This window comes from Schistocerca americana, chromosome X (assembly GCF_021461395.2).
Source record: "Schistocerca americana isolate TAMUIC-IGC-003095 chromosome X, iqSchAmer2.1, whole genome shotgun sequence".
Lineage (NCBI taxonomy): Eukaryota > Metazoa > Arthropoda > Insecta > Orthoptera > Acrididae > Schistocerca > Schistocerca americana.
Genome location: NC_060130.1, coordinates 939,585,877 through 939,657,965, shown reverse-complemented (window position 1 = coordinate 939,657,965; position 72,089 = coordinate 939,585,877).

The window sequence follows — 72,089 nt, the reverse complement described above, 5'->3', positions numbered from 1 at the left end:
CTAGCGAGAGTTTTTATTGCCAACCCTATCTTGGCCAGCAAGGTCGCCGGATCTCTCCCCAACTGATAACGTTTGGAGCATTATGGAAAGGGCCCTCCAATGCCCAATGTTGTCGGGATTCTGACGATCTAACGCTCCAATTGGACAGAAATTGGCCCGATATCTGTCAGGAGGACATCCAGCAACTCTGTCAATCAATGCCAAGCCGAATAACTGCTTGCATAACGGCCAGAGGTAGACGAACGTGTTATTGACTTGTTCAATTTGTGAAGCTCTTTCTCTTGTATAAATCACAGATTTTTTTCCGAAATTGTAATCATTTGCTTTTATGTATATGTACATCACATCTAACGGTTTCCCATTCGGATAATGTCTTCGTGGTGCGTAGTTATTTGTATCTTAGAGGGTATGTTAGTCTTACCCTAGCCTAATCTGAATAAACCTCAACTGCAAAAACATGAAAGGAAAATGCTATATGACTTTTTGCCATAACTACATCATGTCATACCCTGTCGGAAATTCATTTCCTGCTCGCTGTGGTCCTAATAGAAACTGTTGTGGTGTTAACAATGTTGTACTTAGTTGTCCCTGTGTGGCGCAGTAAATTGCTTCTTGTACCTTATCTATTTCCATTCTGAAATCTACCAAGCTATTAGCTAGTTCCCACAGCAATCGAGATGCTACTAGTTTCTCACTTAGTGTCCTAAAATGATTTTGGATCTTAATTATATCCGATTCACAAGCGTGTGAAAACACTATGCCCAATCGGGCTACTACTAGTTTCTCGCCTAGTGCCCTAAAAAGATTTTGGATCTTAATTACATCCGATTTACATGCCTGTGAAAACACTATATTCTGCCATCATCGTCGAGACCACCTAGGAGAAAGGAATGTATTGAATCCCCTCCGTCCTTAGGATGAAAGTCTGTCTTACCAAAAACTACACATAATACAGCAAACTAAATAAAATAACGTTAACCTAGGCAACCAAACATAGCACTAAATGCAATATACTGTTACTCTATCATTTATTCCCGGATCTAAGTCCACGTGGTACATTCTGTGCTACTTTTGTTACGTGTGGAACGTTTTCTTTTGTGGTAACAGTGACAGTACTTTTTGTAATACATCAACAGTACTTTCAATAGGTTTTATATGACTAAAATGTACTATCGATGTTTTCATCGGCAACTGCAACTTGAAATCGACCGGTAAAGTAATCTTCACTACCTGATTAATATGGTACTTGAAATTTTATCAAGAGTTTCCTAGTTTTACCCTTTTGGTATAAACATTGGTCAGTAGCATCCTCTACCCTACGCGCTACTGAGGTACCCCGCCCAGTGCGTTCTTCGGGCTCTAGTGCTTTTGTATTAGCTCGCTTTACGTGTTGCCATACGTCTTTTAACGTTTTCGCGAATTACTTTACATTTTCTCTCGGTGTTCCAGACTTTGGGTAGATCATGTCAACAGTTGAGAGCATCTTTCACCCATACACTACTTCATATGGTGAGCGACCTATTCCTGTGCGGATTTTTGAGCTGTACACACACACAGACACACACACACACACACACACACACACACACACACACACACACTAGATATTTAAACACATATGGCTATTCACTTAGTAACTTAACATTTTCACTATGGTACAATAGTCTCGCTCCGTATAAACATTTGCTTATGGGTCTACTGGATTAGTACACAATTCTTCACTTTCAGTAGGTATGTAATTATGTCAACAGCTCGGACATGAAATTAGTGCCTTGATCTGCGACAATAGCTTCTTGTACTGCAAATTAAGAATTCAATTATTAGTCATAGCTTGAGCTAAAGTGCTCGTTTTTTGATATGGTACTGCTATCATTGGCAGGTATCTCGATATATTTCGATCATAGTACATACTTAATCCCTGTGCTAATCTTTTGTTAAACGGTCATAGTACGCCAGTTCCTGCCATCTGGAAAGCTTTTCCTGGTTCTGGTAACATCTGGAGTTGTACCTTTGGGCGACAAATCTGTTCGTTGAGCACAAGGAATGCTATTTCTAACGTAGTGCCCCACATCACTATGTCATGTTCTCCACTAAAATCTCTCTGCAATCTGTCTGTCAGTAGCTCTTTTACCTCCATATCCTGACAGTATATGGTCATGTCCTTGTTGTAACACTTTGGTTTGAAGTGATGTAGGAATGATGATGGGTGGTCAGCATTTTGTTGACCTACAGAGCAAACCTTCAAGCATAAGAAGTTATGGTTGCTTGCTGTATAATTTTCATTCCTTGGCAGCCGTTTGCGCTTTCTTTAAATCTGTCAAACTTAAAACAGATACTTCCTACACCACAATTTTCCTACTGATCATGTCCTCCTTCGTGTGTTTAACATCAGGTTTGTGAACTACTTTATGTTGAAAGTCATTAAATTTCTGTGCACATCTCGTTAGTCGACTTGAAAGGTCTTTTAGTCCCAATAAGCACTTCAAGGATGCATGATCTGTAACTACTTTAAATTTACAACCATATAAATAACAACGTAAGTACGAAATACTTTATATTAGAGGTAACATCTATTTGTATGTAGTCGAATAGTTGCACTCAGCCTTGTTCAGCTGGTGAGATGTATACGCTACTGGATGTTCCTGACCATCTGCATTTTGACGGAAAATGGCACATATAGTAGTACTGGTTGCATCACATGATACTAATAAGTCTTTGGCAAAATAAGGAAAACTAATACAGGCTTAGAAGTTAATCTCTTTTTTAAATTTTTAAATGCTGTCTGATACTCTGATGTCCAATGACACGTAACTCGTTTCTTCAGTAATATAGCCAATTGTTGTACAATTTTCTGCAAACACTTTGACAAATTTTCGGTAATAATCTGTTAATCCAAAGACTGATTGTAAATGTTTCACTGTTTGTGAACCCACAAAAGCACACACAGCTGAAGTGTGACGAGGATACGTCTTCACTCCATCTTGGCTAATAATATGCTCAAGATAATTAATACTTGAACATGCAAGGATATTTGTCAATGGTCAGCGTGAGCTGAACTGTTCTTAATCTTTCAAATATTTCTCTCAGGCATTTCACGACTTCATCTAAACTTTTAGGAAAAATTATTGTATCATCCAAATAAACCACGGTTTCAAACGCTGAAGAACTCCATCAAGCAGTGTAATGTTGCAGCCGCATTCTTTAACTCAAAACTCATTCTGCCTTAGACCTATCTTCCGGAAATACGTCAGTTTGGTGATAACTACTCTGTAAGTGTATCGTGGAAAAGAATTTACGCTGTGCCAGGTTATCCAAAGCTTCGTTAAATTACGAATCGTATACACATCAGCTAATGTACGTTATCTTAAAAATCTGTAATCACAACACAACCGGTACTTATTTGTTCCATAAGGTGACTTGTTAGGTATAATTACTGTACTTGCTGACCAAGAACTATGACTGTGTTCTGTTATGCTTTCCTCAAGTTGCTGACCTACTGTATAAACAGTTCTATCAGCAGTTGGACGTGCTTCGGTAACTTGTATTGCTTTCGGTACTCTGGTGTATGATTGCCTGCTGGAATCTGAAGCTCTGTTATGGATGTGGTTGACAATGGACTGTCTGCATTAAACAAACTTTTGTTTTTTGGTAACCGCGACTACATGGTCGATCAATAATTAGCCTTTAAATTAGTGACAAACCTACGCAACACAGATGTGCTGACAGTTTTCTTGACACTGTTCTCTGTCATTGACCTCCCGGTGTCTTTTTCATTGGGTATTTCTAGAGTAGCTATTACCAACCCCTTCGGAAGACTAGCTTCGTCGTTTCAGGAAGTATCCGGTCTTGTTGGTATCATAACCTTGCCATTTATGACCCTAGCATGGGCTATACTTCGTTATTCGAAACACTGCTCTTTATTCAAACTGTCATTACTAAACAATGGTTCTATCAAACACACAGTTTTCTGTGGTAAATCGAGGTCTGTTGTAACCCAAATTACCTTTCTTGTACCTGCTGGTACTCGGTCGCGTGAAACAACTTTTAATGACGTTGTACACTGTTCAGCTACTACCTTACCAAAGGGTGTGCTTTGTGACGTAGTAAAATTTATAACTGCTGTACCCATGAGAAACGAAATCCTGTTCAGATTAACTGTTTGTTGCCAAAGGTCGATTTTAGCATAAAGCCTAACCAGAAGATCTAATACAAGTACTGTAGAAAACTCCTGCCCCACAGTTGGAACACTCCAATATACTTACGAAAACATGTGGTTTCTACCTTAAAGTTAAGCTGTGATGTCCCAACTGAATCTATCCAATTATCGCCTATTGCGTAAAATCTGTATTTCAGAGTTTCCAGCCTCCTCTTGTCCATAAGGCCCAGACTCACAACCGATACGTGTGCTCCGGTATCCAATAGAAATTTATATTTCTTCTTATTCACACAAGCTATCTACCAACAATCCGTCTCTGTATACGTTTTTACGGGGAATTCTTCTTACGGAAGGAAGATTCCCGTTTGTATTTAACTATTTCCTTTTCTCATTGTATTTGCTCTGCATTCTAGTTTCACAGTCCCGACCCTTATGCCCAACGCGTTGGCAGTTATAGCACTGTGGTCGGTGACATTGCCTTCAAATGCCCCTTGTGGCCACAGCGCTAAGATTCCTTAACAGGCGTAAATATCTTTCGCTCATTCGCATTTTTGTTGCACTGTCTATTTATTGCAAACGTGGGGCAACGTAAAGTGCTGCAGCTAAATCGTCATGGTTTGTCATTCGCACCCACTGTGAAAAATCTGTGGGAACCCTTCTCAGGAAAATGTCTAATACCCTATTCTATGCCTCTTTGAGCATGACCTTATCTGCATGTAGCTTCCATATCAGCTCTTACGTCTGTGCATTTACCTTGCGTATCTTTTTAGAAAATAACTGTTTCATTAGCTTTTTTGTGTTATGCTGTTGAGTTTCTCACTAGAAAACTATGTACCATTTTGTTTTCTATGCCTTGGCTGTAAATCCTCTGCTAATTCCCCAAATTTGGATGCCTTATTAAGAACTTAACGTTATGGGATGTAGATTTCATCCTCGCCGATGATACATTAGTAGCAGACGCAAACATGTTTCGTTTGACCAGATACTTAGCGGCGGCTAAAGCCTAGTTTATAAACACACTGACGTCCTCTGTTGTTTTCCCAGACAAGTTGGTTATGAAATTTCTGGCTGAAGGATCAACGGATGAAGGGGGAACATTCACTACAGTTTCAACTTCATTGATACCTGATTGTGACTGCTGTTCTACTTGTAACTGCTGACTTAGCTGTTCATTAAATGCTTAATGTTATTCACTGTGCTCTAACAGTTTGGATACTTGATCCATAAGAGCGGTTTTCGTATCACTAGTACTAGCTGAGCGTGTCTGTACCATGTCTGTGTAACTTAATTTCCACTTTTTTTTTACGCCAACAAACGAGTATCATTTCAAATACTATCTCAGTAACTACAATCACGCATTAAAACAATTGCACCTAATTCCTACACCTAATTCTTGTCCAGCGACACTCTGAGCAATCATCCGCTGTGTGCCCGTATCTTCTGCAAGCAGTACATGTCGCAGGTATAAATTTATCACAAGGTGCTCTATCACCTGTTAAATTACAAATTTTGCAGCGTGTCCAAAAAAAAGGTACTCTTGTCGAATGTTACCCACAAATTGAGATAAATCAGCTGGCTGACCAGGCCTATAGAAAGTAACTTTGCAGTCTTCAAGTCCTATCGTGCACATGGCAACAAATACAATTCCCCTAAGTAACAGTTTCTTTTTCCGATTCACCCTGTGTGACTGTTAAGAATGTCGGTGGTCTGGTCCGGAAGTGGTTCTGAACTTGTCATCCTCCAATTCCTGTTGGTGCTAGGCTGGAGCACTTCTGACATCAAATTGCTATGGATAATCCACTTGTGGGCTAGGAAACCCCTACTGTTTCTCAGGATGAAGGCCGAGGAACCTGCATGGCGTCACCAGACGCAATAAAACGGGATTAAATATTACGTCATTTATTTCTCTGAATACATCTTGCCGCTGTATCTTCGTCGGCGGGTGATGGCTTAGCAAGCCGGCGAGGAATCAAAAAATGACTCCGAGCACTATGGGACTTAACACCTATGGTCATCAGTCCCCTAGAACTTAGAACTACCTAAACCTAACGAACCTAAGGACAGCACACAACACCCAACCATCACGAGGCAGAGAAAATCCCTGACCCCGCCGGGAATCGACCCGGGAACCCGGGCGTGGGAAGCGAGAACGCTACCGCACGACCACGAGATGCGGGCAAGGCGAGGAATCTGCTGATCCAGTAGCTGGCTTAGGGTGCCATATCTTGTTCCATCATCCTGTGCCCAGGGCGGTGAATTCTAGTAAGCGGGTTGCCACCTGTGGTGTGAAAGGCGCGCCCCATTCAAAGCTCTGCTCAGAGATGGCCGTGACCACGGCATGCGTTTGTTGTGTGTCACACGCCGTTCTGGGAGTACTCTGTCACTTCCAGCCCATTACCTGTGTTGTCCCACGAGATGGACTGCGATGGTGGATGCCATGAGGTCGTGTGGAATGCTGATCCTAGCCCGCAGGTTTGGTAGGCCGTCTAACCCAAACGATGCTGCAGTTTAGAGCAATTTGCGCCGGAGCCCAGAACGGTGTTGGTAGGTTCCTGGACTACATGTCAGTGGTGGCAGGTAATGAAGGCTGGCTTCTATCTTCCATGGCTACGAATCGATGGTGGCAGGAGTTTGACTGGCACTGGAAAAACTTCACACAAGCTGCTGCAATACAATAATCAGAGAGTCGAACGTGAACGACATGAACGCTATCGATACTACTGATCCACTGACTCTAGCCTAGCGAGGAGGAGTATCTATGGCGTCGAAGAGGTGCTCTGCTTTTTAACGTCATTTGTCATCACCGAATTGGTTCTGCTTGTACGAGTTGTCAGCAGTCTTCCGTTCTACTACTTTTGCTGACCTAATTTGTTTCAGTGTCTTAAGTGCTATGTCAAATCCCTAATGGACGTTGCTGTGTCCTACTTAGCGCTTCTTACATAATGTTACGAGGGTAATTGCGGCAGGTTGATCTGCACTCGCCTAAATCTTTTTACTGACTCACGCTGACACACAAAAGTGTCGATGTCGCACTCTTGGTGAGCGAGTAACCGAGTTGTAATGTTTACACATAGCGACTGGATCTTGTGATTGAGCAATGAAGTTATGTTCAGATTTAGAAAATTTCAATTTCTAGTTCCCTTACCTCCTTGATGCCGAACATTTCTTTGTCCTATTATCAAAGTATGGGGGTCTGGTTTCTTTGAAATTTACTTTTATTAAACTAAAATTAAATCAATGACTTATTCCTGCTTGCTTGTAACCTACTAGTGTAGTCATATTGCGCTTCTATGGTCCAGTTCAAAAACGAACGAATCAACTTTGTCAACATTATGTTCTTGTTTCATAAAGATGACTATATTTCCTTTGTCGCCTTGCACCATTAACGCTTCATTTTCTTCCAGTTTCGATCTGATGAGTTTTGACTTTTCGCTTCTATGCTCACCCTCCCAATTGATAACTCACTTTTAATTATTTTATTTGCCTTATATACTAAATTACGTTGTTCTACTCTCGATAATGTTAACTAAAATGTTTTGTAAAATATTGGTAGCTAGCAAATTTCGAGAATTTTATAATGGAAAGTCGATGTTAGGATAGGAATTGTATAAAAGTACATTTGCATTTCCTGAGAGCACTTTCTGCTGTACAGTCTGCCGAATTATATAATGATATCTGTTGAAGTTTTTAAGGAAAAATAGATTTAGCAGAAATCAAAGAGTGTGATATAAATGGGGCGGATAAATGTGATGTGAGAAATAACATATTTCATCCAAGGGTTAAAAACTATACTAACAGAGCGTTCTCCAACGAGGAAGTTTCTCTTCTGTATAAAGACATCAAATACAAGGTTCCATCTACAGTGATGACGAAAAAATGCGTAAAATAGTGGCCACAATCAAAAAGATTTGAGATAATTTAAACCTGTCGAGACAGGGACAATTTCATTTAGTATGTGCAAACAATTTCGAAAATGTTTATTGTATGACAGTTTCAACTGCATGCCATTTCGTGGCTTACATACATGGAACGCAACATGGAGACACAACACTGGATGATGTAGTGACATTACGCTTGAAGATACTACGAAAGCATGATCTTCCTAAAGTATCCGATTACTTCTGATGATTACTTAAAAATCATGATACATTTTTATCTGTTTCTCTGTGTTTCAGCTGTTTTCTCTTTCCATCACCTTGTAACACAACTTCACTTCTTTACACGCGTGTTCTTTCTTCTGTGAATCTATATGTGTTGTTAATTTATGTGCTCTCTTCCTCTGGTCTGTGTACGTTATGTGCCCAAAATTTACTGAACTGTTTTTTCATCCTTTGACTTTACCTCATATGCCTGATCTAGACATAATTATGGCCAATAATTTTGATTTTTTCGTAGCAGCAATTACTTATGTGTTGCCCTACGCAGCTCCTACATGATAGAGCTTTAGGTATAAAATCTGAAAATTTCGGATTAAGCGTTTGGTATCACCTTGTGTGTGCAGTGATTACTTGTTGTAATGTATCACCTATTTAATTAGTACATATCCAATAATTATGGTTACTAAACTTTACCATCTGATGTATTTTCCAGAAGTCGAATATTGTCTACTCTATGATGACACTTTAAGTGAAAACATCAATAAATTTTTGTCTGAGGATCACACGTTTGAGGAATATCTTGAAAAAATCGACTACTTCAAGAGGTATTTACATAAGACACAGAATATGGTAATGAACATCTATTTTCCAGTTGGAAGGTGAGTTTAGAAATTAAAAGCTAATTATAATTCATACAACATTACATTAGGAATTACATCCTAACAAAATAATTAATTATACTGTAGATACAAGGTAGATTAAAAATACTACTTTTTCTGTGCATAGAGGAAATTTTATAGTGCTTAAAGAAAAAACTACCCAAGCAGTTTTATTTTATTTTATTTTCATACACTAAGCTAAGTAACTGATACATTTAATGACTAAAATAAAGTAATAAGGTACATATAGAGTCCATGATCGCTGGTAACAAATAATGAGAACTCTTTATGGTTATGGGATACAAATAAAATTATTTTATATTGTTAAGCAAAGAAAAGGTAAATAACAGTAAAAATAGCTTGTTATACAGGGTTATTGCGACATTATCTTCTCTTTATGCGCTGGCTTCCGAAGGGTAAAGATTAATTGATGTAGATGTGCACTGTCGCGCTATAGGTTGTAATTTCTTAAGAAGTTCAAGATAATTTTATATTTATGTGAGGACAGTGCCGATATTACCCATCTCCGTAACTGACGTCGCTAACTCACGCCTGTCAGGTGGCACTAGACTCGGTGGTTAGCCCGTTCGAATCCAGGTCGTGCATAAAATTTTCATCACTACTATCTGCCTGGTAAAGGAAGGACAGGTGCTGGCGTATAGTTCTTGATCACCATACATTGCATTAATTACTGTAATCCGTCCGTCGGATGGGGACGTTAAACCTAGCGGCCCCCTTTGTGGTATTCGAGGCGGGTAGGCTATGAATCAACGCCGGGATTCATCCTCTCCATTCTCTCATCAACGTACAACACAAACAGGAAACCACATTGCACACACTTATCTCAGTCATTTGCACTCATAACACTTAATACAGGCACAACCACCACACTTAGAGACAGAAATGTGTTATTCTGCACGAATGACGGGAAAACCTTTCCTATAGGCAGCTAAACCTACAGTTCGGGGTCTCCCAGCCAACCATACCATACGATAATCAACTGAGTGATGATATTAGTGGAAAATTGGTATTTCAAATTGCTATGTCTCTTTCACGAAACCACATGCTGTCTGCGTTACCACTCACAAAAAACAAATGCAGTTTTAATAATTTTATGATATCACGTTTCATGAAAACGTTGCGGTTTTTCTAACCTTTATCCTCTGGAGATGACTAGGGAATTAATGGAATTTAATCCTGATCATAGACGTTAGGTATCCTTCAGTCGTTAACTACGATATGGAGAAAGTAGGTTGTGCAATTTAGTATTGATAGCGTCTCTGCCATACCTTTCTTTCCACTCATTCTCCGCAACATAAATTGACCCATCAGTAACAGACTCCAAAGAGCAGAGCATTAGTCGGCGTTGAATGGATCGCTCCGACAGAGTTTCTAATGCAGTTTACTTTGCCTAATTTGGCAAGACTGAACTTGATGCTACTGTGGTAAAAGATTGAATCATAATTCAATTGTTTCGCACCAGCGATTGACACAGCATGAGTCTTATGACGGGATGTGCGCTCCACGAATTAACAGAGAACGTTTATCGTTTGTCCTAGTCCCGGAATCGGATGTCTGATGTGGCCACAGGATGGCAGTCGTGATTCGTAGATTAACTCCAGGAATAGTGAAGTCGAGGTTACTGATATTGTAAAGTCTACCAACAAGACGTTGTACAATATTTTTGTAAGAGTACACACATTAATTGTGAATTTTAAGATCATAAATGCTGGCCAATTTTACATTAGTGAACAGCCAAGTAATATGACAGCAATATCTATTCTATGAAATGTATCCTGGAGAGACGTGGCGATTGGGTATAGTATCTTCAGTACATTGTAAATATTTGGACAAGTGGTGGTAGAGAAGTTTCAGTACTAGCAGTATACAGGGCGACAAAAAAATTATTCCATACATTGAAAGGTGGTAGTATGGGCCAAAACATCCCAAAAACGCTCTGTAAACATGGCCACTGAAATGCACACATTTAGAGCTTTGAGACTTGTTCATCTTCGCTACTGTGAAACACATCGCATCTACTGCAAGTTCTCTGCTATTAAGAACGACTTACATAATCCAGTAAACAACTGAGGATATATTTATCTTTCATTGTCCTTGGATACAGTATGCAGCAAACATTTGTTCATGTCATTACTGTAAACCATATTCACAGTTCTGGGTGACAGCAGCACATACATTAGTAGGTAGGTCATGGTGCCAAAGAATTTGCAGTCTAATAGATGTGTTTCACAGTAGCAAATATGAATAATTCATACAGCTCTTTAGGTATGCATTTTAGAACCCATATTCACTGGACAACATTTTTTATTTTTTCGGTCCATACTACCACCTCTCAAAATATATAATTTTCTTAAACATCTTGTATAATTTCCCGGAGATGTGATCTGTCTATGACACAATAACGGCATAAAACACTGTCACATTCCAGGGACGTAACTCCGCTGCCATCGCTGTCAGCAGTAAATGCAGTGACCCTTAGTAGTTCGGCCGCTTATGCGTCGACCTCCTTCCATGTGACGACACCAACACCTAGAAGACTGCTCCGTTCGGGACGTTCCCACGCAACACAGAAAAACAGCTTCTTCCACGTGGTTCACTTCCAGACAGTAGGTCTGCTCTGGGCGGCAATTTCAGGGGGCGCCTAGCATCCATCGCACGTTGGTGTTCTGATTGTTCATATGACTTTGAAACGCATAGCTGTTGGTTTTCGAACATTTTAGGACGCATTCTAAGTTGTTTCCTGAACGAATCATAAGTTGATTTTTGAATGTGTGCGTGGTGTATACAGGGTGTTACTCAAAGGTACGGCCAAACTTTCAGGAAACATTCCTCACACACAAAGAAAGAAAGTATTTTATGTGGACATGTGTCCGGAAACGCTTACTTTCCATGTTAGAGCTCATTCTATTACTTCTCTTCAAATCACATTAATCATGGAATGGAAACACACAGCAACAGAACATACCAGTGTGACTTCAAACACTTTGTTACAGGAAATGTTCAAAATGTCCTCCGTTAGCGAGGATACACGCATCCACCCTCCGTCGCATGGAATCCCTGATGCGCTGATGCGGCCCTGGAGAATGGCGTATTGTATCACAGCCGTCCACAATACGAGCACGGAAAGTCTCTACATTTGGTACCCGGGTTGTGTAGACAAGAGCTTTCAAATGCCCCCATAAATGAAAATCAAGAGGGTTGATCTCAAGAGAGCGTGGAGGCCATGGAATTGGTTCGCCTCTACCAATCCATCGGTCACCGAATCTGTTGTTGAGAAGCGTACGAACACTTCGACTGAAATGTGCAGGAGCTCCATCGTGCATGAACCACATGTTGTGTCGTACTTGTAAAGGCACATGTTCTAGCAGCACAGGTAGAGTATCCCGTATGAAATCATGATAACGTGCTCCACTGAGCGTAGGTGGAAGAACATGGGGCCCAATCAAGACATCACCAACAATGCCTGCCCAAACGCTCACAGAAAATCTGTGTTGATGACGTGATTGCACAATTGCGTGCGGATTCTCGTCAGCCCATACATGTTGGTTGTGAAAATTTACAATTTGATCACGTTGGAATGAAGCCTCATCCGTAAAGAGAACATTTTCACTGAAATGAGGATTGACACATTGTTGGATGAACCATTCGCAGAAGTGTACCCGTGGAGGCCAATCAGCTGCTGATGGTGCCTGCTCACGCTGTACATGGTAACATGGTACGGAAGCAACTGGTTCTCTCGTAGCACTCTCCATACAGTGACGCGGTCAACGTTATCTTGTACAGCAGCAACTTCTCTGACGCTGACATTAGGGTCATCGTCAACTGCACGAAGAATTGCCTCGTCCATTGCAGGTGTCCTCGTCGTTCTAGGTCTTCCCCAGTCGCGAGTCATAGGCTGGAATGAACCGTGCTCCCTAAGACGCCGATCAATTGCTACGAACGTCTTCCTGTCGGGACACCTTCGTTCTGGAAATCTGTCTCGATACAAACGTACCGCGCACGGCTATTGCCCCGTGCTAATCCATACATTAAATGAGCATCTGCCAACTCCGAATTTGTAAACATTGCACTGACTGCAAAACTACGTTCGTGATGAACACTAATCTGTTGATGCTACGTACTGATGTGCTTGATGCTAGTACTGTAAAGCAATGAGTCGCATGTCAACACAAGCACCGAAGTCAACATTACCTTCCTTCAATTGGGCCAACTGGCTGTGAATCGAGGAAGTACAGTACATACTGCCGAAACTAAAATGAGCTCTAACATGGAAATTAAGCGTTTCGGGAGACATGTCCACATAACATCTTTTCTTTATTTGTGTGTGAGGAATTTTTCCTGAAAGTTTGGCCGTACCTTTTTATAACACCCCGTATAATGTCCCGGTCAGGGGAATCCCGTCGCATCTAGAAATAAGACCTTTCTCTCGGACAAAAGGGGGTGGGGCTGTACGACGTGAGCCGAAACGACCCGAGCCGAATAAACCCGAACGGATGAATACCAATCACTGTTTTGGTTATTTGGTTGACTGGGTGTGCGAATGATAAACTGTTAAATTCTTAGCGAAATCCATGAATTCAAAAAAATGGCTCTGAGCACTATGGGACTTAACTTCTGAGGTCATCAGTCCCCTAGAACTTAGAACTACTTAAACCTAACTAACCTAAGAACATCACATACATCCATTCCCGAGGCAGGATTCGAACCTTCGACCGTAGTGGTCGCGCGGTTCCAGACTGTAGCACCTAGAACCGCTCGGCCACACCGGCCGGCCCATGAATTCAGACCACCAAAGTTGAAATAAACGACTAACAGGAATAACAGGTAAGAAAGCTTACATATTACCTTCTCAGTGAAACAAAGAAAATGAAATTCTTACAGAAATTTTTTGCCAGATCGCTGCACTACTAAGGGCTAGTTGTACAGTCCTCGGCTGGCAGCCGCTTAATTCTGTTCAATGAATAGCGCGGAAAACGAGTTGAACGAACACGTAATAACACTAAAAGGAGAATAAACGCAGGATAACTCAACTGGTGGTTCTGGGAGGGCTAGTGAAGTTAAACGAAGAATAAGTTTAACAATGGCAGGCATAGTTATAAAATTATAGAGGACAAGGTTGTTTGTTGGAACCAGAAATGGGAAGAAATGTGGACATCACACAAATTATATGGAGGAATATGATGATTCCAAATGTATGTAAAAATTTCGTGCTACTACTGCTTGAAAAACTGGAACGTATGAATGAAATGTGAAACTATTTCCGATCATAAAACTTTTTGCTTGTAGTAGACCTAATAGACATTTGACATTGGTACCTCGTGAATTATATTATGTTGTTTTGTTATGTAAATGAGGTATATAAAATGACAAAATAGTTCTAATGGCTCTGAGCACTATGGGACTCAACTTCTGAGGTCATTAGTCCCCTAGAACTTAGAACTAGTTAAACCTAACTAACCTAAGGACATCACACACATCCATGCCCGAGGCAGGATTCGAACCTGCGACCGTAGCGGTCTCGCGGTTCCAGACTGCAGCGCCTAGAACCTCACGGCCACTTCGGCCGGCCTATAAAATGACAACTTCTGCCAAAACAGTCTCGTGTATTTGGCGTGTTTTACAATTGCTGCAATATTAAAAGGGCTGTTTCATTTTATCTAGCAGAAAGTGACAAAATAGGCGTAATAAAATCGAGAAACCATACCAGTCTTGAGTACTATTCACATTAATAGCTTTTTCGGTATTAGACACCGAAAGTTTGATTTTTCATGTAACAAATCGTTTGACGATCTTTGATGAGGTAATAGATTCTTTCGCAGAAAGGAAAGCACGCCCTTTAAAGCTGTAGCAAGATTAGAGAGAAAAAATGCCGGACCTAAGGGCTGAAGAAATGTGAAAAGCCATGCTTGTCTCTTGTCTTTACTGCTTTTATGTTTCCTATATCGAATTTTATGTCCGCATAAGACAAAGTTATCAGCTAGTAGGTAAGGGGTTAGGATATCAAACCAGCCAACTGGCAGCAGGAGAGGCACCACAGGACATTTTAATTTCCACTGTCCTCAGTATAGGTTTGATGGCTTCCTTTACAAAATATACACGTTTGAATTCCACAGAGCGAAGTACAGTGACATGCGATAGAAGAATGCTCTGTGAAGAGACATTGCACTGCACTTGGGCATACTTAAGACGAAATAACACGTTTTACATTTCCTCGAACATACATGTTTCATATATCAAAGTCTTCAGGAAGATGTGTGCTGCAAAATGAACATATTTTTGAAAAATCGAGTTTTTTTTTAAATTTTTAACATCCTATATCAAACGGAAGGTGGAGAAGGGGGGGGGTGAGGTGGCACTAACAAGTTTTTGCCTCCGTCCGCAAATATCGTAGATCCAGGGCTGCAGACAGATGTACTGAAAACCCCCAGGACCAGCCGGTCATCATCAGTACGGCTTGGTTATGTAATGTCGCACAACTGCCCCAGTCGACGCTGTTTTAATGGTGCAGATACCACCGCTCATCTGGGATGAGAACCACTGAGCTCTGGCTGACCGCCTGGAATTCCACATGGCCCCAGACACGCAGAGAGATCCTGGTAGCTCAGCACCAGCGTCACTTAGCCTACAGAGTCTGTGTTCGATATACGGGGCAGTCCTGCTGGGTGAAACTGTGTCTGGCCAGTGGTCGTCGCTCTGTCGGCCCGGTATATTGACTTAAAGCTGGTTCCTAAATAGGGGTTTCCATGCAGAAAATTGCCTATGTTGAGCTGCTATCAGATCTGCGTGCCGTAGCAAACGTCTGCATCGCCCGTTTCAAGTTGGATTTGTTTCACATTACAATGATATCGTCCTCTCAGTGCAGAAATATTAATGGATATTCGAGGGCATCATATGAACGGTGTGTCTCTGCAATCCGTTGTAGTCCTTCTCTTCTCGTTGTACAATTATGTCACGGTTTTTGTTTTCATTGTCCGCAATTACGATGGCAACTTCGTCTATCTCAGGTGAATTAAATCAACGTTCGTGTTCTCCAGATGGTCTTTTGTCGATTAGAATTATAAATTTATAGTCATTAGAAATCATTCGGTCTAGTACTGTTTTGAATACGTGTCTCAGTTGATTGTATCTGTGTACGATCCTCTGTAAATTTTGGACTACTTCTCGTCTCAGTCCACTGATATTTGAGCGTCGTTGATCAGTTTCTATTTCTCCATTTCCGATTAAATATACTTGCTCATATTTATGGCCTTCGTTGGGTAGTAGTAGTAATGATACCATGTTGTGATGGATTTGTCCTCGGACGAAAAAAAAAACATAATCGATTTCATCTCTGTTATTGTTGACCGAAGTGACGCCGAAAGAAGTCAATTGGAAGCAGGTGTTGTACACTTCTACACTCCTGGAAATTGAAATAAGAACACCGTGAATTCATTGTCCCAGGAAGGGGAAACTTTATTGACACATTCCTGGGGTCAGATACATCACATGATCACACTGACAGAACCACAGGCACATAGACACAGGCAACAGAGCATGCACAATGTCGGCACTAGTACAGTGTATATCCACCTTTCGCAGCAATGCAGGCTGCTATTCTCCCATGGAGACGATCGTAGAGATGCTGGATGTAGTCCTGTGGAACGGCTTGCCATGCCATTTCCACCTGGCGCCTCAGTTGGACCAGCGTTCGTGCTGGACGTGCAGACCGCGTGAGACGACGCTTCATCCAGTCCCAAACATGCTCAATGGGGGACAGATCCGGAGATCTTGCTGGCCAGGGTAGTTGACTTACACCTTCTAGAGCACGTTGGGTGGCACGGGATACATGCGGACGTGCATTGTCCTGTTGGAACAGCAAGTTCCCTTGCCGATCTAGAAATGGTAGAACGATGGGTTCGATGACGGTTTGGATGTACCGTGCACTATTCAGTGTCCCCTCGACGATCACAAGTGGTGTACGGCCAGTGTAGGAGATCGCTCCCCACACCATGATGCCGGGTGTTGGCCCTGTGTGCCTTGGTCGTATGCAGTCCTGATTGTGGCGCTCACCTGCACGGCGCCAAACACGCATACAACCATCATTGGCACCAAGGCAGAAGCGACTCTCATCGCTGAAGACGACACGTCTCCATTCGTCCCTCCATTCACGCCTGTCGCGACACCACTGGAGGCGGGCTGCACGATGTTGGGGCGTGAGCGGAAGACGGCCTAACGGTGTGCGGGACCGTAGCCCAGCTTCATGGAGACGGTTGCGAATGGTCGTCGCCGATACCCCAGGAGCAACAGTGTCCCTAATTTGCTGGGAAGTGGCGGTGCGGTCCCCTACGGCACTGCGTAGGATCCTACGGTCTTGGCGTGCATCCGTGCGTCGCTGCGGTCCGGTCCCAGGTCGACGGGCACGTGCACCTTCCGCCGACCACTGGCGACAACATCGATGTACTGTGGAGACCTCACGCCCCACGTGTTGAGCAATTCGGCGGTACGTCCACCCGGCCTCCCGCATGCCCACTATACGCCCTCGCTCAAAGTCCGTCAACTGCACATACGGTACACGTCCACGCTGTCGCGGCATGCTACCAGTGTTAAAGACTGCGATGGAGCTCCGTATGCCACGGCAAACTGGCTGACACTGACGGCGGCGGTGCACAAATGCTGCGCAGCTAGCGCCATTCGACGGCCAACACCGCGGTTCCTGGTGTGTCCGCTGTGCCGTGCGTGTGATCATTGCTTGTACAGCCCTCTCGCAGTGTCCGGAGCAAGTATGGTGGGTCTGACACACCAGTGTCAATGTGTTCTTTTTTCCATTTCCAGGAGTGTATATTTTGAACAAAGTGTTTTGATTCTGGAGTTTCCCCGGTCACGTAATGTAAAAATTCCTGCTGAGGTGCTTCCAGTGATGGCAATCGTAGTTTTCCATTCATGCAACAGCGTCCTGGTGCTTCTGTACTGAATTTTTTAGCTTTGTAAAACTGGTACATGTTATCCATTTTTTCCGATTACGACGTGTTTGTGTTTGTTATATTCTTTCGTCGGACCGTAGTAGGAAGGTTCATTTATTAGGTTGTACTGTTTACTTGGCCTTCTCCAGGCTTCTTATAGGGTAATATTCTCATCTCTGGCTTAAGTTTGTAGCCTTTTATTAATACTGTGTCACAGTTCTTGTTTGTTCAAGCCGTTCATTTTTTTGTTCTTCAGTTTCTGTGCTTCTCGTGTGCTCTTTCTCGTCCGTTGGGAACATAGACGTATTTATCGCTCTTCGTTTATTTCGTTTTTTCGCTGTTCTTTTTGTTCTCGGCGTTTTGCTTCACAACTGGAAACATCTCCTCCTCTGTTACGTTTGAGCATTGTCTAAAATATAAATGAAATAGTCTTTTATTAAAAAGTACACTAAGTACACTTTACACACTTTTCATATTTCATTTTCAGTTTTATATTTAGTCACTGTATCACTTTGACTACTCACACTTCACTGTTTGTTTTTACTCACTCACTGCACTACTTTGTCGATTTTTCCTTTCGTCACTGATAAGAAACTGACGTTCAAAACCACGACGGGTCTTGCTTTATGTACCCCCACCAATGGGTAGCCCCACCAGTGGCGAATTCCAGAATACACCAAAAAGGCTTCGGATGGTCCATAATCTTCCAGAACATTCCACAACATTCGAGTGTGTTCTGGAATGTTACACAATGATCTGAGATTTTTCCGGGATGTTTCCTAACATTCTGGGATCTTCTGGAATGTTCCAGACTATTCCCGATCATTCCATAACATCCCGGAACATTGTGAAACATTCCGTACCGTTCTGGGAAGTTGTGGAATATCTTCGAACGTTCTGGAGTGCTCTAGAAATTTCTAGAGGGTGAAACTTCCCAGCCCTTATAACTTCAAAAGCATGCCTTCAGGTAAAAACGGGAACCTTCTTCATGGATGGGGGGTAGAGGACTACCACACAACGTAATTCCCTTGATCGTACCGGGAATCGTTTCTTCGTTTTGGCGGCACACACATTGCACACTGACTTTTATAATACATACTGATTATCATGTACATAAAACAAACATCTATTAAAGGCCACTGAAGATGCTTCATAAATACAAAGGAGCGAAACGCTTATGGCACAAAGCAAACAGCCTTCCATTTAGTTGCGTAGATGGACCACATCTCTCAGAATATAAAAGCACCTAACGACAGAAAACACAAAAAATGGCGGCTATACAGGGTGTCCCAGGAGGAATGATCAATATTCAGAGATATGACACGAACCATCATCCGAAGAAAACAGTCTAGTAAACATGGGCTCTATAGTGCACACCGGTACCTTAAGAGGCATGAGCACGTCGCCATCTTCGGTGTGTCAAGCAAAACTCTTCTACTACAAGCTCTTTGCTTTCCACATTTTGAGAGGTGGTGTAAACAAAAACAGGAAAAAGATGTCCAGTAAACGTGGGCTCTAAAGAACACACATTAACAGCTAGGAGCAGCTGTTCATTTTCGCTACTGACAGACACCTCTTCCACTGAAAAAGTGCACATAGTTCTTAAGGCACGCATTTTAGAATCCATGTCTACTAGACTATTGTGCTTCGAATGATCGTTCCTGTCATATCTCTGAATGCTGACCATTCCTCCTGGAACATCCTATTCAAAACTGGGCTGATGACCAGCCTTTGATGGAGGCCTTGCGACGTTGTATGTGAGACCACTATCTCGTTGTTCAACGGAATGTTTGTCCAACCAACGCAAAGCTGCCTGTTCATAAATGTTATGGGAACATCAAGTATTCCACGAGCGTGAGGTTTCCGTCTTAGTATAAGGATTTGGACATTTTCATGTGCACGTGAGATATCGAAGAAGTTTGTACAGAGGAAGCCGTGCCATGCGAAAACTGCAACATGTCAGTTTTTAATACATGATTATCATGCGTCTCCTTCCTTTTTGAAGACTTTTTGGCTACTTGACACTACGCAGTTGTTTTCCAGCCTCCATAACGGTCTTATTTCAACAATTCATGCATAAGCTTGGCGCAATTTGTCTATCAGACTCAGAGCGACCAGGCATTTTTCGTTGCTTCAGAATGAGCACACTGGTTTAGTACGACCCAGGGTAGTTTGAGTGACTCCATGGGTCAGATTTCAATGAGAATATAAAGCATATTGTTCAATGTTTCTGATAATAAATCAATCATTTGGTATCGAATGTTACTGATTTTCATTTGACGTTCTCTGGTTGTCATAGGGGTGCACAGAAAATGATTCTTCACCACGAAATGATGACTGGAAGATAATGTCCACAAAGTCTTCTATCCAGATTATTACTTTATATGCGATATTGTTCATATTTTCTGTTTATGAACCTCTTGACTTTTCATCGTATTTCCATAGTATTAGCACCGTTCATCAGCAAGGAAGAAAATGACTTCCAAGAGTTTCTTTTGCTTTGCCTCTACCGTCTGTGCCTCCGTATTATAGCAGCACAAAATTTCTTAATTCTGAACTTGTCAAGTAATTTACTTAGAATAGTCATTAACTTCACTTTCTCCAACATATTCATGAATCACTTGACGATGATGATGATGAGGTCCCATACACCTTGACAGAGCGTAGGGGACGATGCGGGGGACCCGTACCGCCATATTGGGCAAGGTCCTAGCGGAGGTGGTTTGCCATTGCCTTCCTCCGACCGTAATGGGGATGAATGATGATGACGAAGACGAGACAACAACACCCAGTCATCTCGAGGCGCATGAAAATCCCTGACCCCGCCGAGAATCGAACCCGAGACCCCGTGCTCGGGAAGCGAGAACGCTACCGCGAGACCACGAGCTGCGGAGTTGTGGAGGAATGTTCGTCATTTTCTCTTTTAGTTGTGTTGAATAACTTTCCCATTCAGCGTTTTGAAAATTCCATTTGTCTGGCGCAGTCGTCCGGAACGGAGGAGACGACAGCGATGAAAATGACTTCTTTCTAGTGCTTCCTAGTCATCTATCACAGGGAGAGATAGTGAACAGCTGAGTTGGTTCGTTACCATGAAGGTGCCATCATGGCCGAAATCTAGTTTAAAAATATAAGGTTTTGGTCTTTTATTACTGAAAGAACTGTCGCACCGTTTCAGTCCGCTGCCTTTCAGTAACATGAGCATTCAGCCATTCAAGAGGTTAACACTTACTGCCATGTGTAATTTGGTATGGCTCATCTCGGTATGACTTGATTGCTAATGGTCCACATGATATAAACGCTGTCACTAAGTGGTGTGAAACTATAGCAGACTGAGTATTCATAACTCCTGATTTGATATAGATTCGTGGACGATTGAATAATGGGGCTGTTCAGCTTTTTACATCAAACCAGTCTTCTCGAATATTTTTTTTCTTTGGGAATTTAATGAGAGAGTTAGCCTTCAAGCATGTCTCTGCTATTGCAAAATGTGATGGATAAATTGTATGCATCGTATGGAGCAGGATTCCATTTTTATGTTTCACTGATCGTGCATTGCGTCGGGGAATTCTAAGTCCCATTCAATGAGCTGAAGATATGCTGGCGTAACATTTGGATCGATTAGGGATTGTGTGTAAATGACAAGCGTTCATATGTCATCAGTCAGGTTTTGGATGTTATTCTGAGGCAGGGTATTATCCCTCATACGCTCCAGATTTGCCCAAGAAGTTAGTTATGGTCGCGTGTGCCATCTCCTTTGAGACCGGTAATGGTAGATGTTGGACAATTGGTGACAATGAAAATTGCAACGATCGAACAAGTTTTGAGAACAGAATTGGTAGTTATTGTGTTGTTGCTTTGCCACATGGCACGGTTTCAGGTTTCCTTTCCTGTAGTTGATTCATAACAGGTTACTGGAAAGAAACTGTCAGTGAAAACCACTCTTCATCCTTAAACAAGGCTGAATTACTAAGAAACTCATGGAAGCGTGGAAAACAAAGAGAAAAATCTACAGTATCGCTTTCAGACCGAAAGGACATATGCAGTGTGTATTATGTAAGTGTTCAAAGACCGCCTTCTTCCGTTGAAGATAAAAAGTTAAGTCTCTTGATGTCATGGTGAAGTTTTCTAGGAGAAGTTTTAGGAATTACGACGTGAAGCTGCTGAAAGAAAATCTGTGAGAAGAAAATAAATATACCACTGGGGCAAAATTTCCCGCGACAGATGTAGGTTTAAAATACCCTGTCAACACAAGTATAGGATACAGTAGTTCCCGATAAACGAACACAAAAAAAGAATACTTATCACAACATTAATTCCACAGAATGAAGCAGGTGTGAATTTTCTCTGCCTAACGCCGGTGGTAATGGAGAAATGAATTTTTTCGAAAGCGATGGCAACAGTTATGGCGATGAAACTCAATTAAAGAACATTCCCATAAATGATTTTGGTCCAGAAATGTGCTTCATTATGAAGAAGGATTTTATCCTGAATTGGTCACACGAAAAAGAGCAAAACGATGCACACATCATGCATTGACTAAAACTAAGACGTGTAAAAAATCGCCTGAAATATCGAATGGAGTTCATATCCTCCATTTGATATAAGTCTCCTAGCAATGCCACCACGAAACTGAGGTGTGTAAGATATATTTCCAGGGCATGAAATGGCATTATTTATGAAATAAACTATTTAAAACCTTATAGGAATGTTATTACTGAAACTGTAGATTTGTATTTACTGTGTCTGTGAATTACAGTTTATCATGTTTTGAAATGTTTGGAATTTCCATAACTCCTTGCTATGTAAATTAAAACATATGTACAGTAAATTTAATTTTTTTTATTTTTCCTTGTATTTATTGTTGAAGTAGAATACTGTTAAAATATTCCGGATTAGCCGCTATTAGTATCTCTACCTACGGGCTACAAAGTGGGAAGTGATTATGAAAAAAAGCTTGAAAACTCAACGAAATGATAACGTTCTACGAGTCGGAACGTACAGTGTAATTAATCTGAATGCGGAAGGAAAGCAGTAAATTCTGAGAAGAGAAATGTGCAAAACACAATCTAGACACAATAGATTTAAGGTCAGACGAATACAGGGTGACGTCAACAGCAGCAAAAGTAAGAGTACCTAGTATTCGTTATGAATCTTTGTTATTACGGTGGCTCGCCATTTCTTATTCAGTGTTCATAGTGCAAGCTAAAAGTTTGTTATGAACATTTCTTGAAGGTCGACGACGTCCATTTAGTGAAGTGCAGTACATACACCCCATAGAAGGTGCACCTCCCGAACACTCATTTTCTGTAACCCTGCTGACGCACATGGTGAGTGACTAGCAGCTCATTTTTTCTTTCATAAATGTTAACACAATATTTTCAAATGAGCATTACTAAAGATTGAAACTGCAACCCGCAGTCAAGGGGTTCCTTATCAGACTGCACACACTGCAGAATTCTCTGATTCTTTCATGTCTCATTATACTCACCTGTTGTTTCCACTACTCTCTGTGTTCTGTTATTTCCTCATTAATGCATTGTATGTTCAACTCATTTCGAACATTTTCATTATTTATTAAATCTCTTCTTGTGCAGCCCTACATTTTCATCATGAATCTCATCTCTGCTGCTTGCCTGGTGACTGCTCTCTTTTTATTCATCCAACTCTCGTCAACATATAATAGTAATGGTATCAATATAGTTTTAGTTAATTTATTTTTGTAGATTTCGTGTTTAGAAGCGAAGTGTGCTTGTTCCTCCAGAAATTCATTGACATAGATTGTAATCAATATCATCTTCATAATCGTAACTCGTGTTTGTTAATTACTATTTTCGAGCATATTTGGTTTTTACGTTCAAAGGCCATAGCGCATGTCTTATATAATGACATTTTTAGATTGTATTCTCTGCGTGTAACTAGCTTAGTCTATTTACCGCTAATGGACATCGTCTACACTTTCTTGTATTATGACTTCATCATCAGAAAATAGTAATCCGTGTAGATTAGTATCATTATATTATTATTTCCTGGTTAATTATCTGACTTCCTATTTTGGGAACAATACATTACAGTCAACTTTTTCCTCTCATGAATTGTTTTCACTGAAGCTATATTCACAACTAACATAACTGTTTCAGGCTCAGTCAGTTTGATGTTATCAAGAATTTCAAGGGATTCGCAGTTGGTTACATTGAGTGCTTGGAAGATAAATTGATTACTATGCACAAACAAGAAAATGAAAGGTAAGTGCTACTTTTAACAATTGAAGACAAAGTCTGTATATGAGCCCGTGATCATTTTATTTTCACAAGTCCGTCTTGATCACATAGATTTATTTACACTTTATGACCGGTTTCGGCTTATCGTCATCTTCAGATCTGTTGTAAATATAAATATTGTGCAAGCGACCAGGTTCAGTTAATTAAGATTAAATCTACACAAGTCTTAGTGATGCATGAAATATTTATAGCCATGCATGGCAGCCATACATAACGTTAAAATATTATGATATAAATCATCGTCAAGTTAAACATGTGCGTGCTAATACTCAGATTGCGTCAGTATTTATACAAAAACCTAATGCCAGCAGAGGGCACTTTAGCCAGAGTACACAGTAAACCAATGACGCCAATATAAAGAGTAAATTGCGGTATGCATTGTCCTTAGTTAAAAAATTTTCCCCTTGGCTAAACGAGCGTCTGTCATTTTGGTTTTTGGTATAAGGATCCCATTGTCTCACATGGCTCATTGCAGAGTTGTTGCATTTCATTTGGGAATTTCTTGCCCCATTTATGTTTGTATTTGTACTGTATTGAAAGCAGTGCGCAACAGTGCAAATGTCGAGGGCATGAGCTGTGTCTTTTTCCATTCGCTCATGCTACCTTCCGTTGGCAAAAGTGATGCCTTATTTAACTCATTGCATTACAGTTAGCATTTAGTACCATTCAGTTCTGTCTATGGCTTTGTGTTTGGGAGTGTGTATTAACGGTGATACACAGCAGCGCCTATGTTTTACTGCTGAAAAGTTCTTTGATATGCACATCGTATATGGGTTCACTGAATGCTATGGAAGAGTGGCACACTGGTGCAATGCTAAGCTGTTCCCGCACCGATGACAACTATATCAAAGCACTTTTGTGGATGATGTTGTGTTTTTCTGTGTTGAACATTGTGGTTATTGTATATAACAGTCTTACGCAGTGTTCGTGAGAGTATTTTCAAACAAACAAGGGTGACTGCAGTAACAAACCGAATAAATAAGAGACTGTAGGCCTTTATACCAAAAGACTAAGAACTTATCGTTCAGCGGAGCGGTCCCGAATTAGTCTAGTGTGAATTCGTTTTACTGATATGTGTTAACAGGGCCGGTAAAACATGACGAATGGCGAATACCTCTACCTGGCCCACGCTGACTGCTACCACTATGCAGAAGTACCCTGCTCAGTCGCTGCTAGAGCACTGATTAATTGTTGTTTGTCGCCCCAGTTAAAATGTATCAGTAAAACGAATATCACACTAGACTAACCTGGTAGCACTCTATCGAATGGGCTTGTAAAGTTCCGATGTAAAATGATTTTCTTTGAAACAGGAAACAAACGGAGATATTCTGTCAATGCTGGGCCTCATACGAAAGACTTAATGACCGGAACTGGTTTGGACTGACACGTGCTATATGTTGCAAAAACTAAATTACAAGTATCTGCCAAAAACACCAGAGAAAATGAGCCTGATGTCCCATAGGTGGAGAGACACATGCTGTGTGTGTGTGTGTGTGTGTGTGTGTGTGTGTGTGTGTGTTTGTGTGTGTGTGTAATTACAACACAAATTTCAAGTGTCTGCCATTACCTGGCACTACTGGTATGGTGCTGCAATCACTGAAAATTAAAAAATCTACATGCTGTACTCCCTCATCTATCACATAACAAGCCGCATGCTGCTTACCTAAGATCATAATCATCATCATTATATGACAAGCTATGTCCTCCTCCTTCTCGTTCCTCCTTCCCCTACCCTCTCCCATCTCCAGCCAATATGAGCCAATCCTAAACTTTAAAATGAAATCACAGTTTAGCCCCAGAGTAGTGATCTCAGGTGTCAAAGGTATCCAAACGATCTGAAATTCTTATCAAGATGTACAAAAGCATTTATCCAAAAAAACAACATAAATTGTATATCTTGCAGTTTTTCCACACGTAAAATACATCATTAACAACCCCCCCCCCCCCCACACACACACACAAACACACACACCACACACAGACACACACACAGACACACACACACACACACACACCACACACACACACACACACACACACACACACACACACACACACACATATATATATATACATATATATATATATATATATATATATATATATATATATATATATACTGGTGCCTGAACATGATCAGCAATTCTCAAAAAAGTGACAAAGTCACTTTTTGTGTGTAAACACATATGGCTACAAACTAGCGTCTTAAACAGGCATGTAAACTTTGTATTTAGGCCTGATTGAGCTGATGTTGTGTAAATAACAATGACAAGTTTATAAGTCCTGAAAACACATGTTGACTAAAATACAGTGCTAAGCAGGCAATGGCTCAAGCAAATAAGCAGACGTAATTACTGCCAGCCACTGGAAGAATGTAATAACTCAATATTTTAGTTCTACACATGGTGTGAGACACAATGCACGCCCCAATTAAATATTTCACCATGTAAACAGTTCTATAATATTCATCAAGTGTTACAATGGTATCTCCACATGCAAAAGGTGCTTTCATTTCAATCTGAGGATAAGTTTTCATGGTTCATAGATCTAACTGATATAGCCTACTGTGTTTACAAGTTTATCAGTGATGCTTCACCTTATCAAGCACCATTGCAGAAGGAGCCAAGATAATGGATCATGGATCACTAGAAAATGTAATAGATGTTAATGTATCTGAACAAACCATAGTATACGTTGAGTACGAAACGAACGTTTGAGGAATGTTTCACTTTGTACCAATCGAAACTATGTAGCTAAGCATCTCTAAAATGTTTGAGGAATGTTTCACTTTGTACCAATCGAAACTATGTAGCTAAGCGTCTCTAAAATGTTTTTAGACTGTATTTATTGTACTAAACATCTAAATAACACCAAAATCTAATCAAATTACATTATGTAAAAACAAATTTTATAGCCAATAGACTGACTAAACATGATTTTAGGAAGAAAGAAAGAAGGTGTTCTGAAGAGTTTCTTTTTGCAATATAGGGCTTTAACTTCATATTTTTTAATACACTAGGACAATTTGTGCAAAGTTTATATTCACCACAACTTGGCGAAAGACGATTGTGGTGGAATAAGACAGATATGAAACATAACCAAAGATGATATTTAAGACAAAAAGTATTTATCTCCAAAATATAAATAATAATAAATAAAATTATTTGTCATAATAAGTAACGATTTTGAGTTCAAAACTTTCTATCTTATCTTATTATCCATTTATTGTTATATTTAGGTTACTTGTCGCAATAGGCAAATACAAGTGCAGATCTCTGCATTCAAAGAAATATTCAAAATTTACACCAAAATACAATTGCATTATTTCTCAACATCCACAAGACTTCGAGCCTGAAACGCTTACAGAACTACTATAATATCGTAATTATTCAATAAAATTTAAAAAGAAATACACACGGCTTGCGTATTGGGACAATAGATAACATCTATAGGTTAAGCAGCACTTGTTTGTAATCAAAGTTCGATTTTTGCGTCATAGTTTACAAGCACAGTGGAAATACAAATTAAATAATTCCACGTCTAAATTGTCTATATTACTCACTAAATATACACAGCTCACTCACTGGCACTACTGAAATAAATTATAGACGGACTGATAACAATAGCTTGATCTTTGTAGCACATATTAATTTCATCAAGTACATTAAACATTGCTTCTGTAAACTTGCAAGACGCACATGGGTGCTGTTGGTGATGTAGCTTACAGCTTAAACTCCACTTTTCGACGAGAATTACCAAAGTAAATAATGTAATTGCCACGACATTGGCTATGACAGCAGCTTGTGCCTGTAAAAAGTAATTTCAATTAGGTCACGATCATCCATATATGTTCCCATTCTTGATATGCATTTAGCACAGCAGTATCATCAAAATCGCTCCCAAAGGCAAAAGCGTGTTTTTAATATGTCAAACAGCGATTACCCAACAAAAACTTCTGTGAAAATGAAGTTGTTGAAACATGTTTTCCCCAGCGTCATCATCTTATTCACATATGCACGTTTTCCATTGTGAAACTGAGTCATTCACTTTATTTTCATAAATGTCAAGCAATAATTGATAATTCTTAAAGTTCTTCCTCGCTAGATATTTTTTCATTATATCATGAATTATTACCAACGGCTTTTGAAGCTATCAAAATAACTAATCACTCTCCCAATTCATTTGGGTTATTCCAGTGTACATCATTGATATCTGCTGGCGATTCATTTGAGACAGTCTTCCACCAGTGAATGTCATCTTCCTCATCGTAATCAACCTCTCCTTCGTCTGTTTATGACGATGAAGCAGATATGGAAATGCTGGATGTAATATAAGGCCATTCAGTCAATTGAAAGGCAACCACAAATGTTTCGTTGACCTTGAAAGTATATAGTTGAATACATAACAGCCATCCTTTCATATCTGTATGATGAACTTATTCCACTGAGCTGGTTCCTTGCCAAGTTGCCAACTGAACCGAGACTGGGTAAGGTGTGTGCACACTTGTGAGATGAAATTTAATGACAAGGCTGTAAAGCAGGCAATCAAGTTGTGAAACTATGGATGTTACTTTTTTGAAGTTGTGTGCACATATGTGAGATGAAATTTAATGTCAAGTCACTACAGTAGATAAGGCAGATATGAAAATATTTTTTTTTATTTTGTGTGCACACATTTGGGATGAAATTGTATGATGAGGCAATACAGTATTTACAGAAGTGCAACATTATACAGTTTCAGGCTGGAGCTTGTTCCACCAAGAAGCGATTCGTTAATTTCCACTTTATGACTAGGTGTCAGCTACTGGGGAGATGTCAGCTACTAGTGGCTTCAACTACTGGAGAGGTGGGGTTGTCAGCTACTTGGCGGTGTCAGGTGTCAGCCATTGGCGAAAACTGTATTCTTTTCATCGCCTCTGTAAGATATTATGTTACTGCCTAATTAAAGTAAGCAAAACAGAGAGATTCATGGATTTAGAGAGAGAGAGGGAGGGAGAGAGAGATGGAGGAAAGGAAGATTAGGGTTTAACATCCAACTGATGGCGAGGTCATTAGAGATGGACAGAAAGAGAGAGAGAGAGAGAGAGTGAGAGAGGGGGGGGAGGGAGAGAGAGATGGAAGGAAGGAATATTAAGGTTTAACATCCAACTGATGGTGAGGTCATTAGAGATGGAGAGAAAGAGAGAGAGTGAGAGAGAGGACGTTTACTGTGGTGCAAAAATCATTGAGACGAAATTTACTGATTATGATGATGATGATGTTTCAGGTGTGGAAATATGGAAATATTGTACGTAATTCTTTGATGCTGTGCACAAACACATGAGATGAAATTTGATGTTGGGATGGTACGGTATGTACAGAGGTGAAACACTATGTAGTGCGTGTGAGAATCTTAACAGTTGTACAGGGTGACAATTTATGATCTATATGAAAAAAAACATAAATTTGTTACAAACTACGACGTGCACACACTTTATTCAACATGTAAACCTCACTACAGATATTCGAATTTACGTTATAACATGTTCGATATGCCTTCCATCATTGGGGACGACGTGGCGCAAACAAATAGCGAATTTCTGCATGACCCACTGAAGTGTCGGAACATCGATGCTGTCGATGATCTCCTGCTCAGCTGTTTCAGCTCAGCAATGGTTTTGGGATTATTGCTGTACACCTTGTCGTTAATATAGCCCCACAAAAAGGAGAATATTGTGTCCAATCGAGGCCCATGTCCGTGGCCTCTGGGTACAGAGGCAGAATGCGGTCCCCAAACTGTTCCTCCAGGACACGAAACTCTCTCCTGCTTCGATGGGGTTGAGCTCCATATTGCATGAACCACATCCTGTCCAAATCAGGGTCACTTTGGATAATGGGGATGAAATCATCTTCCTAAACCTTTACGTACCATTCGGTAATCACCATGCCATCAAGGAATATCGCACCGATTATTCCGTGACTAGACATTGCACACCACACAGTCACCCATTGAGGGTGAAGAGACTTCTCGATCGCGAAATGTGGATTCTCAGTCCCTCATGGCTGGCTCTGAGCGCTATGGGACTTAACATCTGTGGTCACCAGTCCCCTAGAACTTAGAACTACTTAAACCTAACTAACCTAAGGACATCACACACATCCATGCCCGAGGCAGGATTCAAACCTGCGACCGTAGCAGTTGGGCGGTTACGGACTGAGCGCCTAGAACCGCTAGACCACCGCGGCTGGCAGTCTCTCAAATGCACCAATTTTTCTTATTGACGAACCCATCCAAATGAAAGTGCGCTTCGTTGCTAAACCAAACTGTACAAATTCCCATCGTGCCCCACATTTTGCTGTACAGTTTGAACATCCTGCCGCAAACTGTTCAGAATTTATGACGATTTTATTTCATACAGTTGAATAATTGTAACCCTGTACCTATAGTAGTTTTTCATTATAGTGTGGGAAGTCATCAGGTATGTCTTCGGATCATGGCTGATGGTGATTGAGAGAACTATGAACTGTATGACCAGTAACTGAGATGCCCTAGTAGGTGATACCCAACATGCCTTATAGCTGATGCAACGGTATAGCTTGAAACTGTAAGGTCTTGCTGCAAAATTTAGCGACTTACTCTAAAACTGTATCAAATTCCCCCACTCAAACTTTAACAACCGCCCTGCAACTGTAACAACTTAGTCTGAAACAGTATCTACCTACTCCCCCGAAACTGTAACAACTTTGGCTGAAACTGAGACAACGTGCACAAATCTGTGTCAGCTTGCCCCAAAATTGTAATCAGTTGCTCAATAAGACCAGATATTTCCCCCGAACGACATGGTTATTTACCAGGAAAACTTGGACCTACTTGGAATTATTTGGAATGAGAAAAGAAATTTTGTACAAAGGAGCTAAGAAATTGTGTGGGGTCTCCTATCCTCCTCCCTGGTGCTCCAGTCGATAATGTTGAATTCTTTTGAGTGGTTCTGAGACTCGCTGCTGAAGGAGCAAGTCTTGCTCCGGGAATTACCTGAAATTTTTTGTCTAATGTGAAACACATTGTCAACTTTAGGACAACTGGTTACAGTTTCAGAGCAAGTTGTTATAGTTTCAGAAAAAAGGGGGGACAGGTTGATACTGTTTTTGGTCAAGTTGTTATTGTTGTGGGAAAAGTTGTTACAGATTTGGAGCAAGTTATTAATAGTTGTGGGCCAAGTTGTTACAGATGCACAGCAATTTCTTACAGTTCTGGAGCAAGTTGTTTCAGTACTGTGGGGCAAGCTGTTACTGTTTCGAGGCATCATGTTACAGTTGCAGTGGGGATAGTTCATACAGTTTTTGGGCAAGTTGTTACGACTTGAGAGAGAGTTGTTGTAGTTGTGTGACAAGTTGTTACAGTAGGGGACAAGTTGTTAGAGATGTGTGAGAAATTGTTGCACTAGGGGTCAAGTTGCTACAGTCTCAGGGGCAAGTTGATACAGTTCTGGAACATACGCTGTGACAGTTTCAAGAGGGCGTTGATACAATTGCGTGGCAAACTGTAACGCGTTTGGGAGTAAGTTGCTCCAGTTTGGGGCAAGTCGTTACAGTTTTTTCTGCAAGTTGATACAGTTTTGAGGAAAGTTGTTACAATTGCAGAGCAAATTATTATGGCTGTGAGGCTATTTGTTACAGTTGTAGGAGAAGTTGTTAGAGTTGTATGAGAAACTGACATCTCCCAGTAGCCGACACCCCCACACCCTCAGTAGCTGGCACCTCAGCACCTGAAACCTCTGAGTAGCTGACATTTCCCAGTAGCTGATACCCACTGCTCTGTGGGAACAAGTCTTGATGTGATAAGTCTCAGCTTGCTGACTGATCACTTTAGCTTGTTTGAAGAAGTTGCAACTTGTCAGAATGAGTCATAACTTTCTTAGTCCACATCAGAATTAGACTTTCTAATGTGTTTGCATGCTCATTGATAGTCACCTTGTCGACTTTTGTCATTGCCTCATCAAATAATATCTGGGAAAAAATTGTACTCACCCGCAATTTTGCTGTAGCATAAGGGTGTGACTTGTCAGAACTAACAGGAAGCACTTGGAAATATTTGGATCTACTTGTGATTATTTGTAAACTGTTGAGAGATGTAAAGGTGGCCATGCAACCAAAAGTGTCAACCATGTGTTTAGGGTAATGGTAGTCACTATGACTGCGACCATGACAATCACCACCTACTGTTCAATATGCTATGTCATCAAAGTGTTATGTAGTTCCCACTGTATCATAGCATGACTTAACATTATTGGCAGAAGACTGCAAACGTTTTATTCTACAAGATAAAGGTAATGCCCCAACATGGAGTTGCTAAAATATTTGGGAGACTCTGAAATCATAGCAAGCCTCGTTTATTACCTGTATAAATATCAAATATTATCAAATAATTTCCAGTGTGTGACAGCAGAAAATGAGAATGTTTTGAACTGCAGGGAGAAATTGATACCCTAACGTGGGGTCGCTGTAATGTTTGGCTGACTTTGCTTTCTGTGTTAGAGACTACTTTTTGGGAAACTTTAATGTTCAAATAATGTTGTTTCCTTTGGTAATTCTCATTGACAAGCGCACTTTGAGACGTAAAGTAGAACGGGAACAATGATCATGTGTGTTTCGGAATGTTCTGGAACCAATTTTTATATATTTCGATGAATTTAATATGATATTCAAAAACCGAAGTATAGTCATTGACTAAACTATAATTTATTTAATTATTGACAACAAGTGAGCCACATATTATTTAGTAAATAATACACATAGCTTTGCCGTGAAAATATTTAATTTTAAGGCCCACTGTGCTTGTAAAATGTAGTACAACAGTCAAAGTTGGGTCATCAGAAAGTTTAGTCAGTAGTGCTAATATGCAAGCCATGTATAATTTTTTAAATCATATAGAATAATTATATTACAGCAGCAGTGTCACAGGTGTTTTGTATTCGCAATCTTGCATATTTTGAAAAATAATTAAACATTGTTCTTGTGCAGTGATTGAATATTTATTAATGATCAGAACTCTGTAATTATACTTTTGTATTACGATAAGCAACCTAAATGTGTTTTGTATTTCAAATCGTCACTTATTATCATAAATAATTTTATTTATGTTTATCTGTATTTCTGAGGTGTCAACTTTTCACCTTTGTCTTGTTGCGTGATTGTCTTTGATATTTTTTTTATCTGTCTCGCCCCAGCACCACTGTCTTTGGTCATGTTTAATTAATGTAAACACTGCAGAAATTCTCCTACTCTGTTCCAAAAACACGTAGTTCAAACGCAACATTAGAATTAAAAGCCGCGCAGCGTGGCCGCACGGTTTGAAGCGCCATATCACTGATTGCGCAGCCCCTCCTGCCAGAAGTTCGAGTCCTCTCACGGGCATGGGTGTCTGTATTGCTTTTACCATAAGTTGGTTTAAGTAGTGTAAGTCTAGGGACCGATGACCTTATCAGTTTGGCCCCTTAGAATTCACAAAAGATTTTCGTGGTATTTAGCAGTTCATTATGGGAACTGTGGTCTGTAAACATTTTTTAGAGCCTTTGGACTATACTTTAGGCGGGTGAATATTGTAGCATTCCTTGAATGTTTGTACATAGCCTCTCATGTAAATGCAAATTAAAATCAGTATTAAGCTGTTAATGTCATCGATTATATTTTCTTGTGTAGAACTTGTGAAAATAGTAATTGACGTCAGTGCATTGTATGAACTACTAATAACATATCTTCAGATTGAAATGATAATGCTCTTTATGATCTTAGACATGGTGATACCATTGTAACACTTGAAAAGCATCGTAGAAAAATAAATATGTGGAAATAGTTAATTTCAGGGTGCATTGTGTCTTACACTAAGTGTAGATCTAAAAAAATGACTTAATTAGAACTCAGACTGCCTGTTAGCGTGTTTGCCTGCTTAACATATTATTTTCGCCAGCATGTGTTTCCTGCAGTTATAAACGATATGGTTGGTTTTACTTTATCGCCTGAATTAGTGCTGAAAATGAAGTTTACCTTCTTGTTTAGCAAGTTATTTATAGCCACATGGGTTCAGGAATGAAAGCAGCACTCGGTTACTCTTTCTGAGAGTTCGCAATCATGGTGTATGATGCAATTTCGATGGATGTCTGGACACTTGACAAAAACACTGCATTTTTAGTATTGCTATTGTATTATTGCAGAGATTTTAGATATGGAAAGAACAGTGTGGAACTTCACAAGAACCAATGAAAAATTAAAATGTGGAAAATATATTTTGAGGTTCTGTAGTGCCTTGCATCATGCATGGTAGAGAAATCGAACTGTGCGTGTTCACTACCATAATGCTACTTAAATCAATAATTTCATGGCATAAACGTTTTATGTGTGTGTATGGGTGTGTGTGTGTATTGCTGATGTAGTTTACAAGTATACATTATGCAAGATACACTTTTTACATAATTTTTGGGATAAATACTTTTGAATAAGGCACAAAAATGTTCATATCGTATATTATTGAATGCAGCCAACATGGCTCCTCTTGGGCTACACTGTGATTTCATTTCAATGCCCAATAAAGTAGATTGACTGTCTTATTTTAATGCTACACCGATACTGGCTGAAGAGAGGAGAGGCAAGGAGGGGTTATGCCCAAGGGGAGGGAAGAGTGAGGTGTGTCATGTAATAAAGATGTGGGAGAATGCTTTCCACATTATTGATAAGGGGGTCGTAATTTGACTCCTTCTTGGTTTATTGTATTATCCACCACCGCCTGCAACTGCAGTGCCACAACAGCAGTGCCAACTAGCGACCGAAACTCGTACTATGTACTGGAATGCTTGTAGATACACTCCTGGAAATGGAAAAAAGAACACATTGACACCGGTGTGTCAGACCCACCATACTTGCTCCGGACACTGCGAGAGGGCTGTACAAGCAATGATCACACGCACGGCACAGCGGACACACCAGGAACCGCGGTGTTGGCCGTCGAATGGCGCTAGCTGCGCAGCATTTGTGCACCGCCGCCGTCAGTGTCAGCCAGTTTGCCGTGGCATACGGAGCTCCATCGCAGTCTTTAACACTGGTAGCATGCCGCGACAGCGTGGACGTGAACCGTATGTGCAGTTGACGGACTTTGAGCGAGGGCGTATAGTGGGCATGCGGGAGGCCGGGTGGACGTACCGCCGAATTGCTCAACACGTGGGGCGTGAGGTCTCCATAGTACATCGATGTTGTCGCCAGTGGTCGGCGGGAGGTGCACGTGCCCGTTGACCTGGGACCGGACCGCAGCGACGCACGGATGCACGCCAAGACCGTAGGATCCTACGCAGTGCCGTAGGGGACCGCACCGCCACTTCCCAGCAGATTAGGGACACTGTTGCTCCTGGGGTATCGGCGAGGACCATTCGCAACCGTCTCCATGAAGCTGGGCTACGGTCCCGCACACCGTTAGGCCGTCTTCCGCTCACGCCCCAACATCGTTATGTAGTTCTCACTGTATCATAGCATGACTTAACATTATTGGCAGAAGACTGCAAACGTTTTATTCTACAAGATAAAGGTAATGCCCCAACATGGAGTTGCTAAAATATTTGGGAGACTCTGAAATCACAGCAAGCCTCGTTTATTACCTGTATAAATATCAAATATTATCAAATAATTTCCAGTGTGTGACAGCAGAAAATGAGAATGTTTTGAACTGCAGGGAGAAATTGATACCCTAACGTGGGGTCGCTGTAATGTTTGGCTGACTTTGCTTTCTGTGTTAGAGACTACTTTTTGGGAAACTTTAATGTTCAAATAATGTTGTTTCCTTTGGTAATTCTCATTGACAAGCGCACTTTGAGACGTAAAGTAGAACGGGAACAATGATCATGTGTGTTTCGGAATGTTCTGGAACCAATTTTTATATATTTCGATGAATTTAATATGATATTCAAAAACCGAAGTATAGTCATTGACTAAACTATAATTTATTTAATTATTGACAACAAGTGAGCCACATATTATTTAGTAAATAATACACATAGCTTTGCCGTGAAAATATTTAATTTTAAGGCCCACTGTGCTTGTAAAATGTAGTACAACAGTCAAAGTTGGGTCATCAGAAAGTTTAGTCAGTAGTGCTAATATGCAAGCCATGTATAATTTTTTAAATCATATAGAATAATTATATTACAGCAGCAGTGTCACAGGTGTTTTGTATTCGCAATCTTGCATATTTTGAAAAATAATTAAACATTGTTCTTGTGCAGTGATTGAATATTTATTAATGATCAGAACTCTGTAATTATACTTTTGTATTACGATAAGCAACCTAAATGTGTTTTGTATTTCAAATCGTCACTTATTATCATAAATAATTTTATTTATGTTTATCTGTATTTCTGAGGTGTCAACTTTTCACCTTTGTCTTGTTGCGTGATTGTCTTTGATATTTTTTTTATCTGTCTCGCCCCAGCACCACTGTCTTTGGTCATGTTTAATTAATGTAAACACTGCAGAAATTCTCCTACTCTGTTCCAAAAACACGTAGTTCAAACGCAACATTAGAATTAAAAGCCGCGCAGCGTGGCCGCACGGTTTGAAGCGCCATATCACTGATTGCGCAGCCCCTCCTGCCAGAAGTTCGAGTCCTCTCACGGGCATGGGTGTCTGTATTGCTTTTACCATAAGTTGGTTTAAGTAGTGTAAGTCTAGGGACCGATGACCTTATCAGTTTGGCCCCTTAGAATTCACAAAAGATTTTCGTGGTATTTAGCAGTTCATTATGGGAACTGTGGTCTGTAAACATTTTTTAGAGCCTTTGGACTATACTTTAGGCGGGTGAATATTGTAGCATTCCTTGAATGTTTGTACATAGCCTCTCATGTAAATGCAAATTAAAATCAGTATTAAGCTGTTAATGTCATCGATTATATTTTCTTGTGTAGAACTTGTGAAAATAGTAATTGACGTCAGTGCATTGTATGAACTACTAATAACATATCTTCAGATTGAAATGATAATGCTCTTTATGATCTTAGACATGGTGATACCATTGTAACACTTGAAAAGCATCGTAGAAAAATAAATATGTGGAAATAGTTAATTTCAGGGTGCATTGTGTCTTACACTAAGTGTAGATCTAAAAAAATGACTTAATTAGAACTCAGACTGCCTGTTAGCGTGTTTGCCTGCTTAACATATTATTTTCGCCAGCATGTGTTTCCTGCAGTTATAAACGATATGGTTGGTTTTACTTTATCGCCTGAATTAGTGCTGAAAATGAAGTTTACCTTCTTGTTTAGCAAGTTATTTATAGCCACATGGGTTCAGGAATGAAAGCAGCACTCGGTTACTCTTTCTGAGAGTTCGCAATCATGGTGTATGATGCAATTTCGATGGATGTCTGGACACTTGACAAAAACACTGCATTTTTAGTATTGCTATTGTATTATTGCAGAGATTTTAGATATGGAAAGAACAGTGTGGAACTTCACAAGAACCAATGAAAAATTAAAATGTGGAAAATATATTTTGAGGTTCTGTAGTGCCTTGCATCATGCATGGTAGAGAAATCGAACTGTGCGTGTTCACTACCATAATGCTACTTAAATCAATAATTTCATGGCATAAACGTTTTATGTGTGTGTATGGGTGTGTGTGTGTATTGCTGATGTAGTTTACAAGTATACATTATGCAAGATACACTTTTTACATAATTTTTGGGATTAATACTTTTGAATAAGGCACAAAAATGTTCATATCGTATATTATTGAATGCAGCCAACATGGCTCCTCTTGGGCTACACTGTGATTTCATTTCAATGCCCAATAAAGTAGATTGACTGTCTTATTTTAATGCTACACCGATACTGGCTGAAGAGAGGAGAGGCAAGGAGGGGTTATGCCCAAGGGGAGGGAAGAGTGAGGTGTGTCATGTAATAAAGATGTGGGAGAATGCTTTCCACATTATTGATAAGGGGGTCGTAATTTGACTCCTTCTTGGTTTATTGTATTATCCACCACCGCCTGCAACTGCAGTGCCACAACAGCAGTGCCAACTAGCGACCGAAACTCGTACTATGTGCTGGAATGCTTGTAGATACACTCCTGGAAATGGAAAAAAGAACACATTGACACCGGTGTGTCAGACCCACCATACTTGCTCCGGACACTGCGAGAGGGCTGTACAAGCAATGATCACACGCACGGCACAGCGGACACACCAGGAACCGCGGTGTTGGCCGTCGAATGGCGCTAGCTGCGCAGCATTTGTGCACCGCCGCCGTCAGTGTCAGCCAGTTTGCCGTGGCATACGGAGCTCCATCGCAGTCTTTAACACTGGTAGCATGCCGCGACAGCGTGGACGTGAACCGTATGTGCAGTTGACGGACTTTGAGCGAGGGCGTATAGTGGGCATGCGGGAGGCCGGGTGGACGTACCGCCGAATTGCTCAACACGTGGGGCGTGAGGTCTCCATAGTACATCGATGTTGTCGCCAGTGGTCGGCGGGAGGTGCACGTGCCCGTTGACCTGGGACCGGACCGCAGCGACGCACGGATGCACGCCAAGACCGTAGGATCCTACGCAGTGCCGTAGGGGACCGCACCGCCACTTCCCAGCAGATTAGGGACACTGTTGCTCCTGGGGTATCGGCGAGGACCATTCGCAACCGTCTCCATGAAGCTGGGCTACGGTCCCGCACACCGTTAGGCCGTCTTCCGCTCACGCCCCAACATCGTTATGTAGTTCTCACTGTATCATAGCATGACTTAACATTATTGGCAGAAGACTGCAAACGTTTTATTCTACAAGATAAAGGTAATGCCCCAACATGGAGTTGCTAAAATATTTGGGAGACTCTGAAATCACAGCAAGCCTCGTTTATTACCTGTATAAATATCAAATATTATCAAATAATTTCCAGTGTGTGACAGCAGAAAATGAGAATGTTTTGAACTGCAGGGAGAAATTGATACCCTAACGTGGGGTCGCTGTAATGTTTGGCTGACTTTGCTTTCTGTGTTAGAGACTACTTTTTGGGAAACTTTAATGTTCAAATAATGTTGTTTCCTTTGGTAATTCTCATTGACAAGCGCACTTTGAGACGTAAAGTAGAACGGGAACAATGATCATGTGTGTTTCGGAATGTTCTAGAACCAATTTTTATATATTTCGATGAATTTAATATGATATTCAAAAACCGAAGTATAGTCATTGACTAAACTACAATTTATTTAATTATTGACAACAAGTGAGCCACATATTATTTAGTAAATAATACACATAGCTTTGCCGTGAAAATATTTAATTTTAAGGCCCACTGTGCTTGTAAAATGTAGTACAACAGTCAAAGTTGGGTCATCAGAAAGTTTAGTCAGTAGTGTTAATATGCAAGCCATGTATAATTTTTTAAATCATATAGAATAATTATATTACAGCAGCAGTGTCACAGGTGTTTTGTATTCGCAATCTTGCATATTTTGAAAAATAATTAAACATTGTTCTTGTGCAGTGATTGAATATTTATTAATGATCAGAACTCTGTAATTATACTTTTGTATTACGATAAGCAACCTAAATGTGTTTTGTATTTCAAATCGTCACTTATTATCATAAATAATTTTATTTATGTTTATCTGTATTTCTGAGGTGTCAACTTTTCACCTTTGTCTTGTTGCGTGATTGTCTTTGATATTTTTTTTATCTGTCTCGCCCCAGCACCACTGTCTTTGGTCATGTTTAATTAATGTAAACACTGCAGAAATTCTCCTACTCTGTTCCAAAAACACGTAGTTCAAACGCAACATTAGAATTAAAAGCCGCGCAGCGTGGCCGCACGGTTTGAAGCGCCATATCACTGATTGCGCAGCCCCTCCTGCCAGAAGTTCGAGTCCTCTCACGGGCATGGGTGTCTGTATTGCTTTTACCATAAGTTGGTTTAAGTAGTGTAAGTCTAGGGACCGATGACCTTATCAGTTTGGCCCCTTAGAATTCACAAAAGATTTTCGTGGTATTTAGCAGTTCATTATGGGAACTGTGGTCTGTAAACATTTTTTAGAGCCTTTGGACTATACTTTAGGCGGGTGAATATTGTAGCATTCCTTGAATGTTTGTACATAGCCTCTCATGTAAATGCAAATTAAAATCAGTATTAAGCTGTTAATGTCATCGATTATATTTTCTTGTGTAGAACTTGTGAAAATAGTAATTGACGTCAGTGCATTGTATGAACTACTAATAACATATCTTCAGATTGAAATGATAATGCTCTTTATGATCTTAGACATGGTGATACCATTGTAACACTTGAAAAGCATCGTAGAAAAATAAATATGTGGAAATAGTTAATTTCAGGGTGCATTGTGTCTTACACTAAGTGTAGATCTAAAAAAATGACTTAATTAGAACTCAGACTGCCTGTTAGCGTGTTTGCCTGCTTAACATATTATTTTCGCCAGCATGTGTTTCCTGCAGTTATAAACGATATGGTTGGTTTTACTTTATCGCCTGAATTAGTGCTGAAAATGAAGTTTACCTTCTTGTTTAGCAAGTTATTTATAGCCACATGGGTTCAGGAATGAAAGCAGCACTCGGTTACTCTTTCTGAGAGTTCGCAATCATGGTGTATGATGCAATTTCGATGGATGTCTGGACACTTGACAAAAACACTGCATTTTTAGTATTGCTATTGTATTATTGCAGAGATTTTAGATGTGGAAAGAACAGTGTGGAACTTCACAAGAACCAATGAAAAATTAAAATGTGGAAAATATATTTTGAGGTTCTGTAGTGCCTTGCATCATGCATGGTAGAGAAATCGAACTGTGCGTGTTCACTACCATAATGCTACTTAAATCAATAATTTCATGGCATAAACGTTTTATGTGTGTGTATGGGTGTGTGTGTGTATTGCTGATGTAGTTTACAAGTATACATTATGCAAGATACACTTTTTACATAATTTTTGGGATAAATACTTTTGAATAAGGCACAAAAATGTTCATATCGTATATTATTGAATGCAGCCAACATGGCTCCTCTTGGGCTACACTGTGATTTCATTTTAATGCCCAATAAAGTAGATTGACTGTCTTATTTTAATGCTACACCGATACTGGCTGAAGAGAGGAGAGGCAAGGAGGGGTTATGCCCAAGGGGAGGGAAGAGTGAGGTGTGTCATGTAATAAAGATGTGGGAGAATGCTTTCCACATTATTGATAAGGGGGTCGTAATTTGACTCCTTCTTGGTTTATTGTATTATCCACCACCGCCTGCAACTGCAGTGCCACAACAGCAGTGCCAACTAGCGACCGAAACTCGTACTATGTGCTGGAATGCTTGTAGATACACTCCTGGAAATGAAAAAAAGAACACATTGACACCGGTGTGTCAGACCCACCATACTTGCTCCGGACACTGCGAGAGGGCTGTACAAGCAATGATCACACGAACGGCACAGCGGACACACCAGGAACCGCGGTGTTGGCCGTTGAATGGCGCTAGCTGCGCAGCATTTGTGCACCTCCGCCGTCAGTGTCAGCCAGTTTGCCGTGGCATACGGAGCTCCATCGCAGTCTTTAACACTGGTAGCATGCCGCGACAGCGTGGACGTGAACCGTATGTGCAGTTGACGGACTTTGAGCGAGGGCGTATAGTGGGCATGCGGGAGGCCGGGTGGACGTACCGCCGAATTGCTCAACACGTGGGGCGTGAGGTCTCCATAGTACATCGATGTTGTCGCCAGTGGTCGGCGGGAGGTGCACGTGCCCGTTGACCTGGGACCGGACCGCAGCGACGCACGGATGCACGCCAAGACCGTAGGATCCTACGCAGTGCCGTAGGGGACCGCACCGCCACTTCCCAGCAAATTAGGGACACTGTTGCTCCTGGGGTATCGGCGAGGACCATTCGCAACCGTCTCCATGAAGCTGGGCTACGGTCCTGCACACCATTAGGCCGTCTTCCGCTCACGCCCCAACATCGTGCAGCCCGCCTCCAGTGGTGTCGCGACAGGCGTGAATGGAGGGACGAATGGAGACGTGTCGTCTTCAGCGATGAGAGTCGCTTCTGCCTTGGTGCCAATGATGGTCGTATGCGTGTTTGGCGCCGTGCAGGTGAGCGCCACAATCAGGACTGCATACGACCGAGGCACACAGGGCCAACACCGGCATCATGGCGTGGGGAGCGATCTCCTACACTGGCCGTACACCACTGGTGATCGTCGAGGGGACACTGGATAGTGCACGGTACATCCAAACCGTCAACGAACCCATCGTTCTACCATTCCTAGACCGGCAAGGGAACTTGCTGTTCCAACAGGACAATGCCCGTCCGCATGTATCCCGTGCCACCCAACGTGCTCTAGAAGGTGTAAGTCAACTACCCTGGCCAGCAAAATCTCCGGATCTGTCCCCCATTGAGCATGTTTGGGACTGGATGAAGCGTCGTCTCACGCGGTCTGCACGTCCAGCACGAACGCTGGTCCAACTGAGGCGCCAGGTGGAAATGGCATGGCAAGCCGTTCCACAGGACTACATCCAGCATCTCTACGATCGTCTCCATGGGAGAATAGCAGCCTGCATTGCTGCGAAAGGTGGATATACACTGTACTAGTGCCGACATTGTGCATGCTCTGTTCCCTGTGTCTATGTGCCTGTGGTTCTGTCAGTGTGATCATGTGATGTATCTGACCCCAGGAATGTGTCAATAAAGTTTCCCCTTCCTGGGACAATGAATTCACGGTGTTCTTATTTCAATTTCCAGGAGTGTATATTACTCCGGCCATTCGAAACATATTAAGAATAAATAAATATATCGGGGTGCGGTTTTCGCCAAGTTATAGCAGGCAATATGGCTAATATCCTAGCGTGCACAAGTAATTTTGATGGTTGGTCGCCGAATTACGACATCGACTTTATTTATTTATTATTTTTTTCCATTGGAGCTGTATACTTTTCTATGTGGCATTTGAACGAAGTGTATAAGAGAACATCAAGGACAAAACATTTATGGGACTTGATCAAGTAGTATCGAGATAAGAGCGCCGCAAACCGCTGTCCCTCCGCCAGGAGAAGAGGTTCCACGAACGGCAGCCCTATAATACCAAATGTAAGCACTCACGTAATCCAGGTATGGTTCATGTGTTTATTATCACGGCTGTTGTGCTAGGTGAACAAAATGTTGAGACGCTGTGAAGTGATTCTCGAGAAACAATAGAGCGCGTTGAATTTCGCCTAATGGTAATTGGAGCACAAGCCCGTGTTATAATACATTTCGTGCTTTTCGGATTCGTCGGTGTTTCCTAACACACCATCCGTTTTAATTGTCGTCACAGATAAAAGTGTAGAAGTGTTAACTTTGGTGAGTGTGCGGACAGTTTTGCGTTTACTGAATGACTATTCCAATGCTCTCCAAGTGTTTTTTTAGGAGGATCTGGCATTATATGGGCGGAGTAGGAGGGATATCCATCATGACATTACCACATTGAGTGCCTTATGCCGAGTGGGATGTCTTCCAATAACTGCGGCAGCAGCGTATCTTAGGACCCGACATGCTTGAGTTTATTTAGATTTCCATCAGTCAAACAGAGACCAATGATGCGGGTCTTGGAAACAACGCCCCAAGCGCAGATGGACCAAATTGTTTTTATTCACTTCTTGGAGCCGGCGTGTATTTTCAAGTGACGATTAATGCATATTGGGAAGAGCGTCGTCCCTACGGTTTGTAAATGATGGTTCTACCTTAAACAAAATTTTGCATATACAGTCTGCATCACTTTGCACTTTTCATAGGTAACATTTGGAAAACTGTAACCAGTTTTGGAAGTCACTGCCATGAATCTGTAGGAGCAATGAAATGTGACGAGGACGAAATGCGATGGAATGTAGTGTTCGCAGAACACTCGTTATGTTGATCATTCTCATACTTCGGAGATGCCATTTAGTGACAACTTGATTGTGTGCTACTGCTGGTAATATGTTGTTTCATTTCTTTCATCACTTGCTCTTCTTTTTCCTTGGCATATTTTATTCTCCACACGTCCAGTTCCTACAACTTTTTATTATAATGTTGGCAAAGAGAGCTCACGAGTGCTTGACACGATACTGATACTCTTCAGCATACAACCGCACCCCTGCTCCAATAGTTTGTCAACGTTAGCCATAAATTATGTGAGCGTGGGGTTGATCTGCTGTTTTGTTATTCTGCGCAACGGATTAATCTGAGGTGTACCTTTTACCCTGTGGCTCCTGCAAGATGCAATTTTCACCCCCACACTACTACAGAAGTCAGACAAACGCTCCTAACGTTCTAAAGAAAAATGCCTGGAAAACCTTCAGCAATAAATATCTTCTTGAGTCGTCTGCTATAAGGAAATGACACAAAAATTTCTTACGTAACTAGTGGAATACTTGGGTACTGGAGTAGTGCTAGTTACTGTAAGAAAAACGTGAAACTAACGAAAATTATTATTTATTTTGCAAAAATTCTGAGAAATTACAATGGCACTTTTAGTTATGAACTGAACAAGTTATATCCTGGTTCTTTTCGGAATGTGAAGTTACCTCTCAAGGACAGGATTCGCTAATGAAATTTCTATACAAAGTTTAAGATTGTTATTGACTTGGCAGAATGGCTGAGAGGCGCGCCTACTCAACTTGAATAATTATCCTTTAGAATGTTGCTAGGTACATTCGAGGCTGTCGCGTGTGAAATGCAGAGAAGTGTACTGTTGTGGAGGAAATATAGGGTTCGCAATAGCTGCAGCGCACAATACTGTAAGCTGTGATGACTGCTGTCTGCGCCGCTCGCTGCTGACAAATAAGATAACTCTTGTTCTATCTGGATTGACCTTCGCCAATCAAACTCTCTCTCCGCGTTGATGAAGTCAAGGACTCCTATTCGCCCCTAGTCTAACTACTGGCGTGGTACACTGGTCAGATAACCAGTCCACCACGATGCCATTAAAAAATTCGCTCGCAGGCGTTTAACTATAACTCTGTCCATTCACACCACACAATAAGTGTGTCGACCAACACAGTGAACAATGCTTAATCTCAAGGACTCAATATAGAGTCGCACTTCGATTCGCTCTCGACAGAGGTGCTCTCCCCATGAAGTCCGTGAAGTACTGAGGAGAGACTTGTCCCTTGCTCCAAGAGCGACAACGGAACGGCGCCTCTCCATGCCAGACGTGAAGGGGTATATCTTTCGGTCTCTTCCATTACTCCTGCAGCTCAAGGCGTCAGAAATATCGTCTGCCAATCAGCATTGCTCTTCTAAAACGGGAGAATGACGTTTCGTTTAAGGCGACCAATCCGGAAATCTGTAGTATCGGCGTTTGGCGTTTGCTGTCTCCCTATGAAAACCTCTGCAACTGCGTGCTATGTGTAAAGAATGCACAGGTTGGACGCTCCCACACAATGTAGCGGAATTTGCTTTTAAGCCAAACACGGGGTCGTTCCCCCTTTCACGCGGGCACACGCTGTCTGCTCCATGGGCGGCCAAGGTTGACTCGTCCTCTGAAGGGACCGGCCTCCCGGTGTGTGGTCTGCCTCTCCCGAACTAAAAGCTTCTGTGACCGTCGTGTCTGGAATGTATGTGTGTACGCCAGCCTCGAGTATTTCAACCCCGGTGTGCACTTGTTATTTGCATAACGTTTACATGAATTCATACAACATTGACTTTATCTTATCGAGTTTGGGTTCGAATGAAGCGTCTTGATGTGCGGAATATGATTGTGAGAGCGGAATATGTAAGCAATGAAGGTCAGGAGACCACGACGTCTTACAATGATATTCATTTATTGGACTGTCGTATGCGTTGTGAACATTTCAGTAGCATTACGAGCAAGTTAGCTGATTGCTACAACAGTATAACACAGACTGACGGGCTTGGGCTCCACAGGTAAACACAAGGACCATACCTGAGTTACATTACACTTACATTTGGTGCAGTAGGGCAGAGATTATGGAACCTCTTCTCCTGACGGCGGGACTGTGGTTTGCAAAGATTTACCTTGCTACTATTTGACCAAGTCGCAGAAATGCTATGTCGTTGATGTTCTCTTACAAGCTTCTTTCAAATGCTACAGGATGTATTTGGGGTGGTCTGCCTGAGGTTTTTGGTTGGTTGGTTTGTGGGGGAGGGGGGGGGGGGGAAGAACCAAACTGTTTTATTATCGGTTCCTACCTGAGTTGGCTCACCGTTTATAGTGAAGGGCGTTTCATAGTCTTTGCGACAAACGTCTAGGTGTGTTAGATCACTTGATGGGGAACAATGTTTGTGGGAGAGAGAATGTGCGCTGACACACCTCACGAAGCCAGGTGTCATTCCATTGAATTCTCTGATCACAGGACTAAAATATTTCTGCAACCTATCAGGATCTACTAACCAGGCATGCTGCATCTGCATACCACCTACCCCGATAAATTGATAGAGTGACTTTCAACAAGAATACCTGAACAATGATTGTCTCTGAATGGAGAGCGATGCAGTACAATATATATAGAAGGTAACCTATACTTGAGACATAACATTTTATTGTGCTTTGCATTGCAGTTGATCAAAATTTCTGAAGCCTGGATTCATTTACAGATTCGCGCTACCAGCAAATGGGTATGGCTCTCTTAACATGTTGCTTTCACATTAATCATTTCATACGGGCTTTCTAATTCTAAGTAAAAAGTGAGTCAAGCCCTTCAGTTCCATGGAGAGAGTGTGAAGGAAAATCTAAATAAACATATCTAACAATTCACCTAACTGAAATTAGGCATAGGACTTTGATCAATTATAGAAAAGGATGCTGAGCGTCTTCCTCTCACAATCAGGCAATAAAGGATAAGCGAAGGAAAATTTACGCTTTCCAGCAATCGTTGAAACATGGATACTGAGAGCGTGAGATGTGCTACTATAGGTCTGACTCAGTTACGTCACTATAATGTAGAACCGTGGAACAAATGTCGTGCTCACATACGAGAAATTTTTGGTGACGAAACTAATCATTTGTAAGATCAATATCGATTCCATATGCATCGATCAGTGAAGCCAAATTAAGTCTATTCCGTTCAAGGAATTAGAAAGTGTTACACCATGAAGCACCAGTTCGATATTTATCAAATTTTGTGGAGATGTTACTCACATAACGGGTATTAAATAACTAAACCTTCATTCAATTCGAAACTGATGTCCATCATGATCAGTGTGAGGTGTGAGTCCCAGAGGCTCGAATACATTCGCGTATTTGTTGCTGCACCGATGAGAACACCCTCTGAATGTCAACTTGAGGTTTTGCCCTGAATGAAACAGGTGCTGTGCCAGCTCATGATGATTGCCTGGTTGTGGGCTCGTACGAACGTATACATCTTCTCATCATATCCCAGGCATGCTCTAGCGTAAATACTAAAAGATAATACTTCGATTAAAAAGGCTTATTAATGCTTCCCTTGTGTTACTTGAAAGTGACAAAAAATTCACCAGCCCACTACATTAAACTGAGGGTAAAATGTGAATGAAGAAACATCTTCACCACGCTGTGATGTAGGCACTATCCAACTTCCATGTGCACATGACCTCCACAAAACAGTGGGATTCAGGTCCATAAGCAAAATTACATATGTTGGCAACACACATTTTTCATTGCTGACGACAGTAATCACCAGAGTATTAAGAAAACCGATACTTTTCCTCTCATAGCTTCAGGCCCATCGTTTACCTCCCATTCGAATCAGAAATGGTTAAGAGAGAGCCAATTCTACATCTGGTGCCATCCATCTTATATTGCTTTGTGCTCCCGTTATCAGTCTTTCAACGACGACTCCTGAATAAAGACCTCTTCTAGACTTTTCTTCTGACCAACCGTGGATGTTGTCAGATGAGGTGGCTTGCGTGCTGCAACGGTACAGATTGTGCCACCGTAGGTGCAACAACATCGGTGACCAGCGACGGAACTGTAGAAACAAGTACATGTACAGACAAACAAATTGTTATAAATTCGCAAGAAATTGGATGACTTGTTCAAGAGAAAGGTCTTCACAAATTCTGGGGCGACCACCGTTGTATCGCCACAACATGCAACGGCATCTCACCAGTGTACTTTCGTCTGTTCATCTATCTCTCGTACGGCGATTGCAAATGTACCTTGCAGTCGATCGTAAACAATTTGAGCACATGCTTGAGTAATGTGAAAAACTATATTTCGTAAAAAAAAAGTATTTATTTTGTGGGTATCAGGTCTCCAGTCGTTTTGGAAAAAAGAGAGGGAGGTGCGTATGTCATTGTTGGTCGGGGTCCACTTCTGGGCAGTTTGGCCGCCTGGTGCAAGTCGTTCTTTTTTTTTACGCCACCTCGGTGACTTTCAGGTCGGCGGTGATGACATGATGATGTGGGCAACACGCTCACACCCAGTCTCAAGTGGAGAAACCCCGACCGGGCCGGGAATCGAACCTGGAGCCCATGATCGAGGGTCAGCAACGCTCAACACAACACCGCGAGCTACTGACGTCAGTCATTCTGAATAAAAAGTTTATTTTATTTAAAGTGTGTTCCGTGGAATTACAATTTCAAGTAGTAGTTGTTGTAATGATCGAATCATGAAGGGATTGCTAACAAAAAAGTAATAAGTCATCTTGGTAAGAATTTTAACAAGTAGAGCAAGGAAACATAGATGGGGACGTACAGTGCTTGACGCTTTCGACAGACCAGGTCGCAAGCATTAAGAAACCGCTGATTTCAAGCTGGCTGATTGCGAATTGAGGACAAAAATGCGAGGCGGATGCGTAGCGTCTATAAGCAACGAATACCAACAGAGTATTAAGAGGTCACCAGTTGACGAGCAGGGCAGAGCTCAGCAGTTTGAGAGTTCCTGCCATCAGAGGAGCATCGGACATCCGTAAGCTGAAAGCAGAAAATTATGTGACTGAAATAATCTATTCGGTTCAGCTTGCATTCTAAAAAGGACTATCATTCTTGCCTGTACGTACCTTTGGACTGTGGGCTTACTTGTACCTATGCCTGATTGTCACTTACAGTGAGACGTTTAACGGAACCTGAGGGCTTTATCTGAGCAATAAGAAACTGGCTCCTTTTCACGATTCGAGTCAAAGTGATAGTCCCGCAGGCTATTTGTTCTGGTAATATGAGTATCTGGTAAGTCTCGTCCATGTCCTACGCTCATTGAAATTATGACCCATTGTATGTGCTCTTCGATATGTTCATGTAAACTCGAAAAGAAGAAATAAAATCAGACCGTGGTATCAACCCAGGACCTATTTTCTTCATTTCTACCTCCCTAGCCTGGTACCCGTCTTTCTGATAAACCTGGTAAACCTCAGCTAGATCCTGTCACCGAGTGATTCCCTGCCACGAAGTAGCTCGAGTGCCAAAGAGTCGGTAGACCTGGAAAATCCCACATCGCTTTCTATTTGAGTCATGGAGTCACGTAAATATGTTGCGACCGCCGTCGGATTACGACGTATAGATTGGTGTCAGAATTAGGGTCTAAGCTTCGATTCCTGCCTGAGTACCTCATGTAAGGAATAAGGTGCCTTTGAGTACCAAAGATAGGATTTTCTGTAAGGAGAACTAGCAAGCTTCTGTCTTGAGATAAATCTGTTTCTGCTTTTGAAGTAGATCCTGCACCGTGAAACAAGCAGACAAGTCATTTTAGTGTACAGCAGTAAAAAGCGAAAAGGTAGGGGGAACACGAGGTCTTCAATCCGTCAGCGGTTCCGCGCCACAGAATTACGAGATCGCTGCCACAGCCCGCAGCCAATAAACACTGAAGACGCCGTCAACGCTGTCACAAGGAGTCACACCAGCCGAGGTCAGGGGCAACGACAGCTCAATCAGCAACGTGGGCATGCCAACGTTTGCCTTGACGAGACGCCAACACAGCGCCTTTCGCCTGATCAACAAACATAGTGAGTGAAGCACACCGTGGCTCGGAAACAAGGTCCGCGGCTGCGATGAAAGACGAAAAACTCCTAATATGTTTCTGGAAGGTAGTGAGCTTCCCACCAAACAAATAGCTTTATCTGACGCATTCAAGTTGATTCCGAAAGCTTTTGACAGAAATAAAAATCGTCTTAGGGAATTCGTAGACAATTGTGACTTAGCATTTGAACTTACTCCAGGCAATATTTATAGTGCACTACTACAGTTTGTAAAAACTAGGATTGGACTCGGGAAGCGTCTGCACGAATTAGAAAAATAAGTTTGGAATACATAAAAGATTAGTAGAAACTGAGAGATGCAATTGGGAAACACGAGTTTTCGCATATGCATCAGCAACAACTACCACTCTCATAACCATAGGATTGCTTCTTAGGTATATCAAACCCTGCATCCAGTGTTGGAAGTGGAAAGAAGAGATGAGTTACGACCAGGTACGTGTGAACTATGATCCAGCTCAGTGGAAAATCTCACAAGAAGTGCACTCCTCAGGTGATGTTCCGCCTAACCACAGTGTTTCACCACCGCAGATGAAGGACAAATTTTGCCGGTAAAAATGCGACGCAGTCTCGTACCATCTATAAACAAACAACCCCAGCACAGTATGAAGACACCACCAGTTGACGAGCACGGCAGAGTTCAACAATTTGCGAGTTCCTGCCAGCAGAGGGGTCTCGAGAGTCTGTCAGCCAACAGAAGAAAATTATATGAGTGAAAGAATCCATTCAGTTAAGCTTGTACACTAAAAATGACTTGCATTCTTGCCTTTACGTACCTCTGGACTGTCGTTAATTAATCTATCATGGCGTTCTTATGCCTATGACTGATCGTCACTCACAGTGTGACATGTAAGGGAACCTGAGGGCTCTATCTGAGGAATATCAAACTGGCTCCTTTTCATGATTCGAGTCAATGTGATAGTCCAGGCAGGCTATTTGTTCTAGCCATTTGAGTATCTAGGAAGCGTCATCTACGTTCTATGCTCATAGAAATTATGACCCAGTGTCTGTGCTCTTCGACATGTTCATGTAAACTTTGGAAGAAGCAATAAAATCAAACCCAGAAGTTCATTTCTTCGTTTCTACTGCCCTGGCCTGATACCCAAGTCTTTCTGCACTGTCTCCAACCAGAAAGACCTGATAAACCTCAGCTAGGCCCTGTTGTTGACTTATTCCCTTGCACGAAGCCGCCTGCGTGCCAGTCTGTAGTCCCAAAAAATCCCACACTGTTCCCTGTACAGGTAAGTACACGACTGGCCATTAAAATTGCTACACCACGAAGATAACGTGCTACAGACGCGAAATTTGACCGACAGGCAGAAGATGCTGTGATATGCAAATGATTAGCTTTTCAGAGCATTAACACAAGGTTGGCGCCGATAGCAACACCTACAACGTGCTGACATGAGGAAAGTTTCCAACCGATTTCTCATACACAAACAGCAGTTGACCGGCGTCGCGTGGTGAAACGTTGTTGTGATGCCTCGTGTAAGGAGGAGAAATGCGCACCATCACGTTTACGACTTTGATAAAAGTCGGATTGTAGCCTGTCGCGATTGCGGTTTATCGTATCGCGACATTGCTGCTCGCGTTGGTCGAGATCCAATGACTGTTAGCAGAATATGGAATCGGTGGGCTCAGGAGGGTAATACGGAACGCCGTGCTGGATCCGAACGGCCTCGTATCACTAGCAGTCGAGATGACAGGCATCTTATCCGCATGGATGTAACGGATCGTGCAGCTACGTCTCGATCCCTGAGTCAACATATGGGGACGTTTGGAAGACAACAACCATCTGCACGAACAGTTCGACGACGTTTGCAGCAGCATGGACTATTAGCTCGGAGACCATGGCTGCGGTTACCCGTGACGCTGCATCACTGACAGGAGCGCCTGCGATGGTGTACTCAACGACGAACCTGGGTGTACGAATGGCTAAACATCATTTTTTCGGACGAATCCAGGTTCTGTTTACAGCATAATTATGGTCGCATCCGTGTTTGGCGACATCGGGATGAACGCACATTGGAAGCGTGTATTCATCATCGCCATACTGGCGTATCACCCGGCGTGATGGTATGGGGTGCCATTGGTTACACGTCTCGCTCACCTCTTGTTCGCATTGACGGCACTTTGAACAGTGGACGTTACATTTCAGATGTGTTACGACCCGTGGCTCTACCCTTCATTCGATCCCTGGGAAACCCTACATTTCAGCAGGATAATGCACGACTGCATGTTGCAGGTCCTGTACGGGCCTTACTGGATACAGAAAATGTTCGACTGCTGCCCTGGCCAGCACATTCTCCAGATCTCTCGCCAATTGAAAACGTCTGGTCAATGGTGGTCGAGCAACTGGCTCGTCACAATACGACAGTCACTACTCTTGATGAACTGTGGTATCGTGCTGAAGCTGCATGGGCAGGTGTACCCGTGCGCGCCATCCAAGCTCTGTTTGACTCAATGCCTAGGTGTATCAAGGCCGTTATTACGGCCAGAGGTGATTGTTCTGGGTACTGATTTCCCAGGATCTATCCATCCAAATTGCGTGAAAATGTAATCACATGTCAGTTCTAGTATAATATATTTGTCCAATGAGTACCCGTTTATCATCTGCAGATATTCTTGGTGTAGCAATTTTAATGACCAGTAGTGCATATTGCGACCCCCGTCTGATGACGACACAGTGCACACTCTTGTCCGACAGCAGATGTTTTATCTTCAGGCAGCATTTAGACGTCGCCAGGCAAACGCAGATCAAGTATTTTTTTTCAAATCTAAGAAAGTTATTACAGTATTTCTTTTTTTTGTCGTGAATAGGGCTGTTTATCAGTATGAAGGATGAAAGATCGAAATTAGTGTTTTTGACAAGTAAGCAGCAACGGCAGGGTTTAAATGGATAACTGTCTGAGTTAACACTAGTTTTATCTAGAAAAACCTTGAAAAGTACACGCATTTGAAATGGTTTTATTAAGCCTCATCAGGTCCGCCAGCACCTAACATACGCCGAAGTTCCATAACCAAAAATCATAGCTAATCCTGTGTCCGTGTCGTACAGGAAATGAGGTTTTATTTGAGTAGCGTAGACCTCTCTCTTGCTGCACGTAACGGTGGAGTATGGCATGAGAGCTTTTCGTGGAGTTGTTTATACCGCAGTAGCCGATTCTGGCCGCATTGCTTTCCAATACTAGTAGATCTCTCGGATTCTTTTGCGAAATGTTTCAAGGACAATATTAACAAGCGCTATATCTCTGTAATTTTCTTTTCAACAGCTACTGAATGCAGTTATGAAAAGTATACGCTTTCTTTTCAGAAAAACCATACTTATTTAAATATCTCAGTTGATACCAGAGGTCAGAGCAGTATCCGTACGAAACGTTACTTTCCCCTCAGCGTACTACCAATTTTGGGGAACTTCGTTTTGATATCTAGAACCTTGCACGAAATAAAAGATGTGTTACAACGTATGTGACTCACACTGTATATTCTACTAAAGCCTTAGTTATTTAAAGAATCCAGCTCCCAGGTTCAAACTTCTGATTATTTTATAAATAGTTATGTGTTAAATATTTAACGTTAAACATATAAGTGATAAAAAGCTTAAGAAACGTTTGAAGTTTTGCATATGAGTATCGTCTGCGAAATTTGCACCGCATTTCAAGCAAAAGTTAGTTTTCACGCATCTCAATGTGTATGACGTCATATTTTCTGAATTATGCGTCTTACATTATTATTTTGCAGCTATGTTCAGTGGATGTGTGGATATTGTTTGCAAAATGTGTTTCCAATAGAGTTGGTGCTAAAGAAGTAATAAATTAAAACGTCTTACCTCATGTTGTAGTTTACACGAAAAGGGAAACGGTAGTAAGTGATAAACGTTTTTCATTTCATCATTTTGCGGGGGTGTGAACGGGAAAAAATTTCGTACGCATTGGAGATTATCTGTTAAGTATGTTGGAAGTCGCTAAGTGCTCTCTTCCTGAAATACAGGATGAATAAAGTCCAGATATTTGCGCGCCGTGGGCTACGCTGCCACAAGACGTATACACAGTTCCTAACAGTAATACTTGTCTTACTGTGTTAAACCTGTAACATAACATTATACCTCTTAAATATCACATTACGGCACGATTTTAAATTTTTAAATTTAGTCTATAATCATATGAAATCCTGAAAATCAAATTTATGTTGCCCTTGGAACAGTCAGGTAGGCCAACTACAACTAGGGCTCGGCTACCATTCCTCGGATTAGTCCCTTATTAACATTTTTATGCTTTCGTTTTCTTCATATTGCTGTCACATTTTATTTATCTACCACAAATTGATAAAAGAAAATAACCTGTGTTATGTTATCTGTTGGGTTAAAATATGTCTTTTTGCTGATCTGGGTGAAACCACCAGCACTGACTCACCTTGCATCCAAGCCTGAAATCCATCTGATGGTCTCCTTTACAATCAAAGGTAGAGTACTAAGTTCAGGAATTGTTAGCATCATCTCAGCGTGCTATCATCAATTAAATGGTGGCGTTATTCTCTCGGTAGATCGTCTGCAGTTACTAGCCTATCCCTGGTTCCAGAGCATTCCTCATGAATCCAGAAAGGGACTGCCTATTTTACAACTTGTCTCGAATATATCGGTATGCAAGTATCAGTTATATGGTCAGTCATGCCACTGGTGTAACCCAGTCATCCCTAGATGTTGTATCTAGAGTAAATTACGCCCAGTTTACTCTGAAACTTTCAGTTTGATTTACGTAGCAACCACCGTGACAGCAGTCTTTTGGGTGTATCCAGATGAGGAAATGGGCACTGCAGTGAAAATTATTGTCTAACATTTGGTTTATATTAATATAAACGTAAAGTCTGGAACGCAAACTCGTTACCGGGCTGCCTGCTTAACTGCAGGTAGAATGCAGCCTGTCTTCAATGTGGCCCTAGGAGGGGAGGTCATATTCATATAACGCTTTCAAAATTTTTCACAGGAATTTGGAAGTGTGATAAACAATAAGAATTATTTGCATAACGCCACTACCATTGTTGTGCGGTGCAATTGCATATTAAAATTTTATAAATGAGTGTTGAAAAATTAATTGACTGTAATTTCTAAGTGTTCTGTGATATCAGTGCAAGAATTCAGTCCTTTACTAGCTACGAGTTAAGAACTACAATTGTGCAAATGATTTTATCAATTATTTAACGACTGTGTACTTGCAAACAGTGCTACTTAATAGTAGGTATAGCATATGCGTAAGTAAATGCAAAATTTACAGTTTTGACTTCTGCCATTGGATAATATCGTATACAATCCTCAACTAGTAACCACTTCCCAGAAATTTCCATTACTTGAAGATGCCGGGCAGTTTCCTTGATGAAATGTTGTAGACTAATCACTGCTCGATCTGGTAGAGATGTAAGAACATAATATTCAACAGATATACTGCGAACGACTGATGCACCACACTACCAATGTATGTTTATATGGTTGTTTATTTTTATCAGTATGATAAAAAAAAACGAAAATGACACCATCACAATGAAGGATAACAGTAATACAGGAAAACTGAAACAACATTTTATGTCAGTCTTATAACGCGAAAGTAAGTTTCAAATTCAGAGATTGAAATAAAGAATTTTTTCATAATCGAAAATCATGAGTGAAATGTAAATACTGTATTCAGTAAGGACAACTACACAAGAAGCTAAAGTTTATAGCTCAGTTTTAAAGTTTCAGTCTTCTTCAGAACACTGCACAAACAGACATACACACTAATGACTAAGCTACACGTGTCTGCCATCTTTGGCAGGTGCTTATTATGGACTTAGTAGGTAGGGTGCATGAGGAGGTGGTGAGGCTCACTCTATCAGAATTCAAAGAAATTGATTTACAGGGAGAGAAAGGGTCAGAGAGGAGGATCTAGCTGCAGCCACTGCAGTTAGATGTGTTATGTGAAAGAGTAAGCTCTTCCGCTGGATATCGATCTCCATTTTAGGAGCAATTGGAATAATTTTGTGGAGGATGTCTCATTTCATTCGATCCTGAAACGTATGGCAATATTAAAAGCATGATAGGACGAGACATGGGAGATCGTTTGTGGATCAGATTTTTACCGTATAGAGGCTTCCCATAAAGTATATATCTCGGATTTCAACGTTTTGGTAATGAAACTGCTCATCACTGCAAATGTGCAATCTGTGGCAGAAAAACTGTTAAGGAGAGACTTTTTGATGTAGAAACGTGTTAGCTATCATAGTGAAGTTATTGTTGTTAGTTACTAGGTTTTATATGGATAGAGTTTCTTATGGAGATCTCAGGGAGAAGGAGACTGACATATTTATGGGCACCACATTTGGACTGATGAGGTCTCATCCCATTATCCTGAACGTCTTGAAATTGCTGTATGAATACTGTTCATTTAACTAAGTGATAAAAAGTTTGACAGGAGTACCAGTTTCGTAAGAATCTCTCAGTATATATATATATATTCCAAGTGCAAAACAAGTATTTATGAATTTCTGATGTAGAATTTTTAATTTTTTCACTACAGCAAACTGCTCACGATATCTGGTCATGGTCCTTTGACTATCATATCAAACTTCCTAAACGAATTTGGAATTGAAAAGAGTTGCCAATGACTTCCACAATATGACGCTCTGCAGCAGTGAAACTGTGGAGGGCACACAAACTGAACAGCCAAAATTTTAGTTTTACAACATCAGTGTTCAATCCTTCACACCATGATTAAAATTACGTCAATAAGGTTTTATTAACATTCATATAAAAAAATTGGTGACGTTAAAAATATTTCCGGTTGACACCCTTCAAGTTCTGAGAGCTCTGGACATAAGGTGATACATTTTGACCTGGTGAGGATAGCTACTCAAACTGGTGGCACTAATGTGCACTTTGTGCAGGTGTTTCGGCGTCATGCTCGGCCTCATCTTAAGACTGCTGTTAGGCATGTTAACATAGGATGGAGTATGCGCTGATTGCGGAGGGTTTGGCTCACATTGCAGTGGTGCCACTTGAGTCTATCAATAGATCGGGTTTCACTAGATATCACCTGCTCATCAGTTCAGTAGTATGGGAAGGAGAGGCTCTCAAAGCTTATAGGTGACAGTGCAGTGGGCAGTGGTGGGATCATTCATGGGAAAATTCTTGTAGTAGTTGGTGTTAGAGCTGCACATTTTTAAATTGAAGTCAAGTGATAGGTAATCCTGCTTGAAGGAAGTCCCTCTAACAAAGGAAGCACCTTGGATGGAGGCCAAATATCCAAGTAGTGAAGGAATTAGCATATTTCATCAAAATATAAGAGGTATTAGAAATATAGTTAGTGAACTGCTTTTGTATGTTGACTCTGACTTTACTGGTATATAGGAGCACCAATTAAATAGTTTTACACTTCAGAGGCTTCATTTATCAGGATAAAGATTAGCTGGCTATTTTTAAGGAGTTCTTTTCGAAGTGGAGGAATGTTAACAGGTGTTTGAATGTTCTGCAGAGGCATTTGAATTTAGTGAAACTAAACATCCAATTGTTGTTGTTTATAGGCCCACTAACTCTGACTTCAGAGCACTTCTGCTCAAGCTAGATACAGTTCTTCGTTCACTTTATAGGAAGCGCCAAAAATTATTTATATGTGGTGACTTTAATATTAATTTTATACGTGATTGTGCAACAAAGAGGATGTTGGAAGATCTCTTACATTCATATTATCTGATGCAGAAGGTGCTTTTTCCAACCAGAGTGCAGGGTAACAGTAGCACAGCCATTCAATATTTTATATTCGTTCTTCACTACTCTGTTAGTAAATCGGTGAATAGTCTTTCAGATCATAATGCACAAATATTAACATTAAACGGGTTTTGTACTCCAACAACTGTTGTATATGATTAACAAACCTTGTAGAGAATCTAATCCCACGGCAATAGGGAGTTTTTTAAGACTAGTTAATGACCAAAAGTGGCAGTATGATGATTATAGTACTGATAACACAGATGACAAGTATAATGTTTTCCTGAACACATTTCTCATGCTCTTTGAAAGCTGCTTTCCATTAGAACATTATAAACAGGGTATTAGCAGTAAAAGGCAGCGTGGGTAGCTAACTAGTGGGCTAAGTATATCATGTAGGACAAAGTAGGAATGATATAAAAATGTTAGAAGTAGTCACAATCAAGCAACAGTATCCCATTACGAATAGTATTTTAATGTGCTTAAAATGTTATTAGGAAGGCAAAGAGTATGTGGTACGCAAATAGGAAAGCTAATTCACAGGATAAAGTTAAACCTATTTGGTCAGTCGTGAGGGAAGTGTCTGGTCAGCAGCACAAGGTCAACGATTTAAAGTTAGTTCGTGGTAAAAATATTGCGGTTACTGATAAGTCAGATATATGTACAATATTTAACGATTACTTTCTGTGAATTGCTGGTGAATTAAGTAATAACTTAGTTCCCACAGGGATTCATACAGTTCTCTCGGAAAATGCCTTTCCGAGACTGATGTCTGCAATACTCCTCTGTGATACTGATATGGGGGAGATGGGGTCTATAATTAAATCACTGAAGACTAATGACTCTCATGGATATTATGGAGCATCTCGCAGAATATTAAAGGACTTTGCTGCATATGTTAGCCCTGTAATTAGAAATATTTGTAATTTTTCCTGAACGATTTAAGTACTCAGTAGTAAAGCTGCTTTATAGAAAGGGAGAAAGGGATAATGTAGACAATTTTAGAACTATTCCTATGCCATCAGTGTTCGGTAAAGTTATTGAAAAGGCTGTGTACGTAATGATAATTGATCATTTTATTTCACATAGTTTGCTATCAAACGTACAGTTCGGTTTTAGAAGTGGTTTAACAACTGAAAGTGCTATATGTTCTTTTCTCTGTGAGGTACTATGGCTTAAACAAAATGTTTCGAACGCTAGGCATCTTTTTCGATTTGACTAAGGCATTTGATTGTGTTGATCACAAAATATTGCTCCAGAAGTTACACCGTTATGGAATACAGGGATTAGCTCAGCTCTCAATTGGTTCATTTCTTACTTTAACAACAGACAGCAAAAGGTCATTATCCCAGGGATAAGTGCTGGGGCCTCCCCTATTCCTTATTGATAAAAATGATATGGCCTCTAATATTACAGGTGATTCCAAAATATTTCTGTTTGCTGATGTCACTAGCTTGGTACTAAAGGTTGTTGTGTGCAAAATCAGCACTGTTTCAGATAATGCAGTTTATGATATAACTTTGAGACTTGTAGAAAGTAAATTAACGCTAAATCACAACAAGGCCCCGTTTTCTAACACACAATTCAACAAAACCCGACGTTTTAATTTCACAGAATAGGCATATGATTAGTGAACCTGAACAGTTAAAATTTCTTCGTGTTCAGATAGATAGTAAACTGTCGTGGAAAGCCCACGTTCAGGATCTTGTTCAAAGGCTTAATACTGCACTTTTTACTATTCGAACGGTTTGTTATATAAGTGATCGTTCGACACGAAAATTAGTATACTTTACTTATTTTCGTTCGCTTATGACATGTGGTATTATATTTTGGGGTAACTCTTCCCATTCTCAAAGAATATTTTTGGCTCAGAAACTGGCGGTTCGGGCAATAAATGGTGTAAGTTCGCGAACCTCTTGTCGACCCCTGTTCACTAGACTGGGTTTCTGACACTGGCACTTCAATATATACATTCTTTACTGTCGTTTCTTGTTAACAGCAAGCCAGTCGAGGTGGCCGAGCGGTTCTAGGCGCTACAGTCTGGAACCGCGCGACCGCTACGGTCGCAGGTTCGAATCCTGCCTCGGGCATGGATGTGTGTGATGTCTGTAGGTTAGTTAGGTTTAAGTAGTTCTAAGTTCCAGGGGACTGATGACCTCAGAAGTTAAGTCCCCTAGTGCTCAGAGCCATTTGAACCATTTGTTAACAGCATCAGCTTATTCCCATGCATTAGCAGCTTGCACTCAGTTAATACTAGGCAGAAATCAAATCTGCATTTGGATGGCATTTCCTTGACTCTTGTGCAAAAAGGTGTGTGCAGTATACTGCTGCATCCATATTCAATAAGCTACTACAAGAATTCAAAAATCTTACCACGAATCCACGCGCTTTCAAATCGAAGCTGAAGAGTTTCCTCGTGGGTCACTCCTGTTCTGTCGACGAGTTCCTTGAAAAATTAAGCTGATTGCTGTACTATGTTGTTGACTGCGTTTACATAAACTTATGGCTCGTATTTTTTTGTGTTCATAAACATTTTATTTTATTAGTTATCAATTGTATGTTGTAATTTCATGTACTGACACGTTCCATGACTTTGGAGATTTGCTCCTTAATTTGGTCCTAGGGAACAAAAAATTAACGAAGTAATTAAGTCCAGTGAATGACCTGGACATCGAATATTCATTATCGGTTAGGGTACTGGTGTTTTTTGTGATTCTTTTTCACTAATTCTCGAATAAGACGAGGGGTACCGAAAAGTAGGTATGATTCTTTCTCTGTGAGGAGAGGAGCAGCTTTGTCCACGCTTTGCCTTTGCTAAACCCTGTTTTGGATATGCTGAGCAGTTATCACGTGTCCAGAAGCATCATGCACATACTGATTTTTGTTCCACCTCTCTGATGACTGAAAGTGTTTCCCAGTTAGGTCCTTTTCCATCCTTTGTCTCTGGTAAAGTCACAGGGAACCATAAATTGGGAGCAGTCGAGCAGTCAGTCTACACAACCGTTATTGTTTCCTGGACAAAATCTGCTTAACAGCGAACGCTGCGTGACTAGGAACTTGTGGCGTAAGAGCACCTCCTTTTTTTGTGTTATAAAATTATTTTAGCACTGAAACTAGTAATGATGATTAACTGTGGTATTTTGGGAACAAAAAAATGATAATGAACTGTCATGTCAAATAAACTGTGTCCAATACCCTTGCTGCGCGTAAAAGAGCAGAAGTGTGGGGGAGGCATCACTTGGCTGCTGTCATTCTGAGCTTCAGTCGGTGTTGGCTAATAAAGACAGTCACACATCTACAAAAACATAAGACATTAATAGGTTTATTTACAATAGGTACACTTAACAGTTGTGATATACAAAATTTTGAAGTGCTGTAGGTTCTTCTGTGGTGCTGAGTTATATACAGTAGGATTCAAGATCTTGTTTCGAACAAATAACCATGAATGCTGATACACTTACGTAAGTCCCTGAATATTTGTTATGTTCAGTAGCGTCATCCTACATCAACGTAATGTCCTCTCTGCAGTCTTCCGTACTGATGTTGGTAAGTGTATAGATGCATTGAATCTGAGGCGGATCTGTATTACGGCTGCTTGAAAGATAAGCCAGCAAATCGGAGCCCAAAGCAGTGAGGTCATGTTATATCTGTGTTTTCGTGTGGTGCCCCAGAAAGAGGCCGCAAGCGTTGGAAGAGCGAGCTCGACGGGCGGCACGCTGGCAAGATATTTGAAAGTTCCCGCACTACGCGGTGCGTGGTGTGCCGGGTGCAGTCGATGAAGATGCCGGAGATACCGCAGGTCATATGGAACTTAAACGAGGAAAGCCATCTGTGGTAACTGTAACGCCAGTTCCTAGAGTCAAATGCAAGTGTTTGCCTAGGTTAAGCGGGTCCGATGTCTGAATTCGTCTCTGAAAAACATGGTGTGAAGGCAAAAATACCATTTCTCGTAAATGAGAGTGACAATGTGACAGCGAGAGAAATTCTGGGAAGCACTGGAAAACATTTCGAGGAGATGTGAAAATCCTATTACAGGCGAAAAAATCTGTGGCGTCTGTCTATTAAAAAACGAGTTGGGAGCAATATTTGTAAAATCTAAGCTCGTGCATCAGGTACTATAGACCGTTCTGCGATTAAACAAAATTTACCTATCCTCTCTACTTACACGCACTCTACGAAAAGAGAACGCGAGCATACACGACTGCTGGAGATAATTCTGCCGTCAGAAAATGGCAAGTTTTAGTGTGTAGTACAGAAGATGTAAAAATATTTACTGTACATGTCTTGCTAGGGATAAATATGAGAGGGCTCTGTAATTTCAATAATGAATCATTTCGGAAAATATCCCCAACGACTAACAGGCAAGCTATAAAATTCTTAGAGTGAGTTTAAGACCTGTGGGAGCTTACTACAGTGGCCATGGTGAGCTCAGCACGCTGTAGTCATGGCTGGTGCAGCTTCGACACTTCAGCTGCTATAGGGAGAGACGCACGCTATACGGGAGACAGTGATACGGGAGACTCCTCCTCGCGCTCTTTTAGTGTTAAATAAGGACTTTTTCGTTCCTTTCCTACTCCAGGGGTGGTGCTAGCAACAAAAGAGTTGGCAATTGCTTAAACTTGCGATATTAAAATAATTAACGATGCCTTTTGTGTGATCTGCAGTGTGTGTACATACATGTCCTACTTGGATTGTTTTTAATTCCCGCCGTTTCTTACAAGTCCGCTATAATCTTATAGTGTCAGATTCCTCTAGGGCATACATGTTTTGTTAGTGTCGTCATATCATATAATATTTATTATACTAATTAAGATAAGGGCAACATAGATTGTTAAATACCCTTCAGTACAGTGCTGTAGTGTGTCTACAGACACGTCCCTACACATTTCTTGGAGTGCGGAAAATTTTGGATGCCCTTGACGTAATAGTGGGCCGTAGACTATAGTAATGAAGATAATTCAGCAAATAGGATAAGACCCATTTGAATTTTCCGCCATTTCCACCCACTCACCGTAATGTCAAAGTGCTTATACCACTACGACGTAATTTTTGCATCATAAATTATAGCAATTAACATAATTCAGCCAGTAGGGTAACGCCCTGCCATTTACACATCACCAAACTGGTCTGGTGGGGGGGGGGGGGGGAGGGGGGAAGATGGGTCCCCTGAAAGACATGTGTCTAAAACAAGAGTATCTCTAAAATTACTTGCCCAAAATTCGTGAAATATCTTATTCTGTACATTTATATCAACCAGCATCAAATGACAGTCAAAAAAACAGAGATACTACAAAATTGCGGAGGGATGTGATTGCTCAACATCGCGTAGCTCTCGCAGTCGCTAGCTGGCTCAATGGCCGGGAAAGTACTCGTAGACTACGGTAAGTTGCGGCATGCAAGAAGCGCGTCTGATGTGCTGGAGAAACTATTTACCTCTTTACAGCACATTGGTCTGTCTTTTCCGCAACTGTAAAATCGCTTAAGCTGTGAATAGAAGACACGAACATAAGTACTCCAAAGCAACTGACGCCTCTTCAGAAATGAGTTAAAAAGTTTAAGTTTATGGAAAATAAATTTATACCTTCCTGCATCATTAACAACTGATCGATAACATTTTCCACCACCTCCATGTCTTGTATAGTTTGTGTTTGGCGACGGAAATCTCTACATACTGAACGCTGCCTAATGGAAGTAAGAGTAAATCTACGTTTTTAGAGCTCATGGCTGGGTGCTCTGTGTCTCCACTCGTGAACGGTATAATGTACGTTTTGTACTCCGTTCACTCTGCCAACATGCCTCGAAGGATCATTTCAGACTTAGATTGTTCGAATTTTGTCACTTTAGAGCAAGAAATGGTAATTTCGCAGCCGAACTGGCGGACACTACAAATCTGTTGTGTTTAGTCTGCTGGTAGTTGCCTTACTTTTATTTATTGTTACCGTATAACCCCATCTTTTAGAAGCACTTGTTTTTAGAATGCAAATACACTCCTGGAAATTGAAATAAGAACACCGTGAATTCATTGTCCCAGGAAGGGGAAACTTTATTGACACATTCCTGGGGTCAGATACATCACATGATCACACTGACAGAACCACAGGCACATAGACACAGGCAACAGAGCATGCACAATGTCGGCACTAGTACAGTGTATATCCACCTTTCGCAGCAATGCAGGCTGCTATTCTCCCATGGAGACGATCGTAGAGATGCTGGATGTAGTCCTGTGGAACGGCTTGCCATGCCATTTCCACCTGGCGCCTCAGTTGGACCAGCGTTCGTGCTGGACGTGCAGACCGCGTGAGAGGACGCTTCATCCAGTCCCAAACATGCTCAATGGGGGACAGATCCGGAGATCTTGCTGGCCAGGGTAGTTGACTTACACCTTCTAGAGCACGTTGGGTGGCACGGGATACATGCGGACGTGCATTGTCCTGTTGGAACAGCAAGTTCCCTTGCCGGTCTAGGAATGGTAGAACGATGGGTTCGATGACGGTTTGGATGTACCGTGCACTATTCAGTGTCCCCTCGACGATCACCAGTGGTGTACGGCCAGTGTAGGAGATCGCTCCCCACACCATGATGCCGGGTGTTGGCCCTGTGTGCCTCGGTCGTATGCAGTCCTGATTGTGGCGCTCACCTGCACGATGCCAAACACGCATACGACCATCATTGGCACCAAGGCAGAAGCGACTCTCATCACTGAAGACGACACGTCTCCATTCGTCCCTCCATTCATGCCTGTCGCGACACCACTGGAGGCGGGCTGCACGATGTTGGGGCGTGAGCGGAAGACGGCCTAACGGTGTGCGGGACCGTAGCCCAGCTTCATGGAGACGGTTGCGAATGGTCCTCGCCGATACCCCAGGAGCAACAGTGTCCCTAATTTGCTGGGAAGTGGCGGTGCGGTCCCCTACGGCACTGTGTAGGATCCTACGGTCTTGGCGTGCATCCGTGCATTGCTGCGGTCCGGTCCCAGGTCGACGGGCACGTGCACCTTCCGCCGACCACTGGCGACAACATCGATGTACTGTGGAGACCTCACGCCCCACGTGTTGAGCAATTCGGCGGTACGTCCACCCGGCCTCCCGCATGCCCACTATACGCCCTCCCTCAAAGTCCGTCAACTGCACATACGGTTCACGTCCACGCTGTCGCGGCATGCTACCAGTGTTAAAGACTGCGATGGAGCTCCGTATGCCACGGCAAACTGGCTGACACTGACGGCGGCGGTGCACAAATGCTGCGCAGCTAGCGCCATTCGACGGCCAACACCGCGGTTCCTGGTGAGTCCGCTGTGCCGTGCGTGTGATCATTGTTTGTACAGCCCTCTCGCAGTGTCTGGAGCAAGTATGGTGGGTCTGACACACCGGTGTCAATGTGTTCTTTTTTCCATTTCCAGGAGTGTAGTATACACACAGTAAATCGCTAAGATTGCTTACATGTTCATTTTTTGGCACTAAATGATTTGCATAATTGGTTATACAGGAGATGCATTACACAGAAATACAACACATCCTGCATAAGATTTCACCAACTTCTGTATTACGTAAACAGACAAAAATCTAAAAGAAGGAAACTTTTTTTCCAGAATATGTAAGACATTTGAAGAAATTGTTGAACGTGCATTAAAACCACCTGAAACTACTGAAGAACTCATAGCACTTGGCCAGCACATGGATTATGTGTCTAATACACTAATAGAAGAACTTGAAGAACGAATTCATGCTCAGATGCAGAAACTGGGAATCCTTCTGGAAACAACGCTGTTGACCAATGATCATTTAGAGTTAAACGCAACAACAATACTTTGGCTTCAGGATATTCAACCTATATTCAAAGAAAATTCGTTGGTATGGAATATGTTCAAGTTTCTATGCACATGGTGCTTTATTAGCAATAGTTAATGACAAATTATTTGAAAAATTGTTTATTTACAGATTAAATAAGTTCCCTTACCAGTTCAGATGACTGTTTCCATCCATCTGCTTAGCCCCTGTTATTTCTGACAAGTCCCTCATCTAATCTACATTAATAAGTACTACTTTAATAAGTATGTACTGCTGTTTAACTTAACTACAACAAAAACTATTACAAAACTCAACTATAATATAATTAAGTTTATATCAAAATTCTTAGACGCATTTGGTATGGATAGACTACCTATCCGCTGCCCTTCCCAAACCACCTTGCGAATACACGTACAGTTGCAGAATGATCTATTTATAGTGTCACTGTCCAATAAGAAAATTGCTTAATTTGTCTTTTAAACGAATATTTTTCTACCAGACATTTTAGTGCACTTAGTAGGCTTCTATACACACTTGCCATTTTTAACCTATATTAACCAAACTTTTGCCGTAGTGCAGCCTACATTTCACATTATTAGCACATTACTATTATAATGACACTACAACACTACAACAACATTCTCTTTGTGTTATATATTTGTGACTCAATGTGCAAATCTGAAATTAAGTTTATAACAGTTCCTTGTTCTATGGTGTTCTGTTTACTTACTATTCCATGTAGCCTATATAGTATGAACTACAGTGGTTACTGGTGATCTGTATGTTAATTTTGTTTATAAGTAACTGTCCATACTTTTCTCAACTATCACGCAGTACAGTCACAAGTGTGAACTTATTTAATCATTCAATTTTTTATCCTCATGTAAAATTGCTACCATTTACATATGTGAAATAATTGTCTCCACATTTAACTCATTAATTTTGTGGCCAGAGGCTACTGTATTTTTAATGTTTTTAAAGCACACATTTAGATGGATCGAAATTTAGAGCCAACAACCAATAATTTGACTAATTTTGCAAAATCTTGCTGGATGTTTGTACTTTTTTTGAGAGGGGGATTACAATTCCACATGAGAAGTGTGTTACTTGAGATCTAACACTACCACTGTCCACAATATATATTGTGCACCCATACACTGCCTTTATTCATCCCATATTTCCAGAGACTTTGAATGTGTCAAGTTGTACATTAACAGGTAGAATCCGTCAGCGCAGACTACTAGAGAAATGTATACAAACAACTGTTACAACTGTTAATCTACAGCTACTAATCACATTCATAATCATGAGCGTTCCTGCTTATAAAAGAAAAGCAGCTGCTTTGGAAAAAGGCATTGCTCTTCCTGTTACACTACTCTGTTGATGTTTTTGTGGAATAATGTAGCTTAGTTGTTCCAGAAAACAATGTTTACTGTGTACTTACCGCAAACGTTAGAAGCTTCTGAATACATTAAGACCATTTTTTAACCATAAATTACTTGCTCAAGCCCAAGAACTCTCGTAAATTGTAGAAAGAGTAACTAATAAGTAATTTTTTTATTTATTGTTTTTTTATCTAGGAATTTCCAGTTTGCTGCTTGATGTCTATTGGCAACCTGTTGAAGCTCTTTGTAACAGAACACGGGATGAATCGCCTAAAACTGCACTGCAGATATTGTGGAAATGGAAAGTGCTATTGATGTGTGTGGTTTTCACACAACGCACTAGTTGTCAAGCGCTCATATTGTTAGCAATAAACAGATTGTAATTCTTAGTAAGTGTATTTTCCTGCAGACATGCACTTTTTAAATGGAACCACTCCTGTTGATATTAACAAACTAATAGTAGGATCAATTAGAATGCCAATAGTATCTGTTGCAGTTCCCACACCAACACTTGTACACTACCTGTGGTAATACACTGAAGAACAATCAAGTGCATTCACTAGTTACGTGGATTCTGACCAGTAACAAGATTATTGACCATCATATGCTGTGTTCAAAATAACCACCAGCAAATCATCATATGTAGTTGGTATGTTGTTGTAGACAAGAAAAAGCTTGCAGGCGATAAATCTGGGGCATGGGTCAGCCAAGGTGCAGGTCCTCTGTGTCCAATCCAACGATTTGGAAGCAATTCCTGAAGACATGCTGTAGTACTTCGTGCACTGTGCGTTGAACAGTCATCATGTTGGTACCACAGGTTCCTTTCAGTTTTCAGGAAAACGTCTTCTAGCCTCCATGGAAGATGGTCTGTTAGGAGGCTGCGACACTTGTGCGTGTTCACTGTTCAGTCCATGAAAAACAGTAGTATGAACTGACGACTCACTATACCACACCACATGTTTACACTCTATGGACGTTGACGTTGCAACTGACGACGCCAATGGGGTTGGCCAAACAGACCTATAGTGCAAGTTTCGGTGGTTTACCTGGCCATAATTGGTGAATGTGGCTTCGTGAATAAATAAGATACATGATACATCTGGAGTATCCTGCGTCAGTGCTCATGTGCAGAAGTTAACACAACTGTCATTATCATTTCCATGCAGCTCGTGATGGAGAAAGATTTCGTAGGAATGGAACTCATGTCGATGGCGAATGCATAGGACACGCCTGACTCATGCCACTTCCTTGTACGATTTGCACGGGAGCTAACGTGCAGATCAACTACAGCAGCAGCAAGACCATTCACTTCTCTTGTCGTCACTTCTTTCCTTCCGATACGTTGTCTAGGTGTTACGCTCCCACTTTCACGTAACTGGATGAAGAAGTTGATAAATAATTACCGAGATGGTTGACGTCTATTAAGATATCTTGTCGTATACACCGTACAAGAACGAACTGCTTTCCTCCTACGCTCTCCATAGACAATGAGCATAAAACCTTTTTCTGCACTGGTAAATCCCATCGTCCACTCACAACCTACTGCACTTAAGGAATACACAAGCACACTGTAAGCACACATAACAACACCTCGTACATAGTAACTACACAGGTTGAATGGCACAAACAAGTGTCGGTGTGAAAACGTTTCAAAATACTGTATCTTGTAAGCTATTCGCACTAGAATACTGCAAAAAACACTACTGATGTTCTAATTTACCCTACTTTTAGTTTGTTAATGTCGATAGCCATTGTTCCATTTAAAAATGCATGTTTGCACAAAATTACTCATTTTCTAATTATTATTACAATCTTTTTATTGGATATCAATATGATCTCATGACTACTGATCCGTTCTGTGCAAACCGCACATCAATAACACTTTCCACTTCCGCAATATTTACGGTGCGCGTTTTAGGTGACTCAGCCCGTATAAGATTCCATTCTGAATTCACTATAGGCACGCAAATTCCATTTGAAAATTTTTATATTGTGATTGATCGTGTCACGAAAAATGGTTCAAATGGCTCTGAGCACTATGCGACTTAACTTCTGAGGTCATCAGTCGCCTAGAACTTAGAACTAATTAAACCTAACTAACCTAAGGACATCACACACATCCATGCCCGAGGCAGAATTTGAACCTGCGACCGTAGCGGTCGCTCGGCTCCAGACGACCGTGTCACAGTACATTCCAACTTCAGTCTTATTATTGGCCACAGATACTGTTAGGGAGTAAATACAAGAATCTCTAAGTTCTTGACAAGGCTTCTTCAGGATAATAGGTTATGTATTTCTCACATGCTGCATTGCTCTCGATTATACCATATTACATTGCTGAGTAAATGTGTGAGCTGTATACTATCACTTTTGTCTGAAGGTATTCACAAAGAGAAAGGTTTCCTAGTGCAAATTAGGCACAACTGAGGTTTTTGATTAACATACATACGTCCTGTTGCCACCTCATATTATCTTCCCTATGGTTGCCTAGAAGCTTCACAGAAGGTGCCCAATCCAGCATGTTCCCATTGGGCTGTACTGCTGATACCTATAAGCTGTTCATATTCGTTTGGCATTGAATTATACGAGCCTTAGTAAAAGTAACGGATAATCTGTTCGCTATGAGCCACGAAGCCGGTTCTGTTCCACTCCAGGCTGTCACAGAACCAATTAATTACATAAGCCAGCATTCGTCATTACAATACAAAACAAGGAAATATTGAGATAGTAAAATCTGCGGATAAGCTGTTTGCTGCCAAAGCGTCCATGGGTAGTTTCCAGAACTAGCCTCACTTGTAAATGATAATGACGCCCACATAGTACAGTAAGCTGCCTGAAACGAGAAATGAACGCCAACAACATTTTTAATTTCGATCGGATTGCATAGTGCAAAAATGACCTGGATGCCGGTGGTGCAGGCATGTTTACTGCTGTAAATAATTTGATAGTATCTAATGAGGGTAATACACATACTGAACTTGAAATTGGTTAAGAAGGGAATTGATGAAATGCTATGTAGTGCAGTTCCACACATACAGATGAAACAGCTGTAAAGTAACCTGAAAGCAAGAACACTTTCATTCAGGAAACAGTTACAGGAAGAAATTCCACTATCAAGCACCTGTACACACTATGTGGGATACAGGAAGACATATCACTTAGAAAGTAACCACCTAGGGAGATACTAGAGGAGATATAAACAGGTATGTAACTCAGTCGAAGCTGCATGATGGAGTGCTAACAGTGAGGTATAGTCTAACACCTACACTCCTGGAAATTGAAATAAGAACACCGTGAATTCATTGTCCTAGGAAGGGGAAACTTTATTGACACATTCCTGGGGTCAGATACATCGCATGATCACACTGACAGAACCACAGCCACATAGACACAGGCAACAGAGCATGCACAATGTCGGCACTAGTACAGTGTATATCCACCTTTCGCAGCAATGCAGGCTGCTATTCTCCCATGGAGACGATCGTAGAAATGCTGGATGTAGTCCTGTGGAACAGCTTGCCATGCCATTTCCACCTGGCGCCTCAGTTGGACCAGCGTTCGTGCTGGACGTGCAGACCGCGTGAGACGACGCTTCATCCAGTCCCAAACATGCTCAATGGGGGACAGATCCGGAGATCTTGCTGGCCAGGGTAGTTGACTTACACCTTCTAGAGCACGTTGGGTGGCACGGGATACATGCGGACGTGCATTGTCCTGTTGGAACAGCAAGTTCCCTTGCCGGTCTAGGAATGGTAGAACGATGGGTTCGATGACGGTTTGGATGTACCGTGCACTATTCAGTGTCCCCTCGACGATCACCAGTGGTGTACGGCCAGTGTAGGAGATCGCTCCCCACACCATGATGCCGGGTGTTGGCCCTGTGTGCCTCGGTCGTATGCAGTCCTGATTGTGGCGCTGACCTGCACGGCGCCAAACACGCATACGACCATCATTGGCACCAAGGCAGAAGCGACTCTCATCGCTGAAGACGACACGTCTCCATTCGTCCCTCCATTCACGCCTGTCGCGACACCACTGGAGGCGGGCTGCACGATGTTGGGGCGTGAGCGGAAGACGGCCTAACGGTGTGCGGGACCGTAGCCCAGCTTCATGGAGACGGTTGCGAATGGTCCTCGCCGATACCCCAGGAGCAACAGTGTCCCTAATTTGCTGGGAAGTGACGGTGCGGTCCCCTACGGCACTGCGTAGGATCCTACGGTCTTGGCGTGCATCCGTGCGTCGCTGCGGTCCGGTCCCAGGTCGAAGGGCACGTGCACCTTCCGCCGACCACTGGCGACAACATCGATGTACTGTGGAGACCTCACGCCCCACGTGTTGAGCAATTCGGCGGTACGTCCACCCGGCCTCCCGCATGCCCACTATACGCCCTCGCTCAAAGTCCGTCAACTGCACATACGGTTCACGTCCACGCTGTCGCGGCATGCTACCAGTGTTAAAGACTGCGATGGAGCTCCGTATGCCATGGCAAACTGGCTGACACTGACGGCGGCGGTGCACAAATGCTGCAGAGCTAGTGCCATTCGACGGCCAACACCGCGGTTCCTGGTGTGTCCGCTGTGCCGTGCGTGTGATCATTGCTTGTACAGCCCTCTCGCAGTGTCCGGAGCAAGTATGGTGGGTCTGACACACCGGTGTCAATGTGTTCTTTTTTCCATTTCCAGGAGTGTAGTTCTGTGAGTCGGTGTCCGTTGAAAGGGGGATTCATCAGTTTAATGGAGGTCGGCGGTTGTTTGTAGTTACTCAGAATGAGGAACCACAAAGCAGTAATCGCAATTATCCGCCTTAACTTCCTTTTCGGATGCCATGCTCCATCCTAAGTACTGCTGAGATGAAGGCATACAGTGCGGACTATTTCCAGACATGTAACTTGCAGAGAAAATTACTCCTATGCTGGCAGCACCTCCTGTCGTCGATTGGTACACCACCAGGCGGCAGGGGTAGTGCTTGCAGTGATGGCGCCCTGAGTTCCCAGCAATCATATTTATTGTGGATGGGCTGGCTTGCTACCCAGAACCATTGTTGTCGAGCTGGCTTACATACATCTGTACAAGAGACAGATGATGCCTGGAGCTAGACCACCTGTGAGA